Source organism: Nicotiana sylvestris, chromosome 12 (assembly GCF_000393655.2).
Source record: "Nicotiana sylvestris chromosome 12, ASM39365v2, whole genome shotgun sequence".
Taxonomy (NCBI): Eukaryota; Viridiplantae; Streptophyta; class Magnoliopsida; order Solanales; family Solanaceae; genus Nicotiana; species Nicotiana sylvestris.
This window is the reverse complement of record NC_091068.1, coordinates 85,085,917-85,158,005: the sequence shown is the minus strand read 5'-3', so window position 1 is coordinate 85,158,005 and position 72,089 is coordinate 85,085,917. Positions and strand designations below refer to the sequence as shown.

Below are 72,089 nucleotides of genomic sequence, written 5' to 3'. Positions count from 1 at the left end.
CCTTGTCATGTCTATTGGGCATACAAATGCCCCAGTAGCCTTTATGGATCTTATGAACCGAGTATTGAAGCCATTCTTGGATGAATTTGTGATTGTGTTTATTGATGATATCTTGATATATTCACGATCGGAAGCCGAGCATGCGGATCACTTGCGAGCTGTATTGTGGGCTCTCCAGAACTACAGGTTATATGCTAAATTCTCTAGATGTGAATTTTGGCTAACTTCTGTAGCTTTTCTTGGTCATGTTATTACCAGCGATGGTATCAAGGTTGATGGCCAAAATATTGAAGCTGTGATGACTTGGCCGAGGCCCTTGAATCCGATAGAGGTTCGTAGCTTTTTAGGCTTGGCAGGGTATTACCGAAGTTTTGTGGAAGGATTTTCCTCTATTTCTGAACCATTGACGAAGCTGACACATAAGAGAGCTAAGTTTCAATGGACTGAGGCATGTGAACAAAGTTTTCAGGAGCTAAAGAAAAGGCTTACGACGGCACCTGTCTTGACTCTTCCGGATGGCACCGAGGGTTATGTTGTCTATTGTGATGCCTCATGAATTGGCCTAGGTTGTGTTCTTCTGCAGCATGGTCAGGTTATCACGTACGCCTCCAGACAGTTGCAGAAACATGAACAGAATTATCCTACGCACGATCTTGAGTTATCTGCAGTTGTCTTCGCCCTAAAGATTTGGCGGCATTATCTATATGGGGTTCATATTGATGTTTTCACCGACCACCAGAGCCTTCAGTATTTATTTAAGCAGAGGGAGCTGAACCTACGACAAAGAAGATGGCTAGAATTACTAAAGGACTATGATGTTGATATTTTATATCATCCCGGCAAAGCTAATATTGTTGCTGATGACCTTAGCCGGAAGTCCATGGGCAGTGTAAGCCATGTTGAAGCTGATAAGGTCAAGATGACCAAATATCTATGCCAGCTAGCTAATTTGCAGGTGCATTTGGTAGACGCAGAGGGTGGATGCATTCTCGTTCAGAATACAGCCAAAATCTTCTTTTGTTACTGAAGTGAAAGAGCGACAACACGAGGATCCTGAGCTTATAAAACTGAGGGAAAGTATTCCACAGCAGCGACAACCTTTATTTGAGCTAACTGGAGATGGAGTCCTTAGATACCAGGTCCGCTTATGTGTACCAACAGTCGGAGAGCTCCGCGCCAAGATTCTTTCGGAGGCCCATTATTCTAGATATGCAGTTCACCCCGGAGCGACAAAGATGTATAAGGGCCTTCGACAGATCTATTGGTGGAATGGAATGAAAAAAGATATCACGGAGATGGTAGCCCAATGTCCTAACTGCCAGCAAGTTAAAGTCGAACATCAGAGGCCTGGAGGCCTAACTTAGTGTATTGAACTTCCATTATGGAAATGGGACATGATAAATATAGACTTCATCACCGGTTTTCCTCGCACTCCATGGAGGTATGATTCTATTTGGGTAATTATTAATAGGCTTACAAAATTTTCTCATTTTCTGCCAGTTAGGACGACATATTCAGCCGAGGATTATGCCAAGCTTTACATTCGGGAGATTGTGCGCCTTCACGGGGTACCATTATCTATTATCTCTGATCGAGGGGCTCAATTTACAGCACTTTTTTGGAAATCTTTTCAGAAGGGTCTAGGCATGCAGGTAAATCTTAGCACAGCTTTTCATCCACAAACTGATGGACAGGCATAGCATACTATTCAGACAGTTGAGGATATGTTACGTGCTTGCGTGCTAGATTTTAAAGGAAGTTGGGATGATCATCTACCTCTTATTGAGTTCGCTTATAATAACAGTTTCCAAGCTAGTATTCAGATGGCCCCTTACGAAGCACTATACGGGCGGAAGTGTAGGTCGCCGATCGGTTGGTTCGAGGTCGGGGAAGCAGAGTTTCTAGGTCCTAACTTAGTCCAGCAAGCAATGGAAAAGGTAAAACTTATTAGAGACCGGTTGCGTACAGCACAAAGTCGGCAGAAGTCTTATGCAGATGTTCGACGACGAGACTTGGAGTTTGATGTAGAAGATTGGGTTTTCCTGAAAGTATCGCCTATGAAGGGCGTCGTGCGATTTGGAAAGAAGGGGAAGCTCAGCCCCAGGTATGTTGGACCGTATAAGATTATTCGGAGGATTAGTAGGGTGGTGTACGAGCTTGATTTGCCTTCAGAATTGGGAGCAGTACATCTTGTGTTTCATGTATCTATGTTGCGGAAGTGCATTGGAGATCCTTCACGTATTACACCCATTGAGGATATTCACATTGCTGAAGACTTATCTTACGCAGAGGTACCAGTAGCTATTTTAGATCGGTAGGTAAGAAAGCTTTGAACTAAAGAAGTGGCTTCCGTGAAAGTGTTATGGCGAAATAACAACATTGAGGAAATGACCTGGGAAGCTGAGGAGGAAATGAGGAAGAAGTACCCCTACCTATTTACGACTTAAGGTGAGTCGCATTTAAATAATTGGCAATTATTTCTTTACAACGCTTAATTGGATTTTTAAATGACAAGAAAGTGCAATTTAAATTTCTTATTGCGAGATAGCTATACGAAGCCTAGTAGTTGGAATCTTCATAATTTGATTTATGCTTTGTAAATATAACAAATATAGACTCGCAAATAACATATTAGCGGAAAAAAAATGAAACCAAGGAACTGATTTGACCCATTCGCGGACGAATGTTCTTAAGAGGGGGAGACTGTGAGACCCCATGTGTTTTTTTCTCTTCTCTTACGTAATATATGTAACGTGGCGTGGTTATATTAGGTATATACGATTGGATATAGCACATTGGGAGAATAATATTGAAAATGTGTGGTAATATCAAGGAACTAACTAAAGCTTTAGGTCAAAGGAATCCCTTAAACAAAGGTTCGTGGTTAAAGAAATGGCTCGGGTAGCACCCCGCGCGTTCGAAAGGTTTAAGTTAACTTGTATCTATGGGATAAGACTAATAGTGTCTAATATGCTAAGAATAGTGTGTTATGAGGTATTATAATATCACACGGGTCACATATTAAGTTTTGGAGTCAAGCAAGTTGCGAAATAAAGGTCGGCAAAGGTTATCGTAAATTTCTCTGATAATTTTTCTAAACTTTGGTCAAATGTATCAGATCATTTCTCCCAATATATAATGAGTTATGAACCCAAAACCTATCAAATTGAAGGTCTACAAGTCTAGTTTGCAACCAAGAAAACCTCACATCAAACGGACATTGGAGTAAAACGTTATGATTGTTTTACCCCGGACTGTCCAGGCTGAAACCGGGTCGCGAACCGAGTCGGATTAAACAAGTGGTATAAGTCGGCAAATCCGACTTGTAAGACCCCAAAATATTTTATTTTCGTCCAAAAACAGTGAGGGAGCTGAAGAGAGGGTTCCATGGTGTTCTTGAATGATTAAGGTACGTTTTTAACGATTTCTACCATTAAAGTTTGTCCCCCTTCCTAGAAACTCAATCTCTACGCTTTGCAATCGTTTCCCCCTTCTATTAGCTATGTTTGGAGCTATTTTTGGAAGATAGTAATTTTTGTTTCTTGCTTGTTCTTCAGGCTTTATACTTTATTTTCCAAGGTAATCATCTTGGGACTCTTTTATGATCGTTTTTATAAAGTTCTACGGACGTTTCGTCAAGTTAGGGCCATATGGCAAATCTGCCGATTTAAACTCAATTATGAATTGTTTATAGGTGCATATAAGCTACATATATATATAGTGTTTGTGAAGCTTAGGACGTAAGGAACAACTTTCGTGAAGGAACTACAGGCATTCGGACATTCGTTGGGAAGGTATGTTAAGGCTAAGCTTCGTCCTTCCTTTTTGCACGAATTCTTGGAAATTCCTAAGACATCAAATGTGATATTTTACTATTCTATTGCTAGAAATACCTTCTGTGAAAGACATTGGGATCGTAGCTAAAGTATTTTTTATGATGCTATTAGGTTGATATTCCACTCGTTCAGTTAATTAGGGTATTCGACATCTATATATGTCATTTTGTCGGTTTTCTTATCCATATTCGATATATATAAAATCTTATTCGTCTTTGGTTGTGTGACTAAACAAAATAAAGGCATTTAGTATTTATGATCAGTCTCTCTTCCTTGTTAAAGTATATTTTAAAATCTCTAAAGTGACACATCGAATTCCAAAAATCTCAAATATAAATTTTACGTTTAAACTATTAAAACACTTGATTTTTGATATACTTTCCTTTACTAATTATCAAGAAATCAGGTATAAGGACTAAGTGAAGCACCTTAAGCTTTTTATGAACATCTTCAGAGTTAAGTTATCTTTCTAAAAGTCGAGTTAAGTTTTCAAGCTTATTTATTCAAAGAAAACATATGAGGTTCCACGAGGCAATTGTATGCGATACGAAGGTGATTATGAGATCATGAGGATAAGGGTACCTATGAGCCAAGATTAGCTAAGTTCTTGTCATGGCCTATTATGTGCATTCAAAGTTCATATCATACATGGCATATTATGCATGGACTTCGAGCTATAATCGGAGGTAAGGGGCCTATTTTCCCGAAAAACTATATATATTGTACAGATGGCCACAGGTTGGCAGTATGATACCGGTTAGCTACCGGGAAAGACCACCATTGCTAGCATTTGGTTGGGTATGTCATGCATTTGCATCAATATATATGTATTCACGACATACGCTTACACAAGCATACCATGCATAATTGATTACTGTGAGGTTGGATGTCGGTCATAGAGGCTACAAGAGTTTCAGTGTCAGGTGGTTTCACTATTATTTTTTTTACATCAGCTATGTATGATTCTACTTTCTATCTTACATACCAGTATATTTTTATTCGTACTAATGTCCCGTTGCCTGGGGACACTGCATTTTTGTTTCGTGCGTGCAGGTCCAGGTAGGGACTCTGATCGACCCCTCCGCTAGGATTTCGGGGTTCAGCTGTGAGTTGGTAAGCTCCACCTCTTCCTGGAGCTTTCATAGGATGGTTACTTTTGTGTACAGTTTGGGTATAGTCGGGGCCTTGTTCCGACAGTGCTTATGCACTCTTAGAGGCTATTGTGGACACAGTATTCTTGGTTTCTTTTTGTAGTTTTCAGTCTCCAGCCCATAGGCTTGGCATGTATATATATGTGTGTAGGCATGTATGTCTCCAATCGCGGCCTCGTCGGCCAGCTAGTACTTTATTATTTTGGCTTGTCTACCATTGTTTATATGGCTTATTGTTATTCAGGTCATACCTTAATGGTCCAAGCTTAGTATTTCAGATGTTGTGTTGCCCGATCTGTTGGGCCACCAGTTTAGTTAGCTAGTATGTTTAGTGGCTAACTCGATCGAATATAGTATCGAGTGCCAGTCGTGCCTCCCCTAGTTTGGGGCGTGGCACTTATGTACCTACTTTGACCAATCATAAGTATTTTATTACTTTTATTGATTACTTTTCAAGATACTATTATATATATCTTTTAAAAGCAAAATCTGAAGTACTTGATAAATTAAAATTTACAAGACTGAAGTTGAAAAATAGCTTGGAAAGTCCATTAAGATAGTGAGGTCTGACCGTGATGGCGAGTACTATGGAAAATATGATGAGTCTGGTCAATGTATGGGGGCTTTTGCTTTATTTTTGCAAGAATGTGGGATAATAGAACAATATACCATGCTAGGTACTCCTGAACAAAATAGTGTAGCTGAAAGACTAAATCGTACTCTCATGGAAATGGTGAGAAGTATGATGTCAAGGACTAGCCTTTCTGAGTCTCTTTGGGGTGAAGCCTTAAAAATATCTACATATATCCTGAATAGAGCTCCTACAAAATCTATCTGAAAACTCCCTTTGAACTATGGACAACCCAAAATCCTAGCGTGAACCATTTTCACATTTGGGGATGTCGAGCTAAAGTTCGTATTTATTCACCCACAGAAAAGAAATATGATCCTAAAACTACCAGTTGTTTCTTTATAGGCTATCCTGATCACTCTAAAGGTTTTAGGTTTTTCTGTCATGTGCGTGGCACTAGAATCGTTGAGTCTATTAATGAAAAATTTCTTGAGCATTATATTTGTGATTGTGATTGTTCATGTGGAAAGGAAATTGTGTTAAAAGAGAAGGAAGTCATCGTCCCTATACCAGTTGTACATGAAAAGATGGTAAACCAACCTATTCTTGTGGGGGAAAATCAAGGGAACAATGACGTTGATCCATAGTCCCTGAGCAAAATGAACACAATGAACCACTCCATAGATTACAAAGAGAAAGAAGATCTACCATCTCTGATGATTTTATTGTATATGTGACCAAAAATCTTAGTGATACTGGAGAGTTGATTGGTCTTTTATTGTATGCTCAAGCTATTTCTCTCCATATGTTGATAAATGGTGTGAGGCAATGGAAGATGAAATGCGCTCCATGGAACACAATAGAGTGTGAAAGTTAGTTGAATTACCTGTAGGTTTTAGACCTATTGGTTGCAACTGGGTGTTTAAAACTGAAATAGACTTCAAGGGAAATATAGACCGTTATAAAGCAAGGTTGGTTGCTAAGGGTTACATTCAGAAAGAAGGTATTGATTATAGAGAAACATTTTCTCCTGTGTCATTTAAGGATGCATTTAGAGTTGTGATGGCTTTTATGGCTCACTTTGATTTAAAGTTGTACCAGATGGATGTTAAAACTACTTTCTTGAATGGGAGTCTACTTGAAGAAATTTACATGGTTCAATCTGAGGGTTTAAAGAAGCTGGTAAAGAACATCTAGTGTGCAAGCTTAACAAATCCATATATGGGCTTAAACAAGCTTCTAGGCAGTGGTACTTGAAATTCGATGAAATCATTACAAAATTTGATTTGTGAAAAATAAGCTTGATGAATGTGTTTATCTCAAAATAGCCAAAGCCAATTTTATTATTATGGTTCTCTATGTTGATGATATTCTGTTTACCACAAATGATTTGGGCTTGATGAACGAGACTAAACAACTATTATCTAGGTCTTTTGATATGAAAGCTCTTGGTGAAGTCTCTTTTGTTCTTGGGATAGAAACTAAAAGAGATAGGTCATGTGGTTTTTTGGGTTTATCACAATGTTCTTATATTGAGAGTGTTCTTAAAACTTTCAATATGCAAGACTATAAACCTGGTGTTGCACCTGTTATAAAAGGGGACAAACTTAGCAAGGATCAATATCCGAAAAATGATGTTAAAAAGAGAACTATGAAAGATGTTCCATATGCAAGTGTTGTTGGCTGCTTGATGTATATACAGGTTTGTACAAGACCTGAATATATCAATTGTTGTTAATATGTTGGGAAGATTTTCTTCTAATCCTAGATGGGCACATTGGATGGCTGCAAAGAAAGTGATGAGATATCTACAACGCACTAAAGACTTCATGCTTGTATACAAAAAAGTTGATGATCTGGACATGCTGGTATATTTAGATTTTGATTTTGCAAGGTGTCGAGACACTATGAAATTAACTTCTAGATATATTTGTATGTTGGTTGGAGGTGTTGTTTCTTGGAAAAGTGAGAAACAGAGTATCACTGCTACATCCACAATAGAAGCTGAGTTTATTGCTTGTTTTGTATCACGACCCGAATTTTCTACCTTCACGAGCCGTGATGGCGCCTACTGGTGAAAGCTAGGCAAGCCAAATTATTCTAATTACTTAACCTTTTCCAGTTTTAAACCATTATCAGTGATGGATAGATATCATGCAAATAGCGAAAATAATAAAGCGGAAGACAAAATCTGATAATTTATCTTAATACAAAACTGCGGAAGTCTAAATACAACTCTACCCAGAATTTGGTGTCACAATTTCACAGACGGTCTAAGAATACTACATAAAAAGTTTGAAAGATAAAATATACACTATTTCTGAAATGAGTAAAGGAAACAGGATAAAGGAAAAGATAGGATGTGACGCCAAGGCCCGCGGACGTCTGCAGGACTACCTCATGTCGCCTGTGTGAGCTGAAGACAGCACCCTCACTGCGGTCCAAGCACTCCGGTATCAGTATCTGCATACAGTGCAGAGTGTAGTATCAGCACAACCGACCCTATGTGCTGGTAAGTGCCTAGCCTAACCTCGCCGAAGTAGTGACGAGGCTAGGACCAGACTACCAAATAAACCTGTGCAATATAGCGTACAAAAATAATAGGAAGCAGATAACAATAATGACAATAATGATCAACCAGTGATATAAATAGCAGGCAACAAGAACACCATAAATGTTTCTTAACAAATAATTGCAATCAATTTATCAAGTCCTTCAAATATAAATATTTCGCCTATAAATCCTTCAAGTAATAATCTCTAAGATAATATGTTTTTCAATGAATATATTTCGAATATATTTCCTTTAAATAAGTATCTTTCAAATAAGCATCTTTCGAATATAATTCTTTCGAGTAAAGGTCACCTTGTGACGCCTCATTCACTTAACATAAAGTAGAGTACAGCTCCCAACCCAATTAGGAAATCAACAAGAAAAGATGAAGTTATTTTTAGAAATTATTTTATAAAAAAGATACCATTTTCAATTAAGGTACAATATCGAATGAATCATTACCTTTAATACGAGAAATCAACAAATCAAAACATAGTAGAAATTCCTTTTTAAGTAAAGTACAACCTCAAACGGTTTAAGGAAAATTTAGTTGAGAAATCAATTGAGTTAAAAATGTAACAATTGTTGAAATTTGGAGTATTGAACATATAAAAAAAAGGGTAAAAACAGAATATCAAGAGAAATATAAAGGAATCAAAATCCAACCACTAACAAGAATAAGAAAAACAAAGGCAGATTTCACTTTCCTTTTCACATCTTGTTGCAGGCGTGCAACCCGATCCCATTTCCTGTATCTCATGGCAGGCGTGTCATCCGCTCCTATTTCATGTATCTCGTGGTAGGCGTATCACCCGCTTCCATTTCATTATATCTTGGGGTAGGCGTACCACCCGCTCCCATTTCATTATATCTTGTAGTAGGCGTACCACCCGCTCCCATTTCATTATATCTTGTGGTAGGCGTACCACCCGCTCCCAATTTATTATATCTTGTGGTAGGCATACCACCCGCTCCCAGTTACAAGCTAACAATAATCACAAGGAATCCCGGCAAGGGAACAAGAGCAATATAACAACTTCCCGGCAAGGGAACAATGATATTTCAACAACATCCCGGCAAGGGAACAATACTATCAAAACAAACATCGCGGCAAGGGAACAATAATATCAAATAAACATCCCTACAAGGGAACAATACTATCAAAACAAACATCCCGGCAAGGGAACAATAATATAAAACAAACATCCCGGCAAGGGAACAATGGTGATAATAACATATGAAGCGCAATAAACCACAACGGAGTCATAACAATTATAATACAAGACTCACTGGCATGCTTGACACCAACGTATAGATACTCGTTACCATGCCTATACGTCGTACTCCACAATTAACATGTAGCAAATAAGACACAACTCCTAATCCCTCAAGCTAAGGTTAGACCAAACACTTACCTCTCTTTGCAACCAATTCAAAATTCCAACAAATCTTTGCCTCGCGAATTTGTGCCTGAAATTCTCAAATCTAGTCATAAACAGTTCGATTCAATCAATAAAAATTATAGGAAATAATTCCATATGAAATTCTACATTTCCATTAAAAATCCAAAATTGCACTAAGAATTCGTCCGTGGGGCCCACGTCTCGGAACCCGACAAAAATTATGGAATATAAAACCTCATCCAACCACGAGTCCAATCATACCAATTTAATTAAAATCCGACATCAACTCGACCCTCAAATCTTCAAATTAAACCAAGAGGGTTTTCAAAATTTTCCCAACTAAAATCATCAATTAAATGCCAAAACTAGTAATAGATTCGGGTAATCTAACCAAAATTAAGTTAAAAACACTTACCCCGTTATGTTCCTGAAAATCTCTCGAAAATCGCCTCTCCCCCATTTTCAGAACTTAACATTCTATCTAGCACTGTTCATGAATACTGTTCACGGGTACTATTCACATGCTGTAAAAAAATCAGCAGCTGTCCAAAGAGAAATTTAGCAGCCTTTTTATATCCATTAACTTTGCGAAATCCACCCGAGGCCCTCGGGACTTCAACAAAATACACCAACAAGTCCTAAAGCATGATACGGACTTAGTCTAAACCTTAAATCGCATCAAATAATGTTAAAACCGTGAATCACTCCCCAATTCAAGCCTAATGAAACTAAGAACGTCCAACTTCTATATTCGATGCAAAAACCTACCAAATCAAGTCCGATTGAATTCAAATTTTGCACACAAGTCATAAATGACATAACAAAGCTATGAAAATTTTCAGAACTGGATTCTGACCCCGATATCAAAAGGTCAAATCTCCGATCAAACTTGAGAAATCTTTAACCTTAGATTTCTAGATTCCGTTAAATGACGATAATTTGATCTAGGGACCTCCAAATTCGATTTCGGGCATATGACCAAGTCCCAAATCACGATACGAAACTACCGGAATGGTCAAAACTTTTATCCGAGTTTGTTTGCCCAAAATGTTGACCAAAGTCAACTCAGTTGAGTTTTAAAGCTCTAGTTCACAATTTAATTCATTTTTTCACATAAGAACCTTCCGAAAAATTATACGGACTGCACACGCAAGTCGAGGATTTATTGATAGCACTTTTTTAAGGTCTTAAAATACTGAGATAATTATTTAATTTAAAGATGACATTTTGGGTCATCACATTCTCCACCTCTAAAACAAGCGTTCATCCTCGAACGTACTAAGAATTATTCTTAGGTTGCCAAATTGACGATTTTACTTTTACACAAATATTCGCGGTTGATCCCACATTACCGCATTCAACATAAGTCTGACAATACCATTTCAATTGATATTATTTCCTTTATCCATATTTGTAAACTTGAAGACTAAATTTCTTACACTCCAATCATTTCCAGAAAGGTCCGATTTTCACGTCAACACACGATATTACTCTCGATTGGCTATAGCAACTCGTGCTTATGCACCCATCAAATACGGGGTATTACATTCTCCCCCACTTTAGGTCATTCATCCTCAAATGAGAAGTAGAGCATGTCCTTAAACACATAATGTAACTTATCTCTTTCTTTGCACATCTCAATATCCCAAATTTTTCAGAAATTTTGGCAGAGTCTCCCCTGTAATTGGGCCTATCCACCTGCCAGAGTAACACCAAAACAACATGTCCACAACCCAACAAAGCACCACAAAGTATATATTAATAACACTAATCTCCGCATTACAAGCACGGCATTATCACAATGATATCTTGACATGAAACACATCATATGTATGACTATAACCACATCTCTGGTCTTAATAGTTGTTCATAATATATTACAACATCACCAATTAACCTCATGTTAATAAAATCTCGTTTCAACCCTCCAGTTTACTAAAAATGAGGCATGAAGATCTCATAATTACTTACCCGAATTAACGAGTAACAATTTACATCCCCCGGGCACTCACCTCGTAGTCTAAAACTCAATAATTACAATACAAATCTGGAAATTATGCACAAAGATATTCATACAAGAATTTTCAAATGAGTCTAATAGGCATGACTCCCTATAAGTACTATAGTACAAATTTTAATTTTACAAAGGCAGTATTTAAACACAATTTATTTATTTTTCTTTCATCATAAGGACCTCGTCCTTTTATAACATCTACCGCAGCTTGTAGCCCGGTTTAAATATTTCACATTATATAAAACACAAGGATCTCATCCTCAACTCTGTACCACAAGTAATATGCACATCATGCCAAATTGGTCTTCTTTTGAATAATTTTCCGTTTAACAAAATCACAACACATAATGATAGACATAGCTATCTCCATCAAATCTCCCAACAGGAGTATTCACATAAGTAGATTTCAGAATTACGAAGTTCACTCATAAGTGGAGCATATTAGGAGGACTTGCCTCGATACTCATAACCGAATCAAGTTAAGGAAATTTTTCCTTTATAATAACTCAAGATCGTACTTGTAATGACACCATCTGGTGTAGTGATCTTAGCTATACCATAGCAAATATATCAATGGGTCGGGTCTCCACCTCTTAGGCGCCATCTACCCGTTTTTCCTCCACCCCTAATTGGTAGTGTAAGTAGAGTAGTAACTGTAATGGAGTACGTAGATCCCAGATCAAATAAAACAGAAGCATCTCTGCTACAAACCAGAACAGTACTTATACCTCCACCTCTAGCTGACTGAGCGGCTGAACGAGTCCCCCTATGAACCTCCTCACTCTCTCTTAGTGGGAAATATAAGAAGAGCATGACGGGTCAAATCATTAAACCTGGTCTCATACTGAGTAACAGTCATAAAACTCTGCTGGAGACGCACAAACTGCCTCGGGTAGATCTCTCTTTGAGGGACAGGACGAAACTTCTCCAAAATAGCAGAGAAAACCGATCCCAAGTCAAAGATGATGACCTAACTGGTCTAGACAAACAATAATCTCTCCAACAAGTCTTGGCAGATCCAGACGAGCGAAAAGTAGCAAAGTCGACCCCATTGGTCTCCACTGTCCCCATGTTTCTGGGAACCTCGTAACAGCTGCCTAAATAATCCTGGGGATCCTCAGAAGATGCACCACTAAAAGTGGTAGTGAAGGGCTTGGTGAAACTTATCCAGCCTCTACAAAGCCTCTGAAGACGTAGCTAATCTATCACCGGCCTGTGCTGCTGCTCGGCTAAAGAAGTGGTACGTGACCTCGCCATTCGCGAAAGGACAAGAGTAGAGGTTTCAATTTAGAATTGAGAGAAGCAAATCGCACGATAGAGAAGAATAAAAGTGAAACTTTTCCTAACTCTATAGCCTCTGGGGGATAAATACAGACGTCTTCATACCGATCCCTCAGACTCTACTAAGCTTGCCTGTGAACTGTGAGACCTATGTAACCTAGAGCTCTGATACCAACTTGTCACGACCCGGATTTCCCATCCTCGAGAGCCGTGATGGCGCCTACTGGTGAAAGCTAGGCAAGCCAAATTACTCTAATTACTTAACCTTTTCCAGTTTTAAACCATTATCAGTGATGGGTCGATATCATGCAAATAGCGAAAATAATTAAGCGGAAGACAAAATCTGACAATTTATCTTAATACAAAACTGCGGAAGTCTAAATACAACTCTACCCAGAATTTGGTGTCACATCTTCAGAGACGGTCTAATAATACTACATACAAAGTCTGAAAGATAAAATATACACTATTTCTGAAATGAGTAAAGGAAACAGGATAAAGAAAAAGATAGGAGGTGACGCCAAGGCCCGCAAATATCTGCAGGACTACCTCGTGTCGCCTGTGTGGGCTGAAGACAGCACCCTCACTGCGGTCCAAGCACTCCGGTATCAGTATCTGCATACAGTGCAGAGTGCAGTATCAGCACAACCGACCCTATGTGCTGGTAAGTGCCTAGCCTAACCTCGCCGAAGTAGTGACGAGGCTAGGACCAGACTACCAAATAAACCTGTGCAATATAGCGTACAAAAATAATAGGAAGCAGATAACAATAATGGCAATAATGATCAACCAGTGATATAAATAGCAGGCAACAAGAACACCATAAATGTTTCTTAACAAATAATTGCAATCAATTTATCAAGTCCTTCAAATATAAATATTTCGCCTATAAATCCTTCAAGTAATAATCTCTAAGATAATATGTTTTTCAATGAATATATTTCGAATATATTTCCTTTAAATAAGTATCTTTCAAATAAGCATCTTTCGAATATAATTCTTTCGAGTAAAGGTCACCTTGTGACGCCTCATTCACTTAACATAAAGTAGAGTACAGCTCCCAACCCAATTAGGAAATCAACAAGAAAAGATGAAGTTATTTTTAGAAATTATTTTATAAAAAAGATACCATTTTCAATTAAGGTAAAATATCGAATGAATCATTACCTTTAATACGAGAAATCAACAAATCAAAACATAGTAGAAATTCCTTTTTAAGTAAAGTACAACCTCAAATGGTTTAAGGAAAATTTAGTTGAGAAATCAATTGAGTTAAAAATGTAACAATTGTTGAAATTTGGAGTATTGAACATATAAAAAAAGGGTAAAAACAGAATATCAAGAGAAATATAAAGGAATCAAAATCCAACCACTAACAAGAATAAGAAAAACAAAGGCAGATTTCACTTTCTTTTTCACATCTTGTTGCAGGCGTGCAACCAGATCCCATTTCTTGTATCTCATAGCAGGCGTGCCATCCGCTCCCATTTCATGTATCTCGTGGTAGGCGTATCACCCGCTTCCATTTCATTATATCTTGTGGTAGGCATATTACCCGCTCCCATTTTATTATATCTTGTGGTAGGCGTACCAGCCGCTCCCAGTTACAAGCCAACAATAATCACAAGGAATCCTGGCAAGGGAATAAGAGCAATATAGCAACTTCCCGGCAAGGAAACAATGATATTTCAACAACATCTCGGCAAGGGAACAATACTATCAAAACAAACATCCCGGCAAGGGAACAATAATATCAAATAAACATCCCGATAAGGGAACAATACTATCAAAACAAACATCTCGGCAAGGGAACAATAATATCAAACAAACATCCTGGCAAGGGAACAATGGTAATAATAACATATGAAGCGCAATAAACCACAACAGGGTCATAACAATTATAATACAAAACTCACGGGAATGTTCTTGCTGTTATTTTATTATGCATTTTTATGGTACTAATATATCGGCTCCTGTTGCTTTTTTGAGTCGAGGGTCTCCTGGAAACAGCCTCTCTACCCATCGGGGTAGGGGTAAGGTCTGCGTACATATTACCCTCCCCAGACCCCACTTGTGGGATTATACTGGGTCGTTGTTGTTGTTGTTGTTGTTGTACTCACGGGAATGCTTGACACCAACGTATAGATACTCGTCACCATGCCTATACGTCGTACTCCACAATTAACATGTAGCAAATAAGACACAACTCCTAATCCCTCAAGCTAAGGTTAGACCAAACACTTACCTCGCTTTGCAACCAATTCAAAATTCCAACAAGCCTTTGCCTCGCGAATTCGTGCCCGAAATTCTCAAATCTAGTGATAAACAATTTGATTCAATCAATAAAAATTATAGGAATTAATTCCATATGAAAATCTACATTTTTCATTAAAAATCCGAAATTGCACTAAGAATTCGCCCATGGGGCACACATCTCGGAACCCGACAAAAATCATGGAATATGAAACCTTATCCAACCACGAGTCCAACCATACCAATTTACCAAAATCTGACATCAACTCGACCCTCAAATCTTCAAATTAAACCAAGAGGGTTTTCAAAAAATTTCCAACTAAAATCACCAATTAAATGCCAAGACTAGTAATAGATTCGGGTAATCTAACCAAAATTAAGTTAAGAATACTTACCCCGTTGTTTCTCTGAAACTCTCCCGTAAATCGCCTCTCCCCGAGCTCTAATTTGGTAAAAATGAAAATTCAGAAGTTAACATTCTGTCCAGCACTGTTCACGGGTACTGTTCACATGCTGTAAAAAAATCAGCAACTGTCCAAAGAGAAAATTCAGCAGCCTTTTTATATCCGTTAACCTTCCGAATCCACTCGAGGCCCTTGGGACTTCAACAAAATACAGCAACAAGTCCTAAAATATGATACGGACTTAGTCGAAACCTCAAAACGCATCAAATAATGCTAAAACCGTGAATCATACCCCAATTCAAGCCTAATGAAACTAAGAACGTCCAACTTCTATATTCGATGCAAAACCTATCAAATCACGTTCGATTGACTTCAAATTTTGCACACAAGTCGTAAATGACATAACAAATCTATGAAAATTTTCAGAACTGGATTCCGACCCTGATATCAAAAAGTCAAATCTCCGGTCAAACTTGAGAAATCTTTAACCTTAGATTTCTAGATTCCGTTAAATGACGATAATTTGATCTAGGGACCTCCAAATTCGATTTCGGGCATATGACCATGTCCCAAATCACGATACGGAACTACTGGAATGGTCAAAGCTTTTATCCGAGTTCGTTGCCCAAAATGTTGACCAAAGTCAACTCAGTTGAGTTTTAAAGCTCTAGTTCACAATTTAATCCATTTTTTCACATAAGAACCTTCCGAAAGATTATACGGACTGCGCACGCAAGTCGAGGATTTATTGATAGCGGTTTTTCAAGGTCTTAAAATACTGAGATAATTATTTAATTTAAAGATGACATTTTGGGTCATCACATTTTGAGACTGCTTCACATGCTGTCTAGATGAAGAATTTTCTTATTAAATTGCAAATTGTAAATTTTATATCTAAGACGGTGACTATTTTTCTGTGATAACAGTGCAACTCTGTTCTTCTCTAAGAGTAATAAAAGAACAAGAGGTTCTAAGTAGGGTAGCCTTAAGTTTCTTAAGGTTAGAGACATGATAAAAGAAGGTGATATATGTATTGAGCATATTTGCACAAAATCTATGTTGACTGATCCTTTGACTAAAGGTCTTAGGCGTGTAGTGTTTAATGAACATGCTAAAAATATGGATATTTTAGAGTCTTTTGATCTGCTTTAGTCAGTGGGAGTTACTTTGTAATTGCTAACTGAGATATTGCTTTTAATAAATTCTATTTTTATGCAAGCTTGTGTTGTTTGATATTTGTTATGCTTATTGACTAACATGATAATTTTTTTCTAATTGGATATTGCATAAACTCATGGTATCTTTGCGTTTTGCTTCTTGTTGCCTTGATTACCCCGGGTAAGGCACAAGAAAAACCTCTTGAGGTGATATGATTTTTGTGTCACTTAGAGGCTCCTGAGGTGATATGGTTATAATATCACTTAGAGGATTATTTCTTTCTAAGAGGTGTGGCTCTGTTCACCTTGATTAGAAAGATAAAATGCTTAAAACACATGTTTGATCCATGTTGATGGAAATTCTAGCACATGTGATCAAAGAGAGAATTCATATCTTAAAATGGTGTGATGCTTGCTACAATTCATTGTTGGTGTTATCCATTAAGACTGGATGGATTGTTATATGGGTCATTCTATCCTTGGCTATATGAGTATTGTGGCCACTATAGAGTCTAAAATCTTTTTTTTTAATGTTTTTCTCAAAACTCAAAAGTTTTAAAATTATTTTTTGTTCTCTATTAACGTTGGCGTCCAAGTGAAAAAATGTTGGAAATTAAACTTGCATTAATTGGTTATAGCCTGAAAGGATAGTGACGTGGCCCAAGTTGTGGATAAATAGAAGGCCTAATATTAAGTATTATATATGTGGATAAGTGAAGCCCAATAACAATTGGCCTGTGATGTGTATTCAATTTTTATAAATAGAGGACAACCCCCATTTCCCTAGCTATCAGCAAAACCCTAGCGTATTCTGCCTCTTGAATATGTGGTAAAGGTAGACGTCCTATCAGTCAAGTTCTCCGGGCTGTGAGAGCGCATAGCTAGTGGATCGTGGAAGTTGGTCTCACGCTTAATCGTCGTTTGTTATCCCTGTTAAATCCATGGAGTTTAATGCTACGCTTCCTTAAACTCTAACTCAAGATTATGATTTTATATCCATATAATTGTGTCTTAATCTCTGTTATGGCTGCAATTTAATTATCTTACATGATATACATTGATGTACAATGTGATTGTCTATGTATATCAACAAAAATCTTATTTTATATACATACTGATAAATAACTGTATACGGGTAAAATCGAGCTCATAGTGCACCCTGGCCTCTGACAAGATAAGCCAGGATCGAGATATGATGACAAGGGGCCGATATCGAGGTGAAAGTCTCGTCGAGTCGGAATCCGAGGGCATGACGTTTGCCCTTGAGAATATCAAGGTCATGGTTCCGGATCGGTCCTAACCTCGAACGACTTCGAAGAACATTATCGGACAATCAAGCATAGCCAACAAAAGGCCGAAATATTCGTGACTGGCCAGATATCACGGCGGGGATCTCGACACGTATCGATAAGGAACCGGCAATCAGTTAATCAGAAGATTTTTTTTACCTTTTATAGAGTTGTACCTAAAGTAGTACTCCCCTACTATATAAAGGGGATCTGATAACTAATGAAACACGTTGTAACACGCATTCCAAAGCAATATATTGTTATTTTTTCAATTATTAGCTCTTTCTCTTATTCATCAGTGCTGGCCATAGTGAGCCCGGATCGAGGGTGAACATTTCACTAAGGCTGAAACTATCCTGGAATAAATCCTTTTTATCTTTGTTTGTTCGATATTGGCTTAATTTATCGCTTTGTATCAAATTAATCCGCATATCCTTAAAAGCACTTACAAATTTAATTGTTATCCGCTTTTGAGGGTAAATAATAACCTTCGAAACTTGTATTGGTGATTGTTTGTTATTTTTTGGTATGAATCTGAATTTTGAAAGGGAAGAAGCGTGAAATTAGGAGTTAAATGGAATGTGTTGCTTTGGCTCCATTACTTGCTAGCTTTTAAAGTTTTCCAAATACACTTTGTTAGCATGTGATTTTAGTTCGTATACTATTTGATATATTAAAATTATTTGCAAATTGTTGTATGTTTCACAGTTTTGATGGGTCGTTCAACTTCAATTTGAAATAAAGTTCAAATATTTATCTCACCCATTATGAATGATGAATCCCATCAATGAGAACCCACTATCTTTTCAACTTCAAGTTCATGTCCGAACACCTATAAACTTTTCTTTATTGGTTTTAGCTCAAATTGTCCAAACGACCACTTTATAGTTGGAATAAACTTGACCATATAAAGCGGATTGAAGTTAATATAATATGCGCCAACTAGCTTGTTATTTAAAGTATAATTATGTTTATCTGTACCGTGTTATTTTCTGCTTTACTAGAATTATGTAAAGCTCAACGGCAAATCAAAAGGAGAACTAGGGGGTGTCAATGGTTCGGTTCGGCCGGTTATTTTATAAAATTTGTACCATACTAATTTTTCGGTTATTGTATTATGTATAATCAAAATTAGACTTTTCGAAACTGTCCCAATCATGTCGGTTTCTCTTCGGTATCGGTACGGTTCGGTTAATTTTCGGTATTTTTTTAATATCATATAAAATTCACCAGTAGAAGTAGAATTGCAATAACATACGTTCTTTTATAGGACCTAGCAAAACTATCTAGACATTTTTACTGTTTAAAGGGTGATGAATTAAAAAAAAAGATGGCTAGAGTATAGATCCATCAACTATTCTACAACAGCGTAAAAGAAATCAAACAAAGGCAAAGAAAATATTAATCACACGAGTTGAAAGATATACCAAGCTGGGACTCAAGAATAAAGTCAATCGAAGATTAAATATTCAAAAAGATAAATCTAAATTATATGAAAGGAAACATATTCAATATATTGTAGTTTGCGCTAGAATACTTTGTGTCTTGCTAATAAAGATACTTGAAATAACTTAGTTTAAGTAGAAGTAGCATAATAGGTTTTAGGAATTAGTATTTTGAGTTTAATTACTTGTTGGCTTGTAATAGTTTTCATAATTCCAAGGCTCAAAGAAAATTTAATGCATTATTATTTTTAAACTTACTAAATAAATATAATTTCTACATGTAAAATTTATTCGGTACGGTTCGGTATTTTTTCGGTTTATTTTTATAAAATAAAAAACCTACCCTAATTATCGGTGCGGTTATATATTTATATAAAAACCTACGGTTTCTTAAAAAAAACTAAAAATCGGTTCGGTGCGGTACGGTTTGGTCGATTTAATCGGTTTTCGAATATCCATTGACACCTCTAAGGAGAACACAACATATATATATAGTAATTCCCCTCTTCTCATGGACATTTGAAAGAAGTTTACAATTATTCATTATGTACCATCAAATATATGTGGTGATATTATAATTCCTTCTCCGCTGGTAATCAAAATTTTTAGTTTGAGCAAGAATAAAGAAATAGCATGTAAAATTATGTTTGTCACATCAAATATGTAAGCAATATTAGAAACGTCGATTTAATAAGTTAGAACTGAACTGTATGTAAACAAAGTTAGAAACAGACATCTATGTTAAAAAAGTTAGAACTATAACTGAAAGGTTTTTACCGAGTGGAAGCAACACCGTGTGCCGTCATCAGTAGACGTTACGGTCTTTGGACAGACTCCTAAATTAAATAAGACTAACCAATACAAATATAGAATAGTACATTGAGTGGAGTCAGAATTTAATTACGACTTCTAAATTCTATGATAGAATATAAAAAATTATTGGATTTTAAATTTAATTATTATGTATATTTAACGAATCTTTTAGTATAAATATAAAATTCTATGCTAGAACTATTAAATTCGGCTGAACTCATAACTGACATTCTAGCTCTGCTCCCATTACTACAACAGAAAAGGCAAAAGAAAAAGCACTTAGAGCTTTAATAATCAATATAAAGATGAACCCATCAATATCTTCGTCTTACAATTATTTATTTTCTTAATTAGTGGCGTTGAAAAATGTCGATTCTGACAAACATCCAAATTGTCGGATTTCCATTTTTCTCCATGTACTATATGGACTCGTTACAGTCAAAAACCATTATTTAAGGGATTTTTGGAACTTTCGGTATTTTTAAGACAGACTTGTCGGCCCAATTTCAGAACAAAAAATAGCCCATATTTTGGAACTTTACCCGACATAACCCATTTTGCAAATAATGCATAGCACATTTTCATTGGTTAACCTAGCCTTCTTTATCCTTGTTTTGTCTTTCTTCAACTTTTCATCAAAATCTATATCCAAATGTTTCTTCCTCTTTTAGAAGCAGCAGTCATTCTCTCATTCAACCTAACAGGAAGGCCTTTTCCATTACTGTAATAAACATCTCCTCAAGGAGACTAAATCGCTATTTCTATACTGTAATAACAACAGTCCTCTTTTTTTTGTGCAATGTGAATTTTTTAAGACAAAATGCGTTTATCCTCCATTAATAATTTTTTGTTTCTTCTCAAATTGCTGGAAAGAGGTTGAAGAGTTGCAGACATCCTCCATTTTTTTCCTTCAATTTTCAAGGTAAATAGGTCGACGATGAAGTCAGTAAAGTCACCGAAGAATGAAAAAGAGGTCTTGTGTTGTATTCAGACATTTTTCAAGTTCTTCAGATGATGTTCCAGTTTTATCTTCTTTTATAAAACAATTCCATCTCCATCTTCTCTCCTCTTTAATTTTCAGATCTAACTTCCTCTGAAAAACTCTCTTTTGATATTTTGATACTGAAATAAAGGTGTAATATTAAATATTAGATGTGTTCTGATATAAATATTGTATAACCACTATTTATACACACTTATACATTATTGTATAATTGTGTATAAATGTGTATAAATATATATAATTATATATAAATGTGTATATATGTTCATAACATCACTTATCTTCTTCTTCTCTTTCTCTTATTCTTTTGATATACATTATTATACATTCCATATACAAGTTTATACATAGTTATACATCATTATACATGTACCGCATATGTATAATCAAATTAATTTCTTTTCATGTTTTCTTCCTTTTTTTGGAATAATTCATGTATAAATCTACTTTTCTTGTTGATTCTTAGCCAAATCACGAACTTGCAGCAATTGTTTCTAAATTTTACAATATAAGTAGAATCAACGAAAAATTGGGGGACAACTTGCAGCAGTAAAGACAAATTGGGGGAGAAATTATACGACAGAAGAATTAGAAAATCTCATGACTTCATCTAAATAAGATAATTATCCTGATTAAACTCCGTTGCCGAATAAAAAATCTAAAAAATACTCTTTTTACAAATATTAGCCGACTATTTTTGGGCTACAGATTTGTAAATTTATAACTAGACTATTATGTTGCAAGTCAGATGTGTGAGTTGTATTTATGTAAAATTATCCCTATTTTTAATGTTAATTTATTTTCAATTCATTTGGAGTTTTATCTGTCGTTAATTGGATTTTCTTTTGTTATAAATAAGCTCCGGTAAGGTCTAATTATGATTATTCATGATTGAAGTTAAAAGATTTCTGTTAAATTTAAAATGTAGCATGTTACATGCATGACTAATTAAGTACAGTAAAGATAAGGAATCATGTCTTAAGCATGGATATGGAAGCTAATGTTTTGATTTTTTTTGAATCCACGCATCTATAAGGAAGTGTATCGAATACCCAAGTCTAGGGAAGTAATTAACTAGGATTACCAAAAAAATATGAGTGTGCATTGAATAAACCGTGTCAATAAAAGGGTAATATGGTATTATATCATTAATTTATTCCAATCGTTCAACAAATGTATAGAGGAACTCTCTCTCTTTCTTTAGAAACAAATCTACGTTTTTGATTTTTTTCTGTATTTTTGCCTAACTTACCTCTCATTTCCTTGTTAAAAATTATCAAAACCCCAAATTTTAGTGCATATGATTTCAACCTCTAAAATTATACAAATATAACCTTAGAGGTAGGAAAGTAAAAGTTCATGTGCCCATACGTGCTCTTCTTCAGAAACTTGGAAATATCCTTTAAAAAAAAAAAAAAAACTGTTGAAAATATCCCACATGTTCACATTAAAAAGAAAAGGAAAAAAAGTAAAAACAAAAACAAATGTATAAGAAAACATTGATAAAAACCTATCTGAATTGACATACTTGTGCCTTAGCTTTTTCAAAAATTTAAAACTATTTTAAGTCCTATGTTATTTTTCGGGTAAATATTTTACGGGTGACCATCCAGCTTTGTTCACGTTACCCAAAAGTCACTAGTTCTTTTGTTACATAAAAATCATTTTACTTTGCTGCACTTTCACAAAAATAACTTTGATAATTTTGGTTTAAAATCCACCTAAAATGTGAGAGAAAACGATCCTTATATTTTGGGGTAAGTTTAAAATACACCCTTAAGTATACTCCTTAGTTGTTTTGATTTCATAAGGCTGTCAAAAATGAGTATTTGTGGTTTCCGTCGAGTATTTCACAAACTATAATTGTTACTTTAATAGAAAATTCGAAAAAAAATTACTATGGAATCACATTTAGAAGTGTATTTTTTATAATTTCAACTATTTTTGGCTTATTATATGATTTAGTATAGCTTTTTGAGGTGTTGTATGCTATTTTAAAATTTATTTCTAGCATCTTGTGCATTTTTTGTTTTGTGACTTCTGGATTTGACAAGTCTATCCCATTAAAGTATTTAGTCTTACTTGCAAATAAGATTTTTTGTTGTTTCATAACTAATCATGCGATCTGAAGATTTAAATTCAAATCTCATGAAAGGAGTTAACTCATTTTCAAGGTGAATGCAGATTAGTTGCATTAAAGTCGATTGTGGTAATTGATGAATTTGTACTCATACATTTGTTCGACTTTTGGAAAATTATTAGTTTTTTTATCGTCCAATACTAACTATTTAATTTAGTATGGAAGAGCTGTGATTTGTTTATTTATATTGTAATAGGAGGATACAAAGCTAAAGTGTGTGTTGCTTTGTTGTTTACTATTTAACTAGTTTCATACTTATAATATATTTTTATAGTGATTTTATGGTTAAGTTAGTAGAGCACTTATAATTTTAAGTTTTTTGTCCATCAGTGGATTTGACGGGACTATATTGGTAATCCTAATTAACTAAATTTTAGTTTTCAGTATATTTAATAAGCAGAGTTTATTAAATATTTGACGAAAATCTAAAGCGCTCACTTTTGACAACCATACGGGATCAAAACAGCTAAAGAGTATATTTAGTGGCCCACTTTGAATTCACCCCAAATATAAGGATCATTTTTTGTCATTTTCTCTCACATTGCAGGTGAGTTTTTTTACAAAACTGATCAAAGTTATTTTTGCAAGCGTGGATCAAAGTAAATATTTTTTATGTAACTAAAAAAAAAAAGAATAGTGACTTTGGAGTAATGAGCACAAAGCCGTGTGACTACTCGTGGCATTTTACTCTTATTTTTTCTCTTAAAATTTATGTACAAGGATAATCCAAGAAAAATAGAAGAAATATATGCCAAAAAGAGTTATGATGGGTGGAATGTACCATTTTATCCTTAAGTATATAGGCAGATTTAAAATTTTAATAGGATAGGTGCACTACTATGAGAGAAGAATATAGATTGACGGTTTAATTTTTAAGTTTTCACTATGAACTCATTATACTTTTGAAATTATAGATTCAAAATTTGTTTTTCAATCTTTATATATATATATATATATATGGGGGGGGGGGTTAATTAATTGAACCCGTGGACTATATAGTACATAGTCCATTGCCACTAGTTTTAGTATAGAGATTTAGTTTAATTATACAAAATTTTACGGTAACAAAAGAGACAATAGGAATTTTAATTTGTCAAACTTGGAGGTTTATAAAGAATAAATCAGAAAAGAAAAGAAAGAGAAAAAAAGTATACTTTATTATAGCGCAAATGCAAGAGGGACACCAGACGTTCCCATCTTCATAGGTGGGCACAATTCTGGGGAGAAAAAAAATAAGATAGACGTAAGATTTGACCCTCACGGTCAATTTTAGAAAAAAAAAGAAAAAGGAAAAACTAATAAGACAGACGTGAAATTTTTAGAATCCGGGTACGTGGGCACGAAGGTTGACTTTGTTGATTTTCTGAGCGGAGTTAAGAATTATTATAAATTGATATTTTTATTAGTTTGCACATCGTTTGACTAGTTTCGGATCGATGGGCATCGGTTTGAGGAGTAAGAGTGGCGTTGGAGCTGATTATCGGGATCCGGAGCGAGGTAAGTCTTTTGTCTAACCTTATGAGGGGGAAATTACTCCATAGATAATGTATTTGTTATGTGTGACTTGTTGTAGGACTATGTACCTACGAGGTGACGAGAGTCCGTGTGTATCTAAAATCATGTTTATGTCCAGGTAGACTTAGGACTTTATCATGTAGTATTTAAATTATTGAACTTAATTTGTTAGTTAAATTAAATTTTATTTGGGATTAAGTTTGGTCGTGCGTTATCACCTTGAGTTGTTCGGAGAGATGCTCTATAGACGATAAAAGTGATGTTTACTTTATGCTCCTATACTTGTGTTGCAAACACGTGGCTCGTAAATTCGATAAGTTTCTTTCTTTCATGTGGATCAGACGGAATGCCTAGACAGTATATTGATATGCATCTACGATTCGCGTCGGCCGACCCTTGGCAGTGTACATATTATTCTACATTGTGTTGTGCGACCTCGGCATAACTTGTGCTTAATATCGCTACGAGTCCGAATATTCACGAGATTCCTCTTTGATTGGGATTTGGTAGTTACATGAGATGCATGTTTGTTGAGATAGCGTCTGATTTCCCTTACCCTTTTGAGGTCACCTCTGATTCTTTTATTTGTTGAGATGGTAGATGATATTTTGAGAAATCTATGCAATTATTAGGTTGGAGGATTATGTTAGTTACAGTTCTTACCTCATTATTATTGTTGTGTTTCATATATGTTATTTATTTATTATATCAATATATTGGACCACTAACAAATGCCGATGTCGATACCTCATTATTACTTCTCTGGGTTCGGCTAGATACTTACTGAACATGCATTGATCTACGTACTCATGTTACACTTCTGTACTTATTGTGCAGGTATACCTCTGATGGTCACTTGGGCAGAAGGGCGCAACTATTGAGGGGACTTTAAGGTGAGTTGCATCCCATGATACGATCCGCAGCACTGATGGTAGGCTATAATTTCATGTTTAGTCACTTATTGCACTCTAATTTACTGCATTTTAGTTGAGTTTGAGCTTTAATCACTAGTGTTTTGTACTAATTATGTGTTTTGTGCCTTGTAGGAGTGATTCTGATATATGTAGATGTTATGGAATGAATTCAAGCTATTCTGGAGCTTTGAACTCCGAGTAAAATCCCAAGGATTAAGTTGGGATAGTGTTCGGGGACCAATGGACGATAGGGCACTTTAAGAACGAAACGAAGAATCGAGAAGGTATATTGCGCATTGTCCAGTAAAATACTCATAACTTTTCGCTCAGATGTCCGTTTGGGCTCCTCAATATATCGTTGGAAAACTTTTTAACAGGAATATAATTTTCATGTTTTACATTTTCCCAAATTCCCAACTGATACCACCCAGGTGCGCGATTGCACACTGGGCGCGCACTGGAGGCAGAACAGGGTGTAAAATGTGCAACCAAGTGCGCGGCCGCGCACGTCCAACTCCGAAAAAGTATCCTATTTTCCGTAGGAGAAGGTGTTTTCATTTGGGCCAGACCCTACTTGGTATATATACATGGAAAATGGTATTTTTGGGATTTGTGACATATCTAAGACATAAGGAGGCTAAGGAGAAGTTGTAGAAACAAGAGCACAAGGAATCCATCATTCAATCCCAACTCAAGATAATGGTTTGGATTGTTTATGTTTTTCTTTACTTTAAACATATTTGTGATGAATTACTCCATATCCATGGAGTAGTTCTCTTTAGGGTTTAATGGATTTGGTGTATTGATACTTGTTTGTGGGTAATTAACTCTAGTTTCTTATGTATTGAATCGTTTTGGATGTTTTAACCATTGCATCTATATTCACTTGTTCATGTAATCGAAAGAGGCATAACTTGTGAAATCTTTGCATTATATTTTGTTGGTTGAATTCATTAATTCTTCTTAATAATCGGAAGAGGCTAGTTGAATTATTGATTAAACCTAGTTAGGAAGATAATCGAGAGAGGTTCTCCTAAAGACCAATCCACTACGAATTCTTGCATATCTTCACGTACTTAAAATTGGTTCATATTGTGAGGTTGAGACTTAATCGAGAGAGGAGTTTCTACTAAACAATTGAATTAATAACCAAGTGAATTCGAGGGACTCAGTTGAACATTGGAGATGAATTATTTAGAATTATATCCCAAACATTTATCTTGCACCTATCCTATTAACCCTATCTTCTCCCATTAATATCTTCCTTTGCTTATTACTTGCGTTGTTTGTCACTAGTCAATAGCTTATCATCTTAGTTAATTTTAGTTTTAAATTACATAAATCTCAATTGTTGGTCATCTTGAATAGCAACCTATCTACAAACTATGATAATAACTGTTTAACTTCAATCCTAATGGATACGATATTATATTTAATATATTTGACTAGCGAGCATATTTAAGTGTGTGTTTTGTGCTCGTCAAGCACACAGAGTCTCCATCATGTTCATTTATATTATCCTGTATATTTTACACTCCATGCAGATATTGTATTATTTTTATGGTACTTTCTATTAGATGCTCATGCACTTGTGACACCGGATTTTGAGATATTCTAGTAGATGTTAATAGTTTTGCACTAATATTGACACTTTTTTATTTTATGTCTTACTAATATTGTATGTATCCAATATTTTAAATGCATTAAATTCTTTATTTAATAAAACTTGTGATTTCAAAAGTAATAAAATGAATAATTATTGAGATGGTTCATTGTTGGCTTACCTAATGGTGATGTTGGGCTCCATCATGGTTTATAGTGGGGTTTGGGTTGTGACAGCTTGGTATCAGAGCTCTAGGTTCACTTAGGTCTCACAAGTCATGAGCAAGTCTAGTAGAGTCTTGCAAATAGGTACGGAATTATTCGAGAGGATACAAGGCTGTTAGGAGAACTTTCCTTCTTGATTCCTTGTCGTGTGATTTAATTCATTTGAAGCTTATGTATCCATTTCCTTCCTACTCATTCTTATACGATGTTGAGTGGTTGTTATCAATTGGTCATCGAGGAATAGTAATGGTGCTGCAGATATGGTCCAGGATGTTTTTCCCTGTGTATTCGGGCAGGCTATCATCATCGCCTTGTGGAAGGGTAATCTGTCGTCTCAGCTCAGTGGTAGTGTTGTATGTGGTTCGAGGATATGCACAGTGTATTGTGATATTCATGCGTTGTTATCGCACAGTGCTGGTGTAAATGGTAGGATGCTTAATTATGTGTCACGACAATGAATGACTTCAGAGAAGGATTATTCGGTTCATGATTTCAAGATTCGGCATTTTATCCTAGTGGAGGAGAGGTAATTGGACTATGGATATTCAGTCTTTGGTTGATGGAGTAGCAATATCGGATATTTTCGAACTTGGTGGAATTCTCATTTGTGATGTGGTGTTGTCGTCCTAGTTTGAACGTATTAAGGCTCGACTGCTCGTTAGTGTGACTTCATTTGTTTAGATTTAGGGTACGGTGTCATGAAGTGGTACCTAAGAAGCAATTATTGGAGATGATGGTGTATTGCGATTGTAGGGTCGGATCGGTTCCTCCAGTATTAATGGCTCGAGGAGGATGATATTTAAGGAGGCTTAGAGTTGGTAGCAACATATTAGTTCAGATACTATAGATATGGATTATACTTTGAGACAATATTTTAGTAGCGAAGCATGATGAGGGACATGAAGGGTTATGTCTCGCGTAGTTGAATCATTAGCAGGACAAGTACGAGCAACAGAGATTGAGTAGTTTGCTTAGGAAGATGGTTTAACCAAAATGAGAATGGTAGCATATTTTATGGAATTCGTGGTAGGATAGCCACCTGCCTTGTGGAAGCTTAGAGTAATTTGGGTCATGGTGGACCAAACACTAAGTTTGTGTACTTTGTTTGAGATGGTGGCTTCTGTGCTTCAAAAATTTGGATATGATGGAAAGAGTTTGCTTGGGGATGTAATATGACTTCGAGTTTTGAATGCATCGCTGGACCTTCATTTGATGTTGATGGAAATGAACTGGCGTGTATAGCTGGTGGGTGACTATGGGATCAGGGGGATTATCTTGTTTTATGGTGGCTGTAATCAGGGCAATATCGTTGGAAGATGTCGAAATGGGGTTACACAGGTAGGCTATCTCTTGTGAGGTATTAGGGGTTGCATAATTTCTTATGAAGGTCTTACGAAGAATTCTAGTTTCTATCCAACAAGAAGTACATACTATGATGTGAGCTGGGATCACTTGAAGAAGATGGTGTAGCGATCAAGAGGTGGAGTGTGCATTTAGGGATGATAATTTATGTTATGAAAAGATTAACAAGAGATTGCGAGGAATTTAGTGGAGTGGCGGGGCAGAATCATGGTAACCGAGAAGGAGGAGTCATTGTGATTTATGGATTTATGTGATTATGGCTTAAAGTTAAGTGGGGGAGCCTACCGTCTACAATTGGGTCGCATGGTTATGTGCCTTGGCAATATCGGGTTATCTGTAGGTTGGTGGATTATTTATGACTAAAAGAAGAGAATATCAGGGGTAAGTCGAGCAAGGAATTTGTTTTGTACTATTTCACCTTATTATTGTGGGAAGTTTGTGAAATGACCCAGATTTGATGCTTTTTCGTGAAGGTAATCTGCAAGGAAAGAGAGTCATTCTATTTCTTCTTCTGGGTATTCATGTGTTACCGGAGCATTGGTTGCTAGCTATATATTTGGGATCAGATCGGAGAGGGCGACTCTTAACAACGGTTCTAGTGGGCTCAAGAATTTAAGTGGTGCCAAAGAATTTTCGGGTTCGTTATATGGCTGAGGATTGGGTTTTGCAGCAGAGTGTGAAGGGAACTTGTAGAATTCCTATGTTATCATCGGGTCTGCGGTATAACATTAGAGAAATAGGAGAGACAACTTCGGGTTTGCTGAAGATCTTTTAGAATGGATGTATCAATTGGAGATACTATTTAGTGCATGAGGAGAGTATAAAATAACTTATGGGTATTGAGACGATGCGGTTTCGTGATTTGGGTCATCCGGATGACTGTTGTTTGAGGTTAGTTATATGTTTGAATAAATGTATTATTTTGAAGGCAAATCAAGGGTAAACCGGAATAAGTGGAGTCAGTTAGTAGTGGTTTGGATCAGCATGGTTAAGGAGATGATCGGTTCTTTTAGTGTGGTAAAGTTATACAGTTGATTCATGTTTGTACGTGCAGTGTTGACAACCACCATAGTTTGATTGATTTGGAGGTATTTGATTCTAATGATTTTGTTATGTGTAAATGGATCCCGGAAGAGTAATGACAGTTTAAAACACGACTTGAGGTTGCATTTTCTGTGGTAATAGGAATTTGGTTGCGTGCTGCAATTGTTCTTATGAAATGATTTAAGAGAAACATTTTAGCTGATGAAGTGTTTATTATACTGGTGGTTTAGGAGTTATGATGAGATTCTTGTACTCTCGTGTAGAAGCATGATAGGTGCAGTTAGCAGTATGGAAACTGAAAGTTGAGGATCAAGGTTGCGGTTTAGTTTTAAAAAGAATGTCACGAGCTCGGAGGAGCAGGGGAAGAATTCAGATGTTCAGAGTATGCTGGTGCTATTTTTGAGTCACCTAAAAATGGTGTTCTGTGGAAGAGGCATTGTATGTTGATTTATGGATTCTTAATTGGCATTACAGAATTAGTACGGTTGGTAACATAGATGTGCAAACTTTGCTACCTGGCACAGAATGTCGTGGGAGTATCTCCCACAGGATGATCGTATGAGTATGGTGTGTCAGTCATTTAAGGGGCATGGATTGAAATCATGTATGGAGATTCTGGTAGGGCTGTTCAAAACTGAACCGTAACCGTTAACCAAACCATAACCGTTAATTAAGCCGAACCGATAGTTTATTTGCTTATTAGTATCAAGTTATTGGGGTAATGGATGGTGAACGGATTGAGATTTTATAATAATGACTAAACGATTTGGGGGCGGATTACTTAATTTTTTTATCGGATAAACAGTTAATCCGTTAAAAAATTTTATATTTACATTTTTACCTTCTTATGCATGACAATATGTATATCTTCGTTCGTAGTTGATTTCTTCTAGAGAAAGTCATGACCTTTATGACAAGCTTTCATTGAGTACTCAAAAAATTGTTCCAGAGATTGTTCTGTACTCCATGAAAAGTCTTCATTGAGTAATGGATTGAGGATTATGAATGGTAAGTTGAAATGATAAAAGCTAGTGAACTATGAAATTTGGCCATTTGGTATTCACAAGACTAGGGTTGTTCAAAAAATTTCTATTCAATTTAGCCGATAAACTGCCCAATAATTGTTAATCCGATACCAATCTTCCGATTGTCTTATTGGATGGCTAGCGGATTACTATATTTATAATCTAATAACTGATAAGCCGAACTGTTGAGCGTAATTATCCGCCCGATAAGCACCCCAAGATTCTGGTACTATCATTGGGTGGAGAATTTATGTTTGAGAGACACTCTATTCTTTTGGTTGTGAACTATGGGAGTTTGTTCCGGATTCGACGGTCGATCGTATGTATCATACATAGGGTCATTGTGGATCTTTGGGAGGTTATATACCTATTGGGGGATGATCAGAATCAGCTTTGAGGTCCGTGGGTAGGCCTAATGTGAATATATATTCTACACTAGATCAAATATGCTTATTCGGTATAGCATTGCTTATGGATGAGTCTTCGGGCATGGTGGATGATATTCTTGTCTTTGTTTATTTTAGGTGCTACTCTTTTATGCCATATGGGTTGTGAGATGGCCTAATTATTCAAGCGTGTGTTGTGATCTGGCGTAGCTGGTGGTATTATATGAGCGAGACAGCTCTGGAGATGCTGGTTGTTTATTGCACCTTAGTCATGATTGGGTTTTTGTAGTGCATGACACTATCGGTCTCCCCAGAGTTATATTTATGCACTTGACGTTCTTATGGTCGATATTTGGGTATTTTGTGGGTATGAGCATTATGTCTTGATGGGTATTTCCTTATTGATTATTATGTGTGGATCGGGTGACATGCCGCCACGGGTATGATGTTCGGGTCGAGTTGTGTGCTCCAACGGTATCATGATGGGTACGGTTCCTTGTATGCACCTTGTGTGTTCTATTTATTATCTTTGAGATAGGTAAGTAGTATTTGGTTGGCTGTCTTATTCGTTATGGCAATTGGATAGTTCTTCACCAGAGTTTGTTTTCCCTTATTGTTCATATTCGAATGATGGCTTATGACGCATTGGTGGCATTGTAGGAGATTTAGGCGATGTTTGAGGTGACTTATTGCCCAGCTTGTACCGGGTGAAATGAGGTTGTGTGACCTAGAATCAGTGTAATCGGATTTATATGATGTATATTAGAAGGGAAATGTCACTAATCAACTCATAATAAGGCAATGGTTCTTGTCAAGTAGAGAGGCTCCATAAGTATTGATTTGGCAAGTGGTTATGAGTTTATACACATCTCTTTCATCATTGCAGTATTACGAGGGTTGGAATATGGCTTATATGTGTTATGAGGTATACTATGTGCATCAGGTTCGTGCAGTTGCAACTATTATGGTTGAAGGATATTATTATGGCATACGAATTATGCGGTGCAATATGTGATTATAGCATGGGTGGATGATCATGTTTTGGTTCAGCGTGTTGAGTTTGATATGGTATTCGTATGTTAGAATCAGACCTTAAAGAAAATTTCGGATGTTGGAAATTGGTTCTAAGGCTTGTGGGCTAAGGTAGTAGGAAGAATCTTCAGTCTGGCTTTTGCTCATATGGATTATAATGGTATGGGTAGGCGTGTGTGCAGTCAAATAGTGATTTTGGGCAACTCCGGACATATTCTTGGCTGGGACGAACGTATGTTTTAGTGGTGGAAAATATAAAGATCTGACCGGTCGTTTTGAGCTCTAGCACGTCGTTCGGCAGTTTGAGGCCTTGAGTAACTTCATTTTATGTATTATGACCTGCATGCGTGGTTGGTTTCGATTTTTGGGAATTTCGGAGTTGATTTGGAAGAATATTTCTCAATTCAGAAGCTTTAAGTTGGAAGAGTTGACCAAGGTTTGACTTTTGAGTAAATGACCTCAGAATCGGGGTTTAAATATTCCAATAGGTTTGTATGATAATTTTGGAATTGGGCATATATTCAGGTCGAGTTTCGGGTAGATCGGGAGCGTTTCGACACTTATAGTAGGAAGTTGGAAAAGTTTTAGAATTTTCTAAGTTCGAGTTGAAGTGGTCTTTGGTGTTATCGATGTCCGTTCAGAATTCTGAGCCTTGGAAAATGTTCGTATTGTGATTTGTGACTATAACGATCCGACCGGTCTTTTTGAGAATTAGCATCTCATTCGGTGGCTTAAGGTCTTGAGTAGATTCGTATTATGTATTATCACTTGCGTGTGTGGTCGAGTTCGATTTAGGATGATTCGGGATTGATTTGGAAGGATGATTCTTGTTTTAGAAGCTTATGCGGTAAGATTTAACCGGAGTTTGATTTTTAGATAGACAACTTCAGAATGGTGTTTTGATGATTCCAATATCTTCGTATGGTGATTTTGGACATAGGTTCATGCCTGGATTTGGATTTGGAGGTCCGTAGATTGATTTAATGCATTTTGGTAAAAATTGGAAAGTTGAAGGTTTGGAAGGTTGAGAGGTTTGATCAGAAGTTGACTTTGTGGATATTGGGCTCGGATTGCAATTCTGTGAGTTGGAATAACTCTGTTATGTCATTTGGGACTTTCATGCAAAATTTGAGATTATTCCGAGTTGATTTGATATGATTCGGTGCGAGTTGTAGAAGTTGAAAGTTCATAAATCCATTAAGTTCGATTTGAGGTGTGATTTGTGGTTTTGATGTTCTTATGTGAGATTTAAGGCCTCGAGTAGGTCTGTACCATATTTTGAGACTTATTAGTATGTTCGGACGAGATCCCGAGGGGCTCGGGTGGGTTTCGGATAGGTTTGGGTAGTGTTACGCTCGTTTTTTAATGTTCCGACGTCATTTCTTCAAGCATAAATGGTACCATATTAATAAAATGAGCTCCAATTCCTATTTTGATTGAAGAACTAGGTCCGTATCATAATTACGGAGCCATATCAAAAAGAATCGTCAAATTTGGACATCGTATGAGGGAGTTATGCTCATTTTAGTGTCAAAGAAGAGAGCTGGTGCTGGTGCTTCGCAGATGCGAAGTTGGGTCGGCCCCATAGGTGTAAAAAATGGTTAGCAAAAGCAGAAATGACAGCTGAAAATGAGCAGGTGCAGCTATTTGGGCACAAAAGCGGAAATGCATGTGTATAAAAAAACCGGACTGCGTTCTTTTGGTGTTTTGAGCATATCTTGAGTTCTAGAGCTCCAATTGAGGTGAATTTTGTGGCTTTCTTCTCGTATTTTCATGGGGTCAATATCTAATCTCAATTGTTGTATTTTAACATGATTCCAGTAGCTCATTTGTGAATTAATCCATGTTTTGATTGGAAAATTGGGAGGTTTTTATCAAAACGTTTTCTAAAGAGAATAATTGGGTTTTGAACATCGATTTGAAGTTGGAATTGGATGAAATTAGTATGGTTGGACTCGTAATTAAATGAGTTTTTGAATTTTGTGAATTTTGTCGGTTTCTGAGGTACGAGCTTGGGGTTGACTTTTTAGTTTTCATTAAAGATCGAAGCTTTATTATCCAAAATTATTTTCTATGATTTTTATTTATGATATTGAGTTATTTTGGCTAGATTTGAACCATTCGGAGGTTTGTTTCATATGAGAAGGTCATTTAGAGTATCGGTTTAGCTTCTTTGTGGTAAATATCTTGCCTAACTTTGTGTGGGGGAACTACCCCTTAGGATTTGAGTCGTTTGTGCTATTTGTGTCATGTGAAAGCCATGTACGCGAGGTGACGAGTATGTACTCGGGCTTATAGGTAATTTTATTGACTGGTTTAGACTCTTAGGCTTCTTTCATGTATTCATTTAGAATTGTTAGCACATGTTGTATCTTTTATTCGTCATATCTATTATCACATGCTTTATTTGAAGTTGTCGTTACATGTCACATTCTTTACTTATCAAGTTTGCTCTTATATGCTTTATACAAAGTTGTTATCATTTTTATCATTATGTGATTTCTTTTATTGTGGAGTTATTCTTAGTTGAAGTTGATGTACATGATATCCCTTTTGTTGCCAGGTTATTCTCATGCATTCAGACGTAGTACTGGTTCGTGCCATCTCTTTCATTGTTATCCTAATTCATAAAGTAGGAGCCGAAGTTTGTCATTTCATGGAAATACTTTCACTATTGAGTTTATCCTTAAATAATTAATTGGAATTAAAGTTATCAAAAGTCATTAATCTATTTTAATTGAAGTTGTGTAAAAAAGGGGTGTCGTTCCTTGTTGAGTTGCTTTCCCATTCATGTTGTTGTTATTGAGATTTTATACACATTTTATTTGAGTCGTTGGCTATTTATTTTGGAAATATTGATATTGTTGGATCTTTGGAAAGGTTGTGGCCTATGGACACTTATGTTACGAGTTGATACGTCGTATTGTTGTGATGCTAGCATTTGTGAATTATTGTGTGGTTTTGGTTGTTGTTATATGAAGTATAAGTATGGCATTCACCATTGTTGTTATGCGGAGTATAAGAGTGGCATTTCACCGTTGTTGTTATGCAGAGCATAAGGGTGGCATTTCACCGTTGTTGAATGTACAGAGTGATAAGGGTGGCTATTGTGTTATTGTCCCGGAGTGATAAGGGTGGGTATTATACAAAGTGATACAAGTGTATCAGAGAGATAAGAGTGGCAAATGTTATTATCAGGGTGGAGTGATAAGGGTGGCTATTACACGGAGTGATACGAGTGGCTAATAGAGAGATAAGGGTGGCAATGTCAGGGATGATGTGTGATGGTTCGAAGATATTATGTTGGTGATTTTCGTATGATGATGTGCTTTTCCTTGTCTTTGTCATACACCTTACGTGACTTGATTTGTTGTTTCGATAAGCTACTCGATGTCTTTGATATTACTTGTTGACTTGGGCTGCAGTAGTGCACTCGCACTAGCATATACCGTAACATACCACTTATGCTAGTTCAGGAGTATAAACTTGACATTTATTGATCATGCCCATATATTCTTATATTATCTGTTTCCATGTTGATATTGAACTTGTGACCATAACAGATGGATTGCGATTTTGAGACTATGACCATGACGAGAGAATTGTGATTGTGAGTTTGTGACCATGCTGGGCAGATTGTGAGCCTGTGATCATGCCAGGTGGATTGTGATTGTGAGCTTGAGGCCATGCTGGGCGAATTATGAATATGAGCTCATACAAGGCGGATTGGGATATTGGCATGTGAGTTGTCCGTGCGGTTGTGATTCGAGATGTGGGCACGACATGCCGTGAGTACATGATAGTGGGTTGAGACCTTTGACTTGTGACTATGAAATGAGGTATCACGGGGTGATTTCGTTGTGAATCTTGTGTTAGCACGACTTGATTAATTGATTCTCCTCTGTGTTACTTATTTGGTTTCAACAATACTTCTTGGTGTTCTTGTTGCTTTACTCTTTATATCACATATTGATTTTGTTGGCATTTACTGATTTCTGTTTTCCAATATTAGCTTTATACTTCTATACTGCATAGGTTACTTTGTCTAGTGAGTATCTTGACTTGTATCTCGTCACTACTCCACCGAGGTTAGTCTTGATACTTACTGGGTATCGACTGTGGTGTACTCATACTATACTTTATATATTTTTGTGCAGATTCAAGTACTTCGAAGTTTGTGGATAGCTAAATAATGGATCAAATATTTCTGTGGAGACTTCAAGGTATACATATCGTCGCGTTGCAGGCCTCAGAGTCTCATTCGGAAGTTATTTGTGTACAATTTATTTCTATTCCAGAACAATTGTACTTAGAGATTTTTTAGCAAACTCAGTAGAGCTTATGACTTGTACGACTAGTTTTGGGATTGTCAGCTTTGGATAGAAATTTCTATTTCATATTTAATAGTTATTGGTTGAATTTCGCTATTTATTCAGTAAGTGTTAGGCTTACCTAGTCTTAAAGATTCGATAACATCATGACATCCTACGGAGGAAAATTGAGATCATGACAGTGACTTGTACGTAAAATTTATGTCATTCCGGAATGTTTATGTGTGATTCGGATGTATTCGGTAAGTTTGAATGTTTAAAAGTTAAAAGAAGGAATTTAATCATCGATTCGCAGTTTTGATGTTATTCCTAGCGTTTCGAGCCTTTGAATAAGTTTGGATAAGATATTGAAACTTGTTGGTATCACTGGACGGGATCCTGGGGGCCTCAGGTGTGTTTTGAGGTGGTTTCGGACCAGGTTTGTATGATTTGCTGATGCTAGTGTCTAGTGTGGTTCTTTGCAAACGCGATGGTATGTCTGCGTTTGCGAAGAAGTTTTTTGGCTGCTGGAAAATATACGTTGCAAATGCGACACATGGGTCGCGAACATGACACATGGGTTGCAAACATAACATAGGGGTCGCAAATGCGGAGAATAGGTTGAGGTGAGCTTCACGAACACAACAGGGAGTCATGAACGCGAAGAAGGAAGGGGAGCTGGAGGCCTGGAGGAGTTAAGCCTTCGCGAATGCGGCTCAAGGACCACGAACACAAAGTAGTGGGTGTCCAGCCCCTTTTTTTATTCTCCGCGGGGAGAGAGAAGTCCGGGTTCTGACATTTATGGGGGAGTAGTAACTCATTTCCTTTTGGGAATTGGGTATTTGAAGAGTCGCCACCTAACGGATTATGGTGCGTTAGGGCACCTAGAGCGATTAACTCTTAGACTAGTTTGCATTACTAGAGATTTAGGGTAAGGGCTCGAAATAACCTTGAGGGGAAGGTGTTAGGCACCCCTCTCGGTCCAAAATGGTGGGTCCCGGCCGAACTTATACTTATGAATTAGTCCTTTTGGCAAATAAATAGTTTAAACACATTCTTGTAAATAAAGGCATATTTTGGACATTGTATGACTCAAGTAAGGAGATAAAAGGAAAAGACTTGAGCAAGTTGCACATATATGGAGAAAAATAAAGTTTAAACATCGAAAATTGGGAACGAGGGGTTCGAGGTTGGTTAGCCTATAGGATCACCCCACGCAATGCCCGGTAATCACTCCTCAATGAGGGGCTACACGTGATCCAATTCCCTCCCCTTGGTCATAGCCTAAAGCGCTCTAGCAACCTTGAAAATATCTTATGCGTGCACTACCAGTCCCTTCCTCGTGGCCCTGGAGGTATCTTAGGACCTCTACTTTTGGACAGTTCTAGACCCTCCTAAGTTATTTAAAGGAGAAAAGTCTAAACGCCATTCAAAACAGTTAGGACTGTACATAAAGAAGGAACAAGTAATGGCTCATATTTTTTACCTCCACAAGCAGAACAAATTAATGCACGTCTCAGACAATTGTTTCAGGTATTTAACAATACTTAGAACATGATATCTAGGTGAGCAGGAAGTATGCTGTATGAATTAGGACTAAGTGTCAAAGACCTATTAGCTTGCCTACTGATTTTTTAGACCTGTTAAATCTGCAAAGTCTCAAATAATAAGACACAATTTTAAAGTTGCAGAATTTGAATCGCCATAGAATCTTTGGGCTGGTTACATAGGCTGCAATTGAAATAAAAAAATGGCTATTTGTTAAATAGCCATTTTAACAAATGTCTCCTGTCTCACCTTGTGAGGGGGCAATTACCCCATAGGTGATATATTTGTTACGTGTTACTTGTTGTGGGGGATACATACGTCACCTCGCACGAGAGTCCGTACATAGCTAAAAGCATGTTTATGCCCAGGTAGACTTAGGACTTTATCATGTAATATTTGAATTATTTGAACTTAATTTGCTTGTTTAATTACTTGAATTTATAATTAAAATTTAATTGGGAATATGTTAGGCCGAGCTTTATTACATCGAGTTGCTTGGTGAGACGTTTGATAAATGATAAAAGTCATGTTTACTTTATGCTCCTGCACCTGTGTTGCAAACACGTGGCCCGTAAATTCGATAAGTTTCTTTCTTCCCTATGGATTGGACAGAACGCCTTAGTAGTATATTGAGATGCATCTATGGTTCGCGCCGATTACCCTCAACAGTGTACACATTATTCTGAATCGGACCGTACGACCTCAACATAACTCGTGCGTAATACTGCTAGAAGTACGAATATTCATGAGATTCCTCTTTGATTGGGATATGGCAGTTACATGAGATGCCTTATTTGTTGAGATGGCGCTTGATATCCCCCCCTTTGAGGTAGCCTTTGATTCTTGTATTTGTTGAGATAACACGTGAGATTTTGAGAAATTTATGCTGTCATCAGGTTGGAGGACTATATTATTTACAGTTCTTGCTTCATTATTACTGATGTGTTTCATATCTCTTGTTAATTTATTATATTGGTTTATTAGACCACTAGTAAGTGTCGATATCGACCCCTCGTTACTACTTCTCCGGGGTTAGGTTATATAGTTACTAGGTATGTATTGATTTACGTACTCATGCTACACTTCTGCACTTATTGTGCAGGTATATCTCTAATGGTCATTTGGGCGCAAGGACGCAACTATTGAGGGGACTTTAAGGTAAGCTGCATCTCATGTTACGATCTGCAGTACACGGAGTCTTCATCATGTTTATTTATGTTATCCTATCTATTTTATATTTCAGACAGATGTATTAATATTATTAGGATACTTCCTAGTAGATGTTCATGCACTTGTAACACTGAATTTTGGAATAGGTTTATAGATGTTATAGTTTTGCACTACTATTGACACATTTTTATTTTATATTTTATTAATATTGTATGTATCCATGATTTTAAATGCATTAAATTCTTTATTTAATAAAATTTATGATTTCTAAAGTAATAAAATGAATAATTATTGAGATGGTTCGTCGTTGACTTGCCTAACAGTGACGTTGAGCGCCATTACAACTTATAGTGGGTTTTGGATCGTGACAGTTTAGTATAGTGTATTAATCTCAAGATTATCAATTTTACTGCTTTATCTTGTGATAACTTATCTTGGGACCTCTAGCATGTATAAGTTATCCGATACTAATCATAAAATAACTTATTCAAGGACTAATAATCAAACAATGAATAATGAGGTACTAAATTATTATTCCAGGATTATTTTTACTTATTCATCATACCAAATGACCCGTTGAACTATACTCTCTTCTGTCCATAATAAGTGACCAATTTTGCCTTGGATATACCTATTAAAAAATATTAAATTCTAGATAAAAATAGTTAGTGTGACTAAATTACTCTTAATTAAATATTGCAGCATAATTTAATGTGAGGACTAAAAGACTTTTTAGGGATATGTACATAAGGATAATTTTAGAAAAATAATTATTTTTAATTATATAAATGAATACTTATTTTGAATCAAAATAAAAAGACAACTTAATCACTTGCTCAGAAAGAGTAGTAAATTTTATTTTGCTTTGAGACCATATTATTTTATTCATTGTATGGGGCAAATGTGCTTACTATATAGCAAGATGGTTTCATTGGACAGGCGTTCATTTCAACCCAAAAGATAAAGCGACACACACAAAGAGAGCGCATTAATCTTAATAGAGTATTGCTATTCGTATAATTACTACTAAGCCCTCTAATAATAGTAATAATGACCGAATAAAAGAGAGAAAAAGCAAGCAAGGGAAAGAGAGAGAGAGCATAGGAAATGGCGAAGAAAAAAGAGGAAGAAGTAGTAGCAGCAGCAGCAGCTCTCCACTTCTTGAGTTCTCACAACTTTCTCTCTCTAGATCTCTAAAAATCAATTCTTACCCACTTTCTCTTTCTATATATACATAGCCCATATATATGTAGTGATGAACATGAAAGTGTAGGGATCTGCTGCTAGGGATACACTTTGCTCTTATTACCTCAAATTTTGGTGAGAAATGCCTCCAAATTTAATTTCCCATGTGTTTAATATATCACTGTCAATGTTTATGCACTTCTTGTGCCAAAGCTACTAGATATGAAATTTATGTTAATATTGTTAATTATAGAAAGGGATGAATAAATGGGTGTGTGAATAAATGGGTGTGTGATGGGTTTTTGGAGTTTGGACAATGGTTTTGGTCGATGGTCTACAATTTTTTACCTTTTTCTTTTTATCCCAGTTTTTAGTTGGAAAGATTTTGTTAATCTTTGGGAGATTCTTTTCTTGGCCATTCTTCCTGTTTCTCACTGCACAAGTCTTTGTTGTTGACTCAATTTATTTCCTTCAACTGTAATCTTTTTTTTTTCCAAGCATCTTGTTCTAATGTTTGAAAGGTCTGAAATAGTAGAATCTGTCCTTCTATTTTTAATAAAAATGAGAATTTAAATCTACAAAAGTAGAAGTATGTGAATTTATTCCTAGTCAAGACAGAGTCTTTCTCTTCTTCTTTTTTCCCCCCTATTTTTCCGTCTTGGTTGAGAATATTAGTATTTGTTCCCATCAGTCTCTTTGATATGTGCCTTTTCTTTTTCTTTAAGAGTCAGAAGATAGGTTTCAAGGCTCGTCTTCTCATTGTGGTGAGTTGTGTTTTAGTGATAAAGAGTATTCTCGGTTTGTCCAAATGATCTAATTTGTAATCAACTGCTTTCTGAACCTGCGAACGTGCCATTGAATATGAGTTCTTATCATTTGTCACAGAAGATTGACTTCTTCTCTGAGCTGCTGTAGATTTTGCAGTGATAAATTTTGCCTTATTTGTTGTGTTCTGATACTAATTCGAGATTTTCTTCTCTTTCAGTTGGATTATGAGATGAGAGTATACACTCTTGACTGTAGCTGTTAGAAAAGAGATTGTTATCTTGTTACACCATCAGCTTTGGTATTTGTTGTACTACAAACATGAACATGAATCATCTGACTGTTGAAACTGAAGATACTTTTGCTAGCTTGCTTGAATTTGCAGCCAACAACGATATAGAGGCATTTAAAAGTTGGATGGAGCGTGATATATCTGGTATTCATGAGGTTGGACTGTGGTATGGGCGCCAAAAGGGCTCAAAGCAAATGGTTCTTGAGCATAGAACTCCTTTGATGGTTGCTGCTATGTATGGTAGTGTTGATGTTTTAAAACTGATTCTTTCTCTACCTGGAGTTGATGTAAATCATTCTTGTGGCCGTGATAATAGCACTGCCCTTCATTTTGCTGCCTCCGGTGGATCTTTGAATGCTGTTGATGCCGTCAAACTTCTTGTAGAAGCTGGTGCTGACCCAAACATAAAAAATACCAATGGCCATCGCCCTCTTGATGTTATAGTTATTTCTCCCAAGTTTCACACCATGACATCTTGCCTAGAAAATCTGCTCAAGACTGATGCTACCGAAGACTGCAACCTAAGGGTGTCTATGGCCACTTCAAGCTCAAATTCTCCACCACTTTCGCCTTCTCCTGGAAATAGATCACCATCTTCTGCTTCAGACACAACTTCTTCCCCGAGGAGTGCAAAATCTAGTGATCTCCCTGTGCCTTTTACTTCAGAGAAGAAAGAATACCCTATTGATCCCTCCATGCCTGACATAAAAAACAGTATCTACTCCACAGATGAATTCAGGATGTTCTCATTTAAGATCAAGCCTTGCTCTCGTGCATACTCCCATGATTGGACTGAATGTCCATTTGTCCATCCAGGTGAAAACGCTCGAAGAAGAGATCCAAGAAAGTATCACTACAGCTGTGTACCTTGCCCTGAGTTTCGCAAGGGAGCTTGTCGACGAGGGGATATGTGTGAATATGCTCACGGGGTTTTTGAGTGTTGGCTGCATCCTGCTCAATATCGAACTCGGCTTTGCAAAGATGGTACAAACTGCGATAGAAGAGTTTGTTTCTTTGCCCACACGCAGGAGGAACTCAGGCCACTGTATGTCTCTGCTGGTTCTGCTGTTCCTTCACCTCGATCAAATACTTCTGCTGCCAATGCCTTGGATTTCGCCGCTGCCATGGGCCTCATACCAGGCTCTCCTTCCTCAGTGTCTGTTATGCCCCCATCACCTTTCACTCCTCCAATGTCTCCCTCGGCTAATGGTATTTCGAACATTGGTTGGCCCCAACAAAATGTACCAGCGTTGCATCTTCCTGGCAGCAATCTTCAGTCCAGCCGCTTGCGATCATCACTCAATGCAAGAGACATCCCTGCCGAAGATTTGACTATGTTGTCAGATTTTGATGTGCAACAAAAGCAGCTACTGTATGAATTGTCTTGCCTATCCCACTCCAGCATGAATGCTAATTCTTTTAGCCATTCAGTTCGTCCTAGGACCTTAACCCCTTCTAATCTCGAGGATTCATTTTCCGCTGAGAGCTCATCTCCTAGATATTCCGATCACTCTTTACCTCAAGCTGTTTTTTCCCCTACCCACAAATCTATAGGTTTCAATCAATTCCAGCAGCAGCAGGCGACATTATCTCCAATTAATACAAGGTTTTCACCAAAAACTGTTGAAAGTCCTCTATTGCAGGGCTCTTTTGGAGTTCCGCCAATGCGGAATATGTCTCCCCGAGGGATGGAACCAATCTCACCAATGAGTTCCCGTGCCTCAATACTTGCTCAGAGTGACAAGCAGCAGCAATTTAGGAGTCTCAGCTCACGCGATCTTGGCTCCAGTGCCTCTGCCATTGTTGGCTCTCCAGCAGACTCTTGGTCGAACTGGGGTACAGCTATGGGAAAGCCAGACTGGGCTGTCAATACTGAGGAGTTTGGTAGGCTAAGGAGATCATCATCATTTGAACTTGCCAACAGTGGAGAGGAGCCTGATCTATCATGGGTTCAATCTCTTGTCAAAGAATCACCACAGGAAGTTAAGGACGAATCTGCATCTCGTGTATCAGGCCTTACAAATCCTGGTGCAGATATCAGAGAAGCCTCAACATCGAGTTCCCAGAATGGACAATTTGATCAACTGGGCGCATGGATGGAGCAAATGAAGCTTGATCAGCTAGTACCTCAGTAATAACATCCTCCATTTTCCATTTACCGATCCTTGACGCCTCAAAGCATTAGGTTTTGGTAAATATCAACTGGTTTTTGTTCTTGTATTCACTTCATGTTGGCTTGGGAGCAAGGCAACTGTAAGCAGAGATGAAGCTAAGCCAGCAGTGAAAGAAGTTCCATACTTTTGAAGAAAATTAACTTTTATAATTTGCATTTATTATTTAAAGCAGGTAATATAAAATTGGGTTTAGGTGATTTTCTCCAACATTACTGAATGTAGACTTACTAAAGAAATTTTTTACCTTGATTTCTTTAATTAGAAGGATATTTCAGTGTACTAAAAGCAATTTTCATTTTTGTGACAAATCTATATTTTCATGAAGTTATTTCAGATGAATGTTGATAAAATGTTTTGATTTTTTGGTCCACCCTTTTTTGGGGTGGGAAAAGAAATATGATGTGCAAATGAGTCATTCTGAATTCTGATGTTGTGGCTTGGAATAATGTTAGTGCTAAAAGGTGCTGTGTAAAGGTAAGATAAGAAGGCTATCTGATTAGTTTTTGATGTAACATGCTTGTTCATTGGAATTGGAATCAGAATTCCATATTCCTTTGCCTGACACGTGTATTCTGTCCTTTTTATTTATAACAGTAATGCCTAGGCTAGTTTGCGCCCACCTCATGTAAAATAGTGGCGCTCATGTAAAATAGTGGCGTCTAGCTTAGCTTGTTGCACCTCCATGATTCTCACATGGTATCAGGTACCTCCTATCAGTTTGTCCACGATGCTTAGTGAGATGGAAAGAAATTATTTAGTATTTTTTTATCTTTGTTGCGATAAACTCTAATCTCCCATGTTTGCACTTTCTTCGTTCATCATTAGACCACATGATTGGATGCAATATGCTTATTCTACCCTTAGGTATGCTTATTCTTTCTTTAAGTTCCCAACAACATGAGTTAATATATTTTATCTTGGAGAGTGGTGGATTCTTGTTTACTAGACATAATAGAGAAGCTGAGTGGATTCCAAATCCCAAAAGTTAGATTTGGGGTTTGTGGAGGGTATGGGAATAAGGCTTATTCATTTGGGATTACGCCAATCCTTCTGGGGATTGGATGCGATGGTGAATTTTTTATTTGATTGGGAATAATGAATCCTTATATTCTAAGATATAATGATGATGGTGGAGTTTTCATGGAAATAAATACTGATATTCATTACATGCTGTGAAACTTTTTTTTGCATGTGGACTTGGCATAAAGATTTTCTGAAATCACTCTTATGCTTCACGTTCCTTTCGACTAAACAATAAGGTTCCAAAAGGTTGATTTGATGTGTTGGGATCGAAATAATATGGTGTATGCGGAAGTTAATAATACAAAGTTGGTGGACAATAAATCGGGACAAGAAAAAAAATATATTAAAGAATAAGACATTATAATAAAATTTGGACAATTGACCTACATATAAAAACTAGTATAAAAATATAAAATCCTAAACAAGAATCTCTAAAAGTCAATATATAGAACTACAAAATTTCTCCAAGAAAATGATAAGGCATATGAAAGAGATTTATTCTTTTTAGGAGTTTTATCCCCTTCTTTCAAGAAAAAGAATCTTAATAGGTTAAAAATTTAAGGCAAAATCCTAACGGTACATAATATTCTTTTTTGGTTTTTTGATAACTTATGTTAAACTCCGACTAATTTAAATTTGTGTCGTATAAGGCACATTAAAGGAGGTAGCGCTCCATATAAGGGTGATTTATATTTTTCTTAATCCTTGTGATGTAGGAAAAAGAAAGAAATAGGAAAATAAACCAACAAAAGAACGAATAAGAACAAAAACGTCCTTTTGGCTTGGTGGTCTTTTCAATATGTTCTTTTATTGCCGAAAGTTATAGCATTGGTTTTGAATTAACCAAATGGCATCGCATCTGAATTTTTGATATTTCAGTATATGAAAAGAATTTTATAGAGGAACAATAGTACTAGTAATTATTCCTTTCGTTCATTTTTGTTTCTGTTCTTGTCATAATCATTCCTTTTTCATCTTTTAAGTTTTGGCAATTTTAGCCTTGAGGTTAATAATATGAACTATAGTGAAAAAAACAAAACAAAATGCAAGATTTGGCACAACTCATTTTCATTTTATCCGCAAAGATACAAGTAAAATCAATGGTCAGTCTTCCAATTTTGGTCTCATAACATACCCTTATCCTACTCCATCATCTATATATGCTTCTACAGTTAGATATTTATGGATGACAATAACTGGCAATTGTCGAATTTGTTCAAGTTTCCGTCCAATTAGTGGTTTTAAGTTCGACTTTTGTTTCTCTATAAGACATTAGTGTTTAGAATTTATGGAACTTGAAATTTAATGTCATTTTATTATACACACATAGATACACATAGCAATAGAAAGAAAGAAAGAAAAAAAGCTCAATTTTGAACATTGGCCCATTGAACCCATTATATTTTTAAAGTTATGGGTTCCTATTTACTATTGTTACAATTTTAATAAATTTTTAAATATAAATTTTTACTCCGCATCAAAAGTTATGAGTTCACTTGAACCCGCTAGTAAGACATTGCATCCGCCCCTGCCTTTAGATAAGTTTGGGGATGACTTAACCTGGTAGTTAGCGGTGACCAAGAGAAATATTTGAAAGTTATTGGTGCAAACTGCGAAAGCTAACAATTGAACAGGTACACCTAAATATGGAAACGTTACCACTTTTTATATGAAAATAAGAATATGAATAGATATTAGTTCCTTTAATTTTTTGCATTAAATGTTTCCGAATTAGGTTTGATAATTTAGCCAAATTAAGGTCTGAAATAAAATAGCGTTTCTTGCTTTTGAGTCCAAAATAACATTTAAGTTCCGATTTCTAGTCCCAACTATTTTCTTTGGTATTTCTAACGAGATCTCAGAGATATTAAAGAAAACTAAAGTAGGTTAGTTTATCCATCATAAGTAGTAATTTATTTTACCTGCTCCGGCAAATGTTCAATAGGTAAGTATGACTGAAATGATTAATGATATGTTCATGAAATTAGTTTGTTTAAGCATATTAATTTGGTTGTTGTATAGGTCCAAATTTGACAACCACGGTAACAGATAAGCAAGACATAGGATGGGGTCGACTACAAAACAGCGACCGACGGTCATTGTGATAAAGGCTGACGATCGAAAGCGGGCAACTGAAATGAAATAATAATGGTAACTTGAACTTAGAGAGCGACATGAAGAATATTCCTTTGGATATTCCATGTGTTGTACTTTTTAGGGGTTTTTGGGGAATATCTCTTATAAATAGGAGGAGACAATGAACAAAGAAGGGAGCTGCCTTTTTGAGAACTGAGAAACACATTGTAAAGTCAAGAAAAGAATATTCGAAAGAGATGTTTTATTCATTTTATTCAAGTATATGTTATTCAACCTTCATCCATAAATCTCAAAGATTCCACGTTCATATCAACTGCATATCCTTTTACGTCGTCAGAGGGAAAGGGCACCCAATCACACAATCATTGGGTGATAGTTCCTTCATATTATTGTCATTTGTCATTTCTTACATTCATTGCACGTTTGATATTACGTATTCTGCCAATCTTAGTATATCGAACTCACTAATTAATACTCCTAAATTCTTCTCATTATACAAGAATCTCGTTCTATTTGGTCTGGAATTTATTAAGCTCAACTAAGATTCACTCATTAATTTGTTATTAATTGGTTTAACATTTATTTGCTCAAAGAGTTGTGATATCAAATAGTACTTTGTTTATATTTTAATAATCATGTTTTTCATAGCTAAGGCAATTCTTGGGGATTAAGGAACTGAAATCCTTGTATGTATTTAGTCGATGTATTTGATCAAAAAATATAGATCTTGGTTCAAATAATTAAATTTATATATATATATATGGGTTAATTTCAGCTAACAATAATATCCCTAGATGTTATTTTTAAGGAAGCAATAAATATTATGCAAGTACAGTCAGATAGTGGCAGCAGTATATAATGAATATTTCACAAATCAAAAATAACGATGTAGCATTTAATAACAATGAACAACAATAAATGACATTTAAGTAAATAAAATAAGTGTGTCACCCAAGAAAGGGCGGAATAAGGAGATGTTTCTTCTGACAATAGACGGATCCTTGAATATTTGAGTTATTCTCGGATCTAGGAGAAAATTGTAGGCAAGGATCTCAGCGAAAAGTTGATGTTTGTATCTTAGTAGATGAGATACGATTCTCTTTAATGAATATCATATGTCCCTTATCATTGTCTCTTTTTCTATTTTTATGAGACATGTTCCTAAGAAAATCTAATAGTACAAGTTCAGAAAGTATCCACTAGAATATTTTCTTTAGTATCATATCTTGAAAATTACCCGTTACAACTCTATCAACGGTACTCGACCTCGGCCTCGACCCTCACTGACACCTCGACTACGGCTCTTGTTGACTGTTCGACCACAAACTTTGCTGCTCCTTGGGGCATTTCGACAAATGTCAACTTGGGAACTCCTCCCCCAGTACCATCGGCCGATTTGGAGCCATACCCTATATTCATGCCACCTTTTAACCTGTACCCTATTTTTAAAAACTATTGATTTGGTAGCCAGCTAACAAAAAATCCGTAATAATATGACCATTATATACCTGACAAAACATATAAAAGATGCATCACGCATAAATCAATTTAGGGTTTTCCTCCATCACTCCGTCTCTCCTTAGATCGCCTCTCGCAAACCAGAAATTTGAACCAGATTCAAATTCCAAAATTCAAAATTACAAAATACATTGTATGTATTGCAATTCATCTTTAGAATTCAACATAGTTTTTGAAACTAATTGATTTTATGATATATGTTTCTATAATTATTTTCGTAATTCACACTTGCATGAAGTTGTTTGACGGATGAAACATGAACTTTTTACTGATAGATTTCACTGACGAATGAATTTGCATTCTATATCTGTTTCACGCTAAATTCTAACATTCTAATCTGACAAATTCAAATATACTAAAGTTTTCCACTGCATAATATGCTGAAGTTTTTGGTTTATTTGCTAAACACGTTGAGTTTTTACATAATTTGGTAAAACTTAACACTAAAAATGCCGAATTATTTGTCTTGTAGTGTAATCAAGCTGAAGCTATTTAGTTCATATATAAAAACTTCAGGGCTAAATAAGCTAAAGTTTTTATTCTGGATTCAATAGTTTTGTCGTAAAGCTTTTTCAAAAACTTCAGCATAAGATGCCGAAGTTTTTTAGTTCTTTTTTAAAAACTTCAGGAAAACGAGTTGAAGTTTTCCTCCTGCACTGGGTAAAAATAAAACATAAATTAAAATTATATATTGCACAAAAACTTCAGCATGGGATGCTGAAGTTGTTTAGTTCATATTTAAAAACTTCTAGGAAATGAACTGAAGTTTCCCTCCTGCACTGGATAAAAATAAAACATAAATTTAAATTACATATTGCATAAAAACTTCGACATAAAATGCTGAAGTTGTTTAGTTCATTTTTGAAAACTTCAGGAAAACGAGTTGGAGTGGTAATTTTATTATGATTCTTTGAAAACTTCGAAAACTTCATTATAAACAAGCTCAAATGTTCTAGTACATTTTCTCAACTTCAGCTTCAATGTGCTTATATTTTTTATGAACTTCATAATTAAATTCTTCTGTTCACTTTCCTAATACTTGGCACTAAACATGCTTCTGCAGGATGAGTTTGATTTGTGTTGTTATTACTTTCAATGGGAGGTGGACTCTTGATTTCAAATACTTGGATCATGATACAAAATTTGTTCTGCTTAATAATCAAGTATCATTCAATACTTTCCTGAAGAAAATTAGTGAAGTTACAAATATTGATTCAAGCAGATATTCACTAAAGGTATGGTTTGATATCAAACTAAATACAAGTAAAGGAATGCTTGTAATTTCAGATGAAAAACTCAGTACCTGTATACATTTGCTTACAACTGATTCAGCCTACAAGAATTGCAATTTCGTCGTCGAAAAAATACAACATTCAGAATCTGCAGCATTCAAACAATCTCTTGCATATACAATAGATTTAGAACCATTTGCTAATTATCAACATAAAACTAGGACATCCAATAATGGAAGTAGACAACGAGCAATAACCTTCTAACATTACAACTGATTCAGAATATATAACGCTGCAATAATTACCCGTTCCTCCAATAAATTCATACCAGTTTGTCGATGACCAAAAAGAAGAAGGACAACTAATAATGCAAATTGACAACCAACACACAATCCAACAAAGTTTTTTGTTATCTTCTGCAATGATAAGCAACAATGAAGATGAAGTAAACATGGAATTTATATCGATAACATCAGATAGAATTGAAGAAATTGCTGAAAATTCTAGTGCTTCTCAGAAATCAAGAAAAAGAGTGAGGAGAAAGCTGAAAGAATCTCCACCATGTAAAATACTTAGGCACGATGCGTTGCCCGAGAAAATAAGAGTAGTATCAATTTTTGAGAACAAAGAAAATATGACTAAATTTTTTTGCAGCTTGGAGATAAACCAGAAAGTTGAATTCACTGCTATTAGATCATGTTCAAAGAGATACGAGCTGAAATGTGGTTGGAATGTACGTGCTACCAGAATAAAAATTCCACACTTTTCAGGGTGATAAAATATCATATAAACCATTAATGCTCGGTTGATGCAAGAAAATCATATTAGAAGCATGCTACATCAAATTTATAAGTGAAAACATTATAGAACATGTTCGAGACAAAAAGATAGAGGTTACACTGGCGTTTGTAGAAAATGAAATGACAAAGAAATTTGGAATTGACATTGGTTATCACAAGGCATGACGCGCTATTCAAAAAGCTATTGCTTGAATAAGGGGAACACCGGAAGAGAACTACTAGATTCTTCCTTCATACCTACACATGATGGTGCATAAACCCATGAACATACACAAGCATAAAAAGAGATGAGCAGAATAGGTAAGCAAAACAATACTAACCATCAGCCTGAAGTTTCAAATGTTCCTATTTGAAAAACATCATACCTTATGATTTGTTTTTTGTTGGTGTTTCACTGTACAGATTTGCTTACATGTTCTTTGCTCCTGCGGCATCAATAGTTGGTTGGTCCTACTGTAGACCCATTATTATAGTAGATGCAATGTTTTTAAAGTCAAAATACCGTAGTGTTCTATTTGTTGCTGTATCAAAGGATGCAAACAATCAAATCTTTCCTCTATCTTTTGGTGTAGCAGATTCAGAAAACAATAAGGCATACATTTGGTTCTTCGGGGAAATGAGAAAAACAATTCAAGTCCGTCGCTAACTGGTTTTCTTGTCAGATAGAAACTAATCGATCGCAAATGGGATTAGAAAAGTTTATCTTGAAGCTCACCATGGTATCTGCCTCTATCACTTTGAGAAATATTTAAAGAAAAGACATGCAAAAGCCACGGTAATAAATCTTTTTCAAAGTGCTACAAGGTCATACAAACGTGAAGATTTTAATAAGTTAATGTCCCAACTCAAAAGTGTTGACAAGAAACATATAATTACATAATGGAAGAGCCTCCAGAGAGATGGGCTCGATCGTGGTTCCCACAACAACGTTTTGATATGCTGACAACAAACATGGTAGAATCAATGAATTCTGTGTTACTAAAAGCGAGAGAGATGCCTATTTTAAGAATGTTAGATTTCATCCAAGAAAAGTTGGGAGAGCGGTTTTATAAACGGAGAAAAAAAGAAAATGAAACTTTTCATAAAGTATCAATATGGGCAGAAGAAGAGATGACTAAGAAGATAGACTTGGCTTGCAAAATGTTTGTGAGTATATTTATTAACTTCAGGATTTACTTCACTGTGTTTTCTCTGAAGTAATTAAATAATGCATAATCACTTCATCTTTTTATATCTGTTGTAGTGATTTACTGGTTACATTAAAAAAACTTCATACTTTTTCTTTTTGAAGCAACAATACACTAATATAGTTTATCTTAATTTTTTATTCCTTCTTAGGTGTTCAACCTTGATTCAATATTGTTTAGAATAAATAGTGAAGGAATCGAATTCATTGTGGACTTAAAGAAGAAAACTTGTGACTGCTTGGAATTCCAACTTGATGAATTGCCCTGTCCACATGCAATTGCTGCTATTAATAAGAGATATTTGCAAAAATCTGATTACTGCTCAAAATGGTATTCAAAGAAAACATGGTTCAAAACATATGAAGGACATGTGACTACCGTGGGAGACCAAAAATCATGGGATATTCCACAAAATGTAGAATCTGAGATCACAAAACCTCCTGATGTAGAGATTTTACAAGGAAGAAGACAAAAGAAGAGGCATATCCATGCGACTGAATCAGTACCATTGAAGTCTACCAAATACAGTCGATGTAAACAAGTTGGGCATAACAGAACAACTTGCTTGTCTTCTCTAGCACCTTATCCATATTCCAAGAAACGCGCTGAAAAATACTCCAATGTTCAATAAACCTTGGTCTGAATTTAGACTTTCATTATTGTATTATATATTTGAAATGTGATTTCTTTCATAGGAATAAAAAAATAAGCTCTTGGACTTTTTTATATACTGCTAAAGTACAAACCACTCATTTTTATTGCGCAAGCTTACATGTTTGGTTGCATTTTAAAAAATTACGCAATGACTTCAGCGAGAAAAAACTTCAGGCTTATAGTATATGAAATGCATATCCTTAACAAACACACACACACACATACACTGTTTACCGTGAAAATGGTAATAACAATTAAATTTGTTGATGGGACTCTAAAAATACGTGATCTATTTTTATGCTAGTTGTTAAAGTAGTTGATGCTAGATATGTGGAGATAAAAGATAAAATGCGAGCTAAAATGGAATTATAATCGAACAGAAGGGTTAGCTATTCTGACCTCGAACTGACCGATGAGGGGCCTCGAGGTCGATGCCTGAGCTCGGGATCAAGCTATTGGGTATAATTGGAAGGGGCTAACAGTTATAATATAATTAAAGGAGGCTATTTATGGCCAATAACAAACAGTAAATGAAGAATAAGTATGAAAGTAGTAAGCAATAGCAATAGTGTCGGGAGAATATGCTAGAGAGAAAAGAGAGAGTTCTTGTATATTTCGTGTAGAATAGTTGGAGCAACATGGTTTACAAAGTTCCAAGGATCCCCCTTATATAGGAGGGAAAATCCCAACATAGTACAAGATACATTAATGATAAAGAAAACGGGATGGGACAACTGACTAGCTTCATGATGCTGGCCCAGACTAGCTTTAGACTAGCCTGATAGACCTAACCGGCCCCGACCACATTCTTCAGAAACTTCCTGTGCCCGTTGGTGTCTCGATCAGTATTTTCCCCAGGCCGGGTGCCGATAGATCTCGAGGGAGGGTACTCGGTCCGCGATCTCGAGCCTCCGGGGTGCTCTCCTGAAATGCCTTATTAGCGAGAAATTGGTTCCCCCAATTTCACCGTATACAGATAGTCCCCACGTTTCTTAGAAAGAAGCGACAAGAAATGATTTTGACATCCCACTCTGCGGGTTTCCCGTAATGACGTCGTGTTGATGACGCAAACTTCCATGATTACTGAAACTTTTCGTCGTCTCCTTTTTCCAGGACCGTTCAACACGTTGCGGTGTCTCATTCTTCAAAGCCATAACGCCGCCATCGATTCAGCTCCCATGGACGCATTGAATGCGCTTGCTGTTACGTTTTTCGAAGGCGATAATAGCGCCGTCGGTTACGTTACCCCTCTTTCTATAAGTGGGGGTCTCCTGGGATTAACCTTTTACCTAAGTATTTTTCCATACCCGTCCACTCCTCCTTTCTTGATATCTTTATTTTTTGTCATTCACCATGTTTGGGGCCCATTGCCTTAAGATTTTATGGCGATATCGGGCATGCAACGGCCTATCTTTCGGACCTTCTCTGGTCGAGCGAGATTATCTTATTTTTATGTTATTGTTGTTGTTGATGTTGTTGTTATCTCCGTCGGCTCGAGATGATGAAGTAGAGGACTAGTTTCCTCCAACCCGAGGAAATATTTGGATTATGCACTGCTGCTCAAGAGGGGGCTCGAATTATATATCGCTGCTCATCCTCCCATGGCTTGGTGGATTACACCCTTTTGGATTCCTTGGGGTGTGGCGGCACTGTTTACTAACTGTGGCCTCCCATGCCAGGGCAATGTCTCAAGAAGTGGCTTTACAGCAATAGCCTAGCGAAATCCGTACTAGCCAAATTTTTCACCCAGCCACTTCTTCATTCCTTCCTACCTTTTCCGCGTCACTTTGCTCTTCTCCATCATTTTCCCCTTCGTCGTCTCTCCTTTTGAAGATGCCATTCTGGAGAATCGAGATAAGACTCCCAAGGGGATTGTGCTTGGAAGATATTGTCTTTGAGGATGTGTGCTTGAGGAGACGATATCGAAAATGCTGCTGTTGAGGATGCACCTTTGAGAATAGGCTAGGTTCTTAGGCTTTTATTATATATACACTCCTCTGCTTCTTTGTTCCCATGTAAGGACCCCTCGTGGGATTTTATAATCATATGTAAGGACCCCTTGTGGGATTTTGTAATGGAATATTTCGTGAATACAAAGAATTTTTCTTGACTTTTGCCTTCGATATTTGTCATATTCTTGTGTATATGCGGGGATTCTGAATGTATGCCTCTATCGATGGTCGTCAATATCGAACTTGGGTGTGAGTATTCTTTCCGATCTTTAATTGATAATCTTGGCTCCTCCCCGAGCCCACCGTTGTTCCTTGGACCAAGCCTGAATTGGTCCGATAGACTCGGGCCATCGAGGCCCTCGAGTTACATGGGAATAGCGCATCGGACCTCGAAATTTTTTAGAATGGTCTCTGAGTGAAGGTCAGCTTCAGGCACCTAGAGATTTACTTTGAGCTTGGTGGGGGTAACCTGTTAAGGCATTGTAGGTAGGTTCCTGAGGAGGGGTTACCCGTATTTAGGCGATGTCCTGAGGTCGAGCCCTCATGGATGGGGCTCTAAATGCTTACTTTTCTTCTTGAGAGGGACCTTCGAAGTAGAATGCCATCTCGGAACTGGAGACGATGTTGTTCTCCTTTTGAGGCCTAAATTCTCTTAGATGGAGGTCCTCGAGGTTGGGTAACCACCTCGGGACTCCTATTGAAGTCATTGGCCTCCTGGGGCCTAACGTGGGTTGGTAGGCCGTTGCTGTTTCTCTATACATATATGGGGTTGCTCCCGATTATTGGGAGATCCCCCTATTTTAGATAGATATCCTTCTGTTTTGGCATCGAGTCCTTCGTTACCATAGCACCAAAGTGTTTGTGCAGGTTCCTGCTCTAGTTTGCTAGCCCCGCCATAGTCATGACTGCTACTTCAGGGTCTGGACGACTGACATTATACCCGAGGGGATCATGCCATTTACCGAGGAATGAAGCTATACTCGTAAGCGGTGCATCTCGTGCTTTATTAGTTCTATTTACGATGAAATCTGGTTTCGTAATCGTGCCTTCTTCTCTTCCTCTGCAGTGGTTTTATGGGCACCGGGTGACGTTCATGATCTACCGGACTGGGCCTTAGGATTGGCGACCCACTCGATCTGTGAGGAACGCGAGTGGCAAGATTTGTCCTGAGGCAGGTGGGAAGCGAGATATCATGGCGAGTGTTGTGCTATTCCTTTCCTGCTATCACCTTCCTTTTCCGTTGACGGTATTTCAGGAGATACTAGAGTCCCAAAATTGCATACGCCAGGTGACCGTGCTTCAAACGGAGTAGTCTCTTTCAGGGCCGAAGGGACCGGATTTGTGGGTGTGCACTCGACCTTCGAGGAAGCCCAGGGGCTTCACTTTGCGGTGAGTTTCGGCACGAGTTTTTCCAGTTTGGGCCTTCCTTTCCCTACTGAGTTTTCTTTTGCAGGCATCCGACAAGCTCGAGTCCGGGATACTTTGTTGTGTAGCCAGGCTATGGAAAGCCCTGGATGAGGGGAGACCCATGAGGCTCCTTTGTGATGAAAAAGAGGTCGAGTTGGTGCATTTTGTAGTGTGAGGCGAACCGAAACTTAAACTGCGAAAACCACCTGAAGGAGCAGGCATTTTTCTGTCCCGGATGAATGTACATTTCGCTTTCTGGCCCCTGGGGCTGACACTTAGTTTATTTCAATTGTAGGAAAAGACGGAGGCCCTGGAATGCCTTGGAGGTGCAGTTTGCCGGGCCAGGTGTGAGCGTGACGAGTTGAAAGCTCGAGCAAAAGTTCCTGCTTTTGAAGTTTAACTTCGCCTAGCTCGCGATAGTGCTTTGGCTCAAGAAGAAATATTTGAAGAGCTCGAATCCGAGCTTTAAAAGGTCGGAGCTGAGGTCATTGATGCCCGAGCAGAGGCCGCAATAGACCAGACCAAGGCTGACTAGGAGATGGCGATCTATTCAAAGGATGCTGCCAATGCTCAAGCCGAGCTGAAAAGGATCCTCGGTCATAAAGGGAGGATTGAAGAATATTCTCGTTGTAAGTCTTGAAGAAAGATCCTCGAGGAGACCCTTGATAGGGGTTTCTCCCTTCTGGAGGAGCTGGCACTAGAAAAAGGCGGATAAGCGTGATGCTCGAATGCTTTTGCTCGATGCCGAGGAAAGTAAGGATAAAACTGGCAGGCTGTAGCCCCCATGGGGAGGGCATAGACTTTGTCATATATACGTGATATTTCCAAAGCATGTTTGTAGTTGGAGGTTGTATCTCTTGCATGTGTATGAAAGAAAACTTGAGGCTTTATTTCCTCTGTACCCCTTTCTGCTTTGCTTCTGACCAGGCGGACTGGTTTCAGAGTTGGTTAGAATCCTTAGATTCATGATATGGCCCTGGGGCTCATTAGGTAGGCTCGTAGGCTCTTACGCGCTCGGTTGATGCGTCCTTTAGTGTAAGCTGGCGTTAGAGATCTTATGCTTTTGCTCAATTGTTTTGGGTTCAGTCTCTGAGTCGGGCTTCGACTCGAGCTCATTCGACCCTTAAGCTTTGTGTCTGCATGGGTGGGCAACAATGGCTCTTACGCCTTGCCCTTGGGCATTTGTATTTGAACTATTTTGGGTTTAGTTTCCGAATCGGGTTTCGACTCGAGCATAATTGACCCTCAAAGTTCTGTATTTGCATGGGCTGACGACAATGACTCTTACAACTTGCCGTTAGGCATGTATAGTTAGATATTTTGGGTCCGATCTCCGAATCGGGTTATGACTCGAGCTCATTTTGACCCTCAAGCTTTCAAATTTTAAGCTGGCGGCAGTGGCTCTTATGCTTTTAGTCATTGCGACCTTTTAATGTGTGGCCCTGAGGCTTGTTAGGTTGGCGACATGGCTCTTATGCTTTGCCCTTAAGCATATGTAAGATTTGTTTTCCTTTCATTAAGGACTTTTTGAAATGATTTTGCCTGACCCGTCGTTGGTTCTGGAAGAACCTCGATTTCAAGTCATTTGCGGCGATGTTCGAGCACCTTGGAAGGTTTAGCTCGTAGGCTAAGTAGCTCGAAGCCTTGTGATTTGGAGTTGACATGGTTGAAGCTCTTTTGCCTATCGAGGGTAGCCTGTTTAACTGGTTCTTTTCGAAGTAGATTAGAAGTAATGGCCTATGATTTTGTAGCGACGGTCAGGTGTCCCCGAGTTGTGTTAATTCGGCTGGTACATTCGAATGACCGTAGTCATTTGTGTTTAGCCAGAGCCATGTTTGATCCCGAGTGTAGTAGTTTAGGTGTCTATATCGAGGGTATGCCCTTTTGGGAGTCTTACAAATACGACATATAGCCTAAACTTCGGGATTGAGTTTATGCCTGTAGTAAGGTCTTACAAAAGTTTCATGCCTTTTAAGGTCTCACAGTTTTGTTGATACTTGGTACAAGTATGATTCATGCCTTGCTTGAGGTGTTACAGTATTTTCATGTTGTAGAGGTCTTTCAGTTTTTTCATGACTGTGTTTTCATTCCATAGAGGTCTTACAGTGTTTTCATGCCGTAAAGGTCTTACAGTGTTTTCATGCCGTAGAGGTCTTACAGTGTTTTCATACCATAGAGGTCTTACAATTTTTTCATGCCGTAGAGGTCTTACGGGGCCAAGTCTGCCCGCTCTGGGTCTTATGGCCTCATGTTTTGATGAGTCGCTAGCGGTGGCATTTTGATGGAAGTCCCCGAGTCGTTGAGAATATCCTGACTTGGGAGCTATTTTTTTGTAAACTTCACATTGCCTCGTTGGGGGCTTACGATTTTGGAGATCCCGACCCTGAGGTCGTGCGCTTTCCTTTTGAGATTCTAATGCCAGTCCCCGAGTATTCGGGACTTTTTTGGAGATGTTTCGTGATTTTCGTGCTGCCTCGTTGACGGCTTATGAGTTTGGAGATCCCGACCCTGAGGTCGTGCGCTTTTCTTTTGCGATTTTGATGTCAGTCCCCGAGTACTCGAGGTGCTCTTGGAGTTGGATATGTTTAGCGATTTCCGCGTTGCCTTGCCTGAGGGATTACGATTTCGGGGTCCTGACCTGGAGGTCGTTTAAGTGTTGAATTGTCGACGCTAGTCCCCAAGTATTCAGGACGTTTCCGGCTGAGAAATTATTTTTGCGAAGGTGCCGAGTTTCTTTTGGAGTGCGAGATGCCTTGACAAAAGATGTTCTTCGATTATTTGATAAAAGTGTACATATATTCGCCATCGGGGGCCCGACTATATGGACACGGTTCGTTTGACTGTTTGGCCCGGTACATTACTTTCCTATAGGGACCCCGTTTAGTGTTTCTTGATTTTTCTGAGCGGGTGGCTTCCGGGGGAGGGGGGAATGCCCCCTAATGTTCGGGTTTGATTGCAAAAGAAGCCTTGAACATTTGTTGAGTTTTCCTTAGGTAGCATGCACATGTTGCCTCGTTAAAAACCTTGCTGGTAAAACCTTTTTTCTAGATAAAAACTCGGTCGAAGGAAAATAGTGCAACGGATGCTTTAAAACCTTAAGGTCTTTGAGCTGTATTAGCATTCTGATCGCATCGATTGGGCGCCTGCATAAAGGCTAGTCTAAAATACGAAATGAAAAGGGAGATGGCCATACCTTAATGTGAGATGCGCCGGCGATGTTTTGAGAATTGATATGTTCCAATCACTCGATATGAGGGTGCAATAATTTCCTTTATTTCGTTTAATCAGGCTTGATCAAGGGTGTGGCTCGATTACCTTTCAGTTCTTTTGCGGGCGGAGGTGCGAGCGTCGGTGCCACGTCGTGCACCACGAACATTTCCTCGCAACATGTTGTTCCCCGTAGACGGTTTTAATTCTGTCCTTTGTTGGGAAGTTCATCATTTGGTGAAGAGTGGAAGGCACCGCTCTCATGCAGTGTATCCACGGTCGTCCGAATAAGGCGTTATACCTCATGTTTCCTTCAATGACATGGAATTTAGCGTTTTAGGTCGTGCCAGCCACGGTGACCGGGAGGATGATTTCTCCTTTCGTTGTTTCACTTGCCATGTTGAATCCGTTGAGTACACGAGTGGAGGGAATGATTTGGTCGAGAAGTCCGAGCTGCTCTATCACCCTTGAACTGATAATGTTGGCCGAGCTACCTGGATCCACGAGTACACATTTTAATTGCAAAGAATTTACAAGGAAAGAGATTACTAGCTCATCATTGTGAGGTTGAGACAAGGTCTTGGTGTCCTCTTCGCTGAATGTGAGGGCGTCCTCGGGAATATATCCCGGGGTTCGCTTTTCTCTGGTGATGGATATTTTTGTCCTTCTCATTAAGGGTTCCTGCGGGGCATCGACGCCTCCCATGATCATGTGGATGACATGTTGTGGCTCGTTTGCCTCGTTCTTCTTAGTCGTCTCTCTTTCCTGGAACTGATTTTTGGCTCGATCGCTAAGTAATTCCCGGAGATGCCCTTTGCTAAGTAGTCAGGCTACCTCTTCTCGGAGTTGGTGGCAATCCTCGGTCCTGTGGCTGTGTGTGTTGTGAAACTTGCATACTAAGTTGTGATTCCTTTGTGAGGGATCCGATTGTATAGGCCTGGGCCACTTGGTGTCTCTGATTTTACTAATGGCGAACACGATGTCCGATACATCGATGTTGAAGTTGTATTCCGATAAATGAGGTGCACCCGTTGGCCCTGCGTTCCTATCAAGTCTGGATCTATTGATGAGTCCTTGAGGATCCTGTCCTCGATCCATTCTTCGATCGTTGCGAGGTAGGTTGCACCTTGGGGCATTCCTCCTATCTTCGATATACGACTGATATCTTTCTTTGTTTGGTTTCAGTTCCTTTGCCAGGAGCCTGCTTGGGTATACTGAGCCTGAGGGGCCTCCCAACTGGTCATCCTCGACCCTGGTTTTTGACTGGTGCCAGTTGTGGACGTCCGACCAGGTCACAGATGGATACTCGATCAAATTCTGTTTCAACTGTTTTGAAGACACCGAGCTTCGTTCGTTCAGACCTTGAGTGAAAGCCTGCACTGCCCATTCGTCAGAGACTGGCGGAAGCTCCATCCATTCTATTTGAAAGTCAGACACGAATTCCCGCAGCATCTCGTTCTCCCTTTGCTTAATTTTGGAAACGTCGGACTTCCTTATCACTACTTTGATGGCACCGGCATGTGCCTTTACAAAGGAGTCTACTAGTATGGCGAATGGATCTATGGAGTTTGGAGCCAAGTTGTGATACCACATCATGGCCCCCTTCGAGAGTGTTTTCCTGAACTTTTTCAGCAATACAGACTAGATCTCATCGTTTTTTATATCGTTGCCTTTTACCGCGCAAGTGTAGGCAGTAATGTGTTCATTGGGGTTTGAGGTCCCGTTGTACTTTGGGAGCTCCGGCATTCTGAACTTTTTTGGAATGGGTTTTCGGGCCGCTTCTTCGGGAATGACCTTTGTATGAACTTTTTCGAATCCACACCCTTCAAGACCAGGGGTGCACCCGGAATCTGGTCGACCCTAGAGTTGTAGGTCTCGACCTTTTTATCGTTGGCTCCTATTATTTTCTCGCCTGATTCGATCCTTTTGGTGAGGTCTTTGAGCATTTTCACGATGGCAGGGTCAGCTATCGATCCGTTGTTGCTTGATCTCTCAAGTATCTGCTCGGCAGGGGAGCAGTCCCCTGCGCTACCGTGCTGGGAGTCTTCGAGTGGCTTTGCAGCTGAGCGATATCCAACTGTTGTGCCTGCAACATTTCAAAAATAACATGAAGGCTAACTTCCCGTTTTTCCCGAGCTGGGGTTTTTTGGGCTTCCTGCGGATCGCCATGTTGTATGCTCCTATCGGTGTGTGATATTTCATCAACCCGCTGTGCGTCTTGCGAACCCGCATCCACTGGAATCAGCCCAGGCGCATTGTCGGGGTTCTGTGGTGGCGTGCCAATAAATGGAACAACCACATCATTTTCTTTGTGGTCTTCAAGGTTGTCTTTCTCAACTCTATTCACTGAGCTAGACATTTTAACTTGAAATCGAAGATCTTGGACAAGAAAAAATATGAAAGATAACTTGCGTTGTGGGACGAAACCAACAAGAAAATAATCACTATTATTTTTAGCCCCATGGTAGGTGCCAAACTGTTTACCGTGAAAATAGTAATAACAATTAAATTTGTTGAGGGACTCTAAAAATACGTGATCTATTTTTATGCTAGTTGTTAAAACAGTTGATGCTAGATATGTGGAGATAAAAGATAAAATGCGAGCTAAAATGGAATTATAATTGAACTGAGGGGTTAGCTATTCTGACCTCGGACTGACCGATGAGGGGCCTCGAGGTCGATGCCTGGGCTTGGGATCAAGCTATTAGGGATAATCGGGAAGGGGCTAACTGTTAGAATATAATTAAAGGAGGCTCTTTATGGCCAATAAGAAGCAGTAAATGAAGAACAAGTATGAAAGTAGTAAGCAATAGAAATAGTGTCGGGAGAATATGCTAGAGATAAAAGAGAGAGTTCTTGTATATTTCGTGTAGAATAGTTGGAGTAACAGGGTTTACAAAATGCCGAGGATACCCCTTATATAGGAGGGGAAATCCCAGCATAGTACAAGATACATTAATGATAAAGAAAACAGGATGGGACAACTGACTAGCTTCATGATGCTGGAGCAGACCAGCTTTAGACTATCCTGATAGACTAAACCGGTCCCGGCCGCATTCTTCGGAAACTCCCCGTGCTCGTTGGGGTCTTGGCCAATATTTTCCCCAGGCGGGTGCCTATAGATCTCGAGGTAAGGGTACTCGGTCCGTGATCTCGAGCCTCCAGGGTGCTCTCCCGAAATGCCTTATTAGCGAGAAATTGGTTCCCTCGATTTCATCGTATACATACACACACACACATACACGGACAACACACAAAAGAAACGCATGTAAAATAAAAACTTTAGCATCTCTAGACTGAAGTTATAGAAAAAGAATTTAATAACTTCAACATATTCTCTAATGAATATGCTGAAGTAAACAAAAAAGCACAACATAAAAATATAAAAAAAGGATTACAAAAACTAAGCATCATCACCATCATTAGAACAATACTCATCAATTTTTCGAAATATCTCATCGTCATCAGTATCGAAGATAACTATAGGGTACTCGGGCAAAAGACCACAAAGTCCAATGAGATCTTCAACTTGTTGAATTCATCACGCAACTGACTTTGTTCAACTATTACTCTGTCCATAAGAGAAAGAAGACTCTTTAGGTTGTTTTGCAGCTTGGCATAGTCGTCCCAGATGGGAAACTTAAAACAATCAAACTGCTGCACGACCTTGTCAAACGAGGTTGAATAACCTCCTCAACTACGTTCTAGGTTAAGCCTATTTTGGAATGATTCATCGGCAAAATTCTGTGGTTTGATTCTCTCCCAATCAGCCCTTATTTGATCCCACATATGCATATGAATAGATATCGGTACGTTATTGTACCACTCACACTTCAAACTCTCCCACATCTGCATAATTTCATCCATTGTAAGCTTCCTACTTTCGCTTGCACCAGACATTCTTTCTTTAACAAAAGCTAAAAGGCTAAGTATGAATATAAATTTAAAGAAATATGATGGAAGTCTATGGATGACTATGAAATTTTTAAGTGAAGAGATTGTTAATATAGCTAAAGAGTGCACCTAATTAATTTAATATCTATAAATGTAAAAGTAACTTTTCGGGCCTGTTTACTATTTTACGTTCAGAGAAATTGAATGAAACAAGATAAGTAGGTGGTAAAACAAGTAGGCGGTAAATGCAAAAAGAAGTGTAACTTCAGCCCTAATCAGCCTGCAATTTTTCTATAGTAAAAAAATAACTTTAGCCTGAAAATTTTTCACATAATCAATGTAAGTGCAAAAGTAACTTTTCGGGTCATTTACTATATGGTCAAAAAAATTTAAATGAAAGATGAAGTAGGTGATAAAAGACAAAAAGTAGCTAGTAAATGCAAAAAAGATAAGTATCAAGTTTAAAAAATACCAAAACATGTTGAAGTTTTTGTCATGAGCTTTTTCAAAAACTTTAGCAGAAGATGCTGAAGTTAGTTAATTCATATGTAAAAACTTCAGCACTAAATAAATTGAAGTTTTTGTCTTGGATTCAATAGTTTTGTCATAAAACTTTTTAAAAAACTTCAGCAGAAGGTGTTTAAGTTATTTAGTTTATATGTAAAAACTTCAGCACTAAATAAGTTGAAGTTTTTGTCCTGGATTCAATAGTTTTGTCGTAAAGCTTTTTCAAAAATTTCAGCAGAAGGTGCTGAAGTTATATAGTTCATTTCTAAAAACTTCAACACTTAATGTCACAACCCCAAAATACCCTAGTCGTGATGGCGCCTATCACATTACCAGACAAGCAAATCCAACATCTACCACATCAAATCCTTTTTATAAAAATCATTTTCTAAAACCGATTAAGTCTCAAATTCTCCATATGAAATATATAAGTCAACAGAAATATGCGGAAAAATAGTACAAAATATACCAACACAGCCCGAATCCGGTGTCACTAGTCATGAGCCTCTAAATACAGCCAAAACACTTTCTGAACAATACAAAATAAGTTTAAAGACACAATACTAAGATAGGAGGGAGGAAAGCAGGGCTGCGAACACCGTGCAGCTACCTTGCGATCTCCGGTAAAGCTCTGAGAGTGCTGGAAGCTCTCACTCTGATACTCGAACACCTGGATCTATACACAAGGTACAGAGAGTAACTTGAGTACGCCAAATCAGAAGTAACTAAAGTATATAAAGTCTGCATGCAGTGACGAGCATTTTAAATCACATATGAGGCTCAGTAGCCAGTTATCTTATAAAACTTCAGTTTCAATTAAAATACTTTGAAAGCATTTATTCAATAGAGGCTCAGTATAAAAAGAAGAGTGAAAGCAGCAAAATGACATAAACGGGCCCCTCGGGTAAGGTATCACTCATAAGTATAGCCTCTCGGGCAAGCCTCTCAGTCACTCGTGACTCAGCTCTCGTCAATCAGTACTCACACTCAGTACTCCGGCTCAATGGATATCTCATAATAATAATAATAATAATAGTAATCGCTGCAGCGTGCAGCCCGATCTATAGTTAATAGTCGACTACGCTCACTAGGGGTGTGCAGACTCCAGAGGGGCTCCTACAGCCCAAACGTCATATCGCTGCGACACTGTCATGACCCAAACCGATGGGCTGCGATGGGCACCCGGTACCTTACTCAACTGAGTACCAATGTAACGTATATTTCTTATTACATTATCATATACAGGTGACATACGAGCCTAATATGCCAGCATGATCATTTATAAACTCAAACATAGGCCAACAAGGCCGTACTATCTTCACGTACACGACATATCTCTACAAGCCTCGAAGAGTACATAAATGTCATAAAGGTCGGGACAGAGTCTCGCCATACCAAACAATACATGTCTAAATCATACTAATCAAACACGCAACTCCGAAGCAAATAGAGTGCACCAACATCTCCGCTGAGCTGATTGCCTACTTGGAGGGCTCTCGACCTGCCTATTTGGACCTGCAGGCATGAAACGCAGCGTCCTCAGGCAAAAGGGACGTTAGTACGAATAATTTACTGAGTATGTAAGGCACATAAATAATACATAACAGACATGGAAGAAATATAGAGTAATTGACTCAACCTGTAAGCCTGGATAACTCTATAAATCATGAAATACTTTAAGTGTCATGACTATGCGTATGAATGTCATGTCGTGCATAGGTACATGTTTCATAACATCATCAGCCTCTGAGGGCATCCCATCATATCATATCAGCCACAGTGGTCAAAATCATCATCGTATACCAGCTGATCAGGTGATGGTGCGTATATAACACCATAACCTTTCTCATATCCCATATACATATATATATATATATATATATATATATACACATATATACGCGTATATAATGCCATCTGGTCACGTGTCAATGTACATGAATGCAATGCATGAAAAGTACGTTAATAAAATCTTTCGGAATGTCATAAGACCATTTTGCCTTTGAGTAATATCATAAAGTAAACTCTTTTCAACTTTCACATTTTTCTGAGACCCTGAACAAATGATAAAATATTATGACACATGGAAATTCAAGAACATAGATATTCCTAATACTTCTATGAATAGAGTCATTCATGAAATTTGTGCATTTACACGTTTCGTTCGTATCATATGGATCATGCCAAAAGAAAGAAGGGATAGCCTTAACATACCTATTCCTTGAATTATTTGCATGAAATGAAGTTTCTGCTTCTTTAAATCTTGTGAACAAAATTTTGCTGCCTTTGACACTTGAACAAAATTAATTCAGAAGGCAAAGTTTTGTTGCAAGCCTTTAAAATGAAAGTGATTTGGAGTTTCAATTTTAGAAAACAAAGTTCTGTTGCAAAGCCTTTAAAATGAGAGTGATTTTGGAGTGTGAATTTTAGAAATCAAAATTCTGTTCCTAAGACTTTAAATGTAAAGTCTTTTAAAATGGATTGGATTCGAAAGACTTGGATAAAGTCTTGGAAAGAATGGAAGGAACTTGTTATCCATTTGACACCTAATTAAGGAATTACTTAGTCATTTCTTGATAATGTGGCTAGTTGCCACGTGGGGTGGGGGGATAATTATTCTTTATCCACTTATTAGTTAAAAGGGTAATGTTCTGTTACTCGATAGTTAATTAATTACCAGCATAATTAAAACAAAATTGCCTCAAGTTACTTAAAATTTTATTTATTTTTATTATACTTTATACCTTATACTACCGTGGTCATATGGTACCTTTCATGTTACTAGTCCATAAATATCGAGTATTTTAGCTTGGGCCGTATTTTATCCCAAAATGCCAAACTTCGACAAAAATTCATTTTCTTTGACTTGCTCCCCCTTTCACCTTTATGAATTTACTAATCACTTGTGAAATAGCATAATCCTTATAATTCCCAAATAATCTTTTCCTTGGACTGATGTCAATTACCTTACGACAAATTCAACGTAAAATACTGCATGGTGCAATATTGTCGTAACTTATTACTGCGAAGTGTAAGATCACCGTAATGTAATACTGCTAGGTTCAACACTGTCATAACTTAATACTGCAAAACGTAACACCATCATAATATATTATTGCAGAGGGTAACATCATCATAATATAATACTGTAGAGCATAACATCGACGTAATACTGCGGGGCGTAACATTATTCCCCCCTTTGGAACATTCGTCCTCGAATATTGACTGATGCACTTATCATTTTCATAACTTATATATTCTGAATACCTTAGAACTTCCTTTTCCATCTAGGTGACTGTTCTGTGAATAAGTCTAAAGTCCAGGGTGTCACACCTCCTTTTTCCGCCCCCGCGAGGGGTGAAGGAGTTTTTTCCAATTAAAGAACAATCGAAACGGGATTTGTTTATTTATTTCAGAGTCGCCACTTGGGAGATTTAGGGTGTCCCAAGTCACCAATTTAATCCCGAATCGAGGAAAAGGATGACTCTATATTACAGTCTGCATACCAGAAATCCGGATAAGGAATTCTGTTAACCCGGGAGAAGGTGTTAGGCATTCTCGAGTTCCGTAGTTCTAGCACGGTCGCTCAACTGTCATATTCGGCTTATTTATCTGATTTTAATACAATTATGAACCTTTATGCCAATTTTAACTTTTTACCACTTTATTATTATTATTTTTGAAAGAATATGAACATCGTTTAAAACACGTCTTTGGATTGCGTCACATGAAATGCACCCACAATCCGGAACACATTTTATTTGATGTTTTGGGATTTGGATTTGGGTCGCATGAAATGCACACCCAAGCTTAAGAAAGTAAACTATTAAACACGCGCCTAAAGATACTATCGCGTTATTATTTTGGGAAGGCCGTGAAATTTGCTAAACGACCCTCCCGAATTTTAAGTAATTAACTCATATATTTTTGTGAGGGCCCCGCAATCTGTGCGTTTTTTATTTGGCAAGGCTCATCTCATTTTTATTTTAAAAGGGTAAGCTTAAAGTAACTACATTTTACTTTATTTATTTAAAGAGTTAATTCAAGGTTATTAAAATATATTGCAAGCCACGCTACATGAAATGCACCCGTGAGTCACGACACGTTCTATTTAACCGTGCGGGAAATTAGAATCGGGTCACATGAAATGCACCCCCGGATTTTAATAAATAAAAGAAAATCAATTTAAAGGACGCGCTTAAATCAAGTAGCGCATTTGACTTATTTTCCTAATCTTTGTGATGCCAAATTTATGGACAAGATGTTACTACTAACGAATTTTTCTTTCTAAACTTAGATATACGAGATCAATTTTATCACTAAGTGGTAGAACAATTATTTACAATTACCTTGGGGGAAAACGTGGGCTAACCTGCTACACACAAAGACATAATTCCTTTATCTTTTAAAAGAACGCACGAGCAAACAATTAAAGTAAACACAAACAGAATAATGAAAAGACTAAAAATCATTTAAAAGAGTACAATATATCCAAACAAACAAATTAGTAATCCAAAGAAAGCATATCGATAGTGGCGTAACAATAGTGCCGTGAATCACTGCACAAACCAACACTCCTGAGGCATTTACTGGTGCCAATGTCTTTCATATCATTTAACAGGTGAATAGCAAAGACCAAGAAGAGTGAGAAACGGACCTCAAATGGCGACAATGAGAACCTCAGACAGAAAAACGGAATGCTTTGTCGGAGCCTCAACGAAGCTCGACCAAACCTCTTCGAACTCGGCTACGGCGGACACCTCGGCTCAACTTCTTGGAATAGTAGCTCACCTCCATGAATTCCTGTTCAGCTGGTGGGCGTGAGGATGGGGAAACAGCCGCAGTGCTGCTTGGCGTGAAGCTGACGGGTCGTTTGGTGGTGGATGACCGGAGCTGGGCGTCGCTGGTTGTCGACGAAGGAAATTTGGACAGGAGGATGGTCGATGATGCAGCAGTGGTTGCTGCTGCTCAAAAAAAAAACGAGGGGTCGTGGGTTATGGAGGTGTTCGCGGGTGATGGACGACGGTGGGAGTTGGGGTTGGTGGTGCGACGATGGGGGAAGGACGTGAAGCAGCTGCAGCAACTGCTGCTCGACGGGGTGGTCGACGCGACGGAAAACTGGTGGTTTGGACGTGAAAGAAGAAGAAGCAATCCAACCTTTACGTTTTTTTTTCGTTTTCTTCAGTTCAAAAATGAAGAAGAAGGTGAACAGTGCCTTCTTCAAATTTTGTTTTCCCAAAATTTTTCGTTTTTCTCCCCTTTTCTTTCTAGCCTTGTCCGTGTATTTTGTAGCTTGTGCAAAGAACATGGACCCCACGTGTGTAGGGGTCCAAGACTTGTGTCCTCCATGCATGGTGGGGTTCCCCGTGTGTGGTGTTCCGTCCGTGTTCCCCACGCGTGTCCCCCATGTGTGGTGGACTCGGATTATTACAGGCTAGGTCCGAAAATTAGGCCTAAAAACGGGTAGTTTGAACCCAAATATTATTCTTTGCCCAGACCCGAGAATAAAACACGATGTTATTCAATTAATCCTATGCAAGCAAAAATAACTACCAAAATAAGACTGACATTCAAAACAAAACTATTTTTTAATATTTTTTCAAGATAAAAATAGCTACAAAACATTAATAAAACTATTTTTGTAATTTTCGTTTTTTATATAAAGATAAAATATAAAGTACCATTTTTGTATTTTTCAAGTTTATGAGAAATGCATAAACTAAAATTTATATATATATATATATATATATATATATAAAATTTATATATATATATATTTTGTAATTTTCCTTTTGTGACGAAATAAAATAAAAATAGTCAAAATTAGCTAAAATAGCTATATTAGACCTAAATTAAATATTTACGCTAAAAATGTGAAAATTCTCGTTGAGGGTCAAAAATCACACGTCTACAGCTGCCCCTCTCTGACTGGAAACACGAAGAGTTTTCCGACAAAGAACGACTAGACATGTTTTTGACCCGACCATTATTTGGAGGGACTACACTCAGGAAAGGAAAGGAATGTGACCGAGCCCTGGTATCTGAGCTGCCTACATATCCTTGGCTATAAAGGAATCAGGCCACGTGTAGTTCAGAAATGAGAGAGATGGTAGAGTGTACCGGGGTGAAGAGCCGATCGAGGTGCCATTCCGTTGAGGTTCCGGTCCGCGGTCCTGCTATTACAAAAAATGAAAAATGAAAAAGACTCACTAAGCCTATCAGCTACTAGTTACAAGGATTCCTATCTATAAGTCTTCTGAAACTTGATCTTGAGTCTTGAATGGTGCTTCATACAGACTTTGGATTTGAACCTTGATACTTGCTTAGTTGTAGGTGCTAGTTCTTGAGCAGACCACATCTGTTCTCCACTTCCGTACTTTGGATTCATTTTTTTTATGCTTGCTTTTTTTTTCTTTTCTTGTTTTTGTTTTTGTGACTAGCTTCTGTCGATCGTCTCAGACTGTTGACTCGCATTCTTGAGGTGAACTTCTGCTATTTCTAACTTGGATTGAATGCTGGGGATTTTTATTGTAACCCTCCGCTCTCCGGGCGGGATCCTGACTTCAATAAACAACTCTATAAATAAAACGCCTTTCCTCTCTTCAGGCGGGCTCCTGACTTCAACAACTTCTTAAAAATAAATCAGCCTCCATTCTCCAGGCGGGCTCCTGACTTCAACAACTTCTTAGAAATAAATCAGCCTCCATTCTCCAGGCGGGCTCCTGACTCCAACTTAAAATTTAACAACCTCCGTTTTACAGGCGGGCTCGTGACTTCAACAATTTAAATTTTAACACCTCCATTCTCCAGGCGGGCTCCTGACTTTGACAACTTAAAATTTTACAACCTACGTTCTACAGGCGGGCTCCTGACTTCGACAACTTCTTAAAATAAATCAGCCTCTATTCTCCAGGCGGGCTCCTGACTTCAATAACTTTTCTCAAAATAATTTAGCCTCCGTTCTCCAAGCGGGCTCCTGACTTCTACAACTTTCCCAAAAATAATTTAGCCTCCGTTCTCCAGGCGGGCTCCTGACTTCGACAACTTCTTAAAATAAATCAGCCTCTATTCTCCAGGCGGGCTCCTGACTTCAACAACTTTTCTCAAAATAATTTAGCCTCTGTTCTCTAGGCGGGCTCCTGACTTCTTCAACTTCTTAAAATTTAATTCAGCCTCCATTCTCCAGGCGGGCTCCTGACTTCTTCAACTTCTTAAAATTTAATTCAGCCTCCATTCTCCAGGCGGACTCCTGACTTCAACAACTTTTCTCAAAATAATTTAGCCTCCGTTCTCCAGGCGGGCTCCTGACTTCTTCAACTTCTTAAAATTAAATCAGCCTCCATTTTCCAGGCGGGTTCCTGACTTCAACAACTTCTTAGAAATAAATCAGCCTCCATTCTCCAGGCGGGCTCCTGACTCCAACTTAAAATTTAACAACCTCCATTCTACAGGCGGGCTCCGGACTTCAACAATTTAAATTTTTAACACCTCCATTCTCCAGGCGGGCTCCTGACTTTGACAACTTAAAATTTTACAACCTCCGTTCTACAGGGGGGCTCCTGACTTCGACAACTTCTTAAAAATAAATCAGCCTCCATTCTACAGGCGGGCTCCTAACTTCAACAACTTTTCTCAAAATAATTTAGCCTCTGTTCTCCAGGAGGGCTCCTGACTTCTAAAACTTTCCTAAAAATAATTTAGCCTCCGTTCTCCAGGCGGGCTCCTGACTTCGACAACTTCTTAAAATAAATCAGCCTCTATTCTCCAGGCGGGCTCCTGACTTCAACAACTTTTCTCAAAATAATTTAGCCTCCGTTCTCCAGGCGGGCTCCTGACTTCTACAACTTTCCCAAAAATAATTTAGCCTCCGTTCTCCAGGCGGGCTCCTGACTTCGACAACTTCTTAAAATAAATAAGCCTCTATTCCTCAGGCGGGCTCCTGACTTCAACAACTTTTCTCAAAATAATTTAGCCTCCGTTCTCCAGGAGGGCTCCTGACTTCTTCAACTTCTTAAAATTTAATTCAGCCTCCATTCTCCAGGCGGGCTCCTGACTTCTTCAACTTCTTAAAATTTAATTCAGCCTCCATTCTCCAGGCGGGCTCCTGACTCCAACTTAAAATTTAACAACCTCCGTTCTCCAGGCGGGCTCCTGACTTCAACAATTTAAATTTTAACACCTCCATTCTCCAGGCGGGCTCCTGACTTTGACAACTTAAAATTTTACAACCTCCGTTCTACAGGCGGGCTCCTGACTTTGACAACTTAAAATTTTACAACCTCCGTTCTACAGGCGGGCTCCTGACTTCGACAACTTCTTAAAAATAAATCAGCCTCCATTCTCCAGGCAGGCTCCTGACTTCAACAACTTCTTAAAATAAATCAGCCTCCATTCTCCAGGCGGGCTCCTGATTTCAACAACTTCTTAAAAATAAATCAGTCTCCATTCTCTAGGCGGGCTCCTGACTCCAACAACTTCTTAAAAATAAATCAGCCTCCATTCTCCAGGCGGGCTACTGACTTCAACAACTTCTTAGAAATAAATCAGCCTCCATTCTCCAGGCGGGCTCCTGACTCCAACTTAAAATTTAACAACCTCCGTTCTACAAGCGGGCTCCTGACTTCAACAATTTAAATTTTAACACCTACATTCTCCAGGCGGACTCCTGACTTTGACAACTTAAAATTTTACAACCTCCGTTCTACAAGCGGGCTCCTGACTTCGACAACTTCTTAAAAATAAATCAGCC

General features: G+C 37.7%; 2 protein-coding genes across 2 annotated transcripts; both read left to right on the top strand.

Annotated features, from left to right (window-relative positions):
* Positions 1-40,534: 40,534 nt before the first annotated feature.
* Positions 40,535-44,186, top strand: LOC104230786 (zinc finger CCCH domain-containing protein 30-like). The gene is made up of 2 exons (XM_009783663.2): positions 40,535-40,766; positions 41,617-44,186. Exon 2 carries the CDS (start codon positions 41,718-41,720, stop codon positions 43,821-43,823), a length of 2,106 nt encoding a protein of 701 aa, XP_009781965.1. The 5' UTR covers positions 40,535-40,766; positions 41,617-41,717; the 3' UTR covers positions 43,824-44,186.
* A 7,225-nt stretch (positions 44,187-51,411) lies between these two features.
* On the top strand, positions 51,412-52,350 carry LOC138883308 (uncharacterized). Its single transcript, XM_070163989.1, has 2 exons — positions 51,412-51,678; positions 51,871-52,350. The coding sequence occupies exons 1-2, from the start codon at positions 51,412-51,414 to the stop codon at positions 52,348-52,350; spliced, it is 747 nt and encodes a 248-aa protein (XP_070020090.1).
* Positions 52,351-72,089: the final 19,739 nt, after the last annotated feature.

What these genes read in the sequence shown, in the direction of transcription:
- LOC104230786 (XM_009783663.2), top strand. Translation starts at nt 41,718, where the DNA reads ATGAACATGAATCATCTGACTGTTGAAACTGAAGATACTTTTGCTAGC.
- LOC138883308 (XM_070163989.1), top strand. Translation starts at nt 51,412, where the DNA reads ATGGAAGAGCCTCCAGAGAGATGGGCTCGATCGTGGTTCCCACAACAA. An exon ending in ACTTGGCTTGCAAAATGTTT is followed by an intron (nt 51,679 to 51,870) that starts GTGAGTATATTT and finishes ATTCCTTCTTAG; the next exon opens with GTGTTCAACCTTGATTCAAT.